At 42.2% G+C, this 63,880-nt stretch overlaps 1 protein-coding gene across 2 annotated transcripts; it reads left to right on the plus strand.

The window, feature by feature from the left end:
- Positions 1–9,339: 9,339 nt before the first annotated feature.
- Positions 9,340–43,740, plus strand: FDX1 (ferredoxin 1). Of its 2 annotated transcripts, none has more exons than XM_033947600.1 (4): positions 9,340–9,394; positions 24,656–24,780; positions 33,904–34,033; positions 43,174–43,740. In XM_033947600.1, the coding sequence occupies exons 1-4, from the start codon at positions 9,348–9,350 to the stop codon at positions 43,286–43,288; spliced, it is 417 nt and encodes a 138-aa protein (XP_033803491.1). In that variant the 5' UTR covers positions 9,340–9,347; the 3' UTR covers positions 43,289–43,740. The 2 variants fall into 2 exon arrangements, with proteins under 2 accessions (XP_033803491.1, XP_033803490.1); XM_033947599.1 differs by lacking the exon at positions 9,340–9,394 and adding an exon at positions 9,722–9,976.
- Positions 43,741–63,880: the final 20,140 nt, after the last annotated feature.

Genomic DNA, 63,880 nt, shown 5'->3' on the forward strand with positions numbered 1-63,880 from the left:
AAACTGTAGAAAATTTGCTACGAGACACTCATGTCTCAGTTTGGGAACTTTTCTTTGAGTATTCGCCCACTGCAAACCACGTATTTAATGTTTTAATTCACCCTATCATTATCTTAATTATTGTACAAATTTTGCTATGTATTATTATGATTTTCCTTTGCTGTACAGTGAAACACATGTACATTTCTTTACAACACATATCATACAAAGTTCCTTCTAGCTTTTAAGGCAGTTATATATGTATTTCCAGTATCTTCTCTGACACTTGCTAATTTGGCTAATTTAGTTCTAATTTGGTTTTAATTTGGCATGGCCTATATATTGCATTGCACCAGGGTCAGACATAATATTATCCCATACTTGCATACTCTCTCATGACATCTTGGTACCTTTATACCTGAACCTCCTGAAAAAGCTTCCTGCATCCCTTATGCACCGTTCATTCGCTCAACGACGGGTAAGATATAAGCATACTGGGGTCCCCGTCCAGATGACGGACTATACAACCTAAGACAGAGGTTTGAACTCATAATGGGAACTATTTATCTTCATAGCTTGGAGATTCTGCAGGACAGGGGACGTGCTGTTGGAGGTAAGCGAGGATACCACAAGCTTCCCTTCATTTCAAAGAATAAAAATAAAAATAAAAAAGTATGGGAGATGTCAGCATAGCTATTGCTGGCATTCAGCATTTTCAGTTGGCATAACTGATGTCAGCAAAGGCCTAAGGAAATTATATCAATCTGACTGGTATGTGAATGCAGATAGACCCTGAGTGAAGGCACACTGTTTCATATCGCCTGAAAAGATGGTTTTAAGTAGCCCTGATTAAATCATGATTAGCTAAAAGGTGTTAATGTGTTAATGTCTGATTAAGAGGGTGCTTAGGACAATGGGTCCAGGTGCACAGATAACTAAAGTTAATCAGAAACTATTGTCAGAGGCATACTGGAAATTACATTTGACCATAGCCTATTCTTCGGCTGTCTAGCACAAGTTTACTAAGGAGGGGGAGATTTAACTTCTATTGAAGCTCAATAGTTTTCGATATTCAGAATAAGATTCCAAGCTATAAAAGCCTCCTCTCTGCAACACACAAAAATCTATCTCTCTTCTCTTGGGTCTTAGCTCTCTTCTTTCTTTTTTTCTCTCTCTCTCTGGCCGATCTCTGGAACCCAAAACTTAGACTATCACCCCATCCCCCTTTCTCTCTCTCTCTTTTCCTCTGAACTCTGTAAGGCAGGGAAACTGCGTTGCTCTCTCATTAATTGTAATGCTTATAAATATTGCTTTTCTGTAAGCCTATTTCTATAATATATTCTTTATCCAATCACCTCTGGCTGTGCCTTTTTGATTCTACTTCCTGGTGAATGTTCAGTGAGGGAACTGAACCTGGGACCTAGCGTTTGTAAGGGCACCTCTCAGGTGACCCCACTAACAAACCTTACAGGCCCCTCCACAGGGCAAGCAAAGCCAGGAGGAGCCTGTTCATCACATGTCTCTGCCCGCTGGCCTCCGCCACCGCCGCTTTAGGAGAACCAGACAAGACCCAGATGTATCAGGAGACTGAAGGATTCACTAAATCAGCGAGACCAATTTTTTTTTAGGTGAATCGATTTGAATTGGGCAGCACTGATCATCCTGACGCAGTGAAGTTCCTGGACCAGGATGCCGATCCCGGGAGCACCCCCTTATGGTCTGCACCTGGAGTAGACTGCCCCCCCCCTCTGCCTACCCATCCACTCACCCCTTTGGTACACCACTACACACGGCTCTGGGATGTTACTGTATTTTTCGCTCCATAATACGCACCCTAGATTTAGAGGAGGAAAACAAGAAAAAAACCATTCTGAACCAAATTCCCCCTGCCAGGCTCTGCACCCAACCTCACACTCCTTGCCAGGCTCTGCACCCTGTCCCCTCCCTCCCTGCCAGGCTCTGTACCCTGTCTTCCCTCTTGTGGTCTAGTGGTAGGCTGGGACAGGGCAGGCAGGAAAGTCTTTCTGTTTCCTGCTCAGCTTTGGAAAATGCACATCTCTTATATCTTTACATTTTTATTTCCTGTCCAGCACAAGGCCTCTTGCCTCAGCTCTACATTTGTTGTACATTTACAACAAGTGATTAATTTACGGTAATTCCGGCAGGAGGGCCCCCTTCCCCGGTACCTTTCTGCAGGGCTGGGAAGCCTCCTGATTAATTTAATTTCGGCAGGAGGGCCCCCCTTCCCCGGTACCATTATGCAATCCTGGCAGTCTAGTGCTGCATCAGCAGGCTCCCCTGCTGGACGGCCGCCTGAGTCCCCATCTGCCGCAGCAGCATGAGGCAGGCGCAAGCTGCGAACGCGCCTGTCTGGTCCTGTGCTGCCGCCCAAATGGTGCCGCAGCTCAGTCCAGCGCTGCATTGGCAGGCTCCCCTGCTGGATGGTCGCCCGAGTACCCATCTGCCGTGGAAATGAAAGGCAGGCACAAGCTCTGAGCACACCTGCCTGGTCCCGCACCACCACTCGAATGGTGTCGTCAGCTCCCACGAGAACCGACGGCACCATTCGGGCGGCGGCACAGGACCAGGCAGGCGCTAACACTAGATCTCTTGTGAAACTTGATTATTGTAAAGCAGTAGTGTGATCACAATAAACAGTGCATACCTTTTGTGAAGAGGGTGATTCCTATGTTCAGGGCAGGATTAATTTGTCGAGGGCCCCTAGGCACACAAGTACACTGGGCCTCCCTGCCCCGCCCCACCCCACCCCACCATGTGTCCAGGCGGAAACAGGAAGCTGCGTCAGAGGGAAGCTTTGGGCAAGCAGCACTGCTTGCACAATTACAGTTCCCGTTGCCTTTCTTACCCGCGTTGCTTTCTTGTCTTACTTTCCATCGATTGGGGGAGGGCCGCGTTGCCGATCGGGGAGGCCCACGTTGCCAATCGATGCTGGAGGGGCCCATCGCCATTTGGAAAAAACAATGTTGATGCCTCCTTCATCGGGCCCCCCTGACCATTTTGGGCCCTAGGCACGTGCCTACTTGGCCTATTGGTTAATCCTGCCCTGCCTATGTTCAAGGTGCAGGAATTCATCAGAGAGCTGCTATTTCCTCTGATATCATGGCAACAGGGAGGCTGTATGCACTCTGTGTGGACTCCTCCTACTGCCTAGAGCAGAAAGCTACTATTGGCTGTTTTTGAAAGATTGAGGGGTTTTTTTTTTAGCCTGAGAACAGTAAAAAGGCAGAGAACAGTTGGTGTGAGAAGGGGAAGGGAGCAGTTAGGGTAGGGTTACCAGATTTGTTGAGGCAAAAAAGAGGATTTATAATAGTAATAATAATAACAGTTTATATACCGCAGGACAGTGAAGTTCTATGCGGTTTACAATGATTAGAAAGATGCTACAAATTAAATGGAACATTCATAGTTAGAGATTAGTGGCTAACAGTTTACGGGATCAGATTTAGGGGAGAGATTGTGATGGGAGCAATTGTACAGATTCGTTACCTAGGTAATTCAAGAACAGGTATGTTTTTAGGTGTTTCCTAAATTCGCCATAGTTATTTGCGTGTATAATTAGTTTTTCCAGGTCTTTGCCCCATAAGGCTGCTTGATACGATAGAAGTTGTTGATGGTGTCTCTTAAATTTACATCCTCTAGCTCAGTGATTCCCAACCCTGTCCTGGAGGAACACCAGGCCAATCGGGTTTTCAGGCTAGCCCTAATGAATATGCATGAGAGAGATTTGCATATGATGGAAGTGATAGGCATGCAAATTTGCTTCATGCATATTCATTAGGGCTAGCCTGAAAACCCAATTGGCCTGGTGTTCCTCCAGGACAGGGTTGGGAACCACTGCTCTAGCTGATGGGGAAATGAATTTCAGATGTGTACTTCTCTTATGTATGTTGGTTGAGAAGGAGAAGAGGTCAGTTATATATTTAGGGGCTAGACCGGATAGTACCTTGAAGCAGAAATATCCCAGCTTGTACTTCGCACGTGCCTCCATTGGCAGCCAGTGCAGGAGTTGGTAGGAAGGGGTTATGTGATCGGACTTCTTCAACCCAAAGATCAACCTGACTGCCGCATTTTGTACCAGTTGTAGTCTCTGCATGTTCTTCTGGGAGATTGCCAGATGGGCAATGTTACAATAATCGAGATGGCTTAGTATTAGGGATTGTACCAGTATTCTGAATGATGAAGCATTGAAGAATGCTTTAATGGACCTAAGTTTCCAGAGAGTAAAAAAACCCTTTCTGACTAGGGTCCACTTGGTCTTTCATGGTTAGGCCTTGGTCCAGTATTACCCCCAGAACCTTCATTGTAGGTTGAATAGGGTTGCTGAGATTGTTGATGCGCAGTGGTGTTGTAGTGACAGGTGGGTGAGGCGAGGCTATGAAGAATTTAGTTTTTTCTGAGTTAAGCTTCAGTCTGAATTCTGTGGTCCATTGTTCCATCAGGTTTAGTGCTTCTGTTGCCATGGGGGTGGTTTCAGAGGGAGAAGTAGTGAACGGGATAATGATTGTAAAGTCATCTGCGTAACTGAATAATTTTATACCCCGCTGGGCCAGCTGCACGCCTAATGATGACATGCAGACATTGAAGAGCAATGGGGATAATGGAGACCCCTGTGGAACGCCAGATGTGTTTCTCCAGGTTTTAGAGAGGTTGTAATTGAAACGTACTTGATAGGTGCGGGACGTAAGGAATCCTCGGAACCAGTCAAATACCTCTCCTCTGATGCTGATTGCGTCTAAGCATTGTAGCAATTTCTCATGATCCACCAAGTCAAAGGCCAAGCTCATGTCAAATTGCATGATTAGGGCGTTATGGCCCTTGCTGAATAAGGAGTGTAAGTAATCTAGGATCGCCGCAATCACTGTCTCGGTGCTAAACAGAGGTCTGAAGCCAGATTGGGTTTCATATAGTAGAGAGATTGGTCAAGGTAGTCCATCAACTGGGTAAGTACTAAACCTTCCATTATTTTTACGAAGAATGGAATAGATGCTACCGGTCTGTAGTTGGTTACTGATGTTAGGGATTGTTTACGATTTTTTGGAATTGGGGTGATTATAATGTGACCGTTATTAGTTAGGAATTTTCCATATTTGAAATTATTGGTCAGATAGCTCCACAGTGTTAGTTTAAAGTCTAATGGGGCTGCTTTCATAATGTCAGGGGGACAGGGATCTAGAATGCAGTGTGAAAGGAGTTCCAAATCATATCCACTGGTATTTCATTTCCGTGTATGTTGGCTATTTGATGTGCATGTATGTTGTTTGTCGAACAGTTGTTCCTTAGGTTTATAATTTTTGAGTCAAAATGCTGTGCTAGATCGTTTGCTGACGGTAGTTTCGTATCGTGCATGGATTGATTGTGGTGTGTGGTGTCAAATAAATTTGTAACCAAGTTGAACAGTTCTTTAGTGTTGATTCCTTTCGAACTCGTATTGGATGTATTAATTTTGGATGAGTAGAATGCTTTTCGTTTTTCTTTTATCAATTGTTTGTAGTTCTTTATGTTGGATTTCCAATTATTCCGGTCTGATATTTCTCCTGTTTTATTCCAGATCCTTTCTAGTTGTCTTACTAATTGTTTCATTTTTAATAGTTCAGAGTCGAACCATTTATTATATTTATTTGAGCAGTTTTTACTGTTTCGTTTAGGGGCAATTTTATCTAAAATGGATGTGCTTGTTTTCGTCCACTGTTCCCAGAAATCATCCCCTTCTTCTATTTCCTCACGTAATTCATAATGTGCCCAGTATTCCTCTGGATTGATATTGCCCATTGTGAGATGTTCTTTTTTATCTTTGGGTGAGTTTTTGCTTTTGGTTGATTCCAGATTAAGTTAAAGTAGTAGGTGAAATGGTCGGACCAGATATCGTGGCACCAGATACCATCGGATAAAGAAATAGAAGGATTTAGGATCCCCTTTGTGGACATAGCTACCAAATCTAACTGATGGCCTTTTTCATGTGTTTGTGTGGATAAAGGGAGATTGTAATTGAGTGAGGATAGGAAGTTTTTAAAATCTTTCGCGTCTGGATTGTCCTCATTCTCTAAATGTAGGTTTACGTCTCCTGCTATAATATTGTAAGACGGAGTAATTGAATTATGTAGAATGAATTTGTAGAAGTCCTCTATGGCTTTTGACCAGCTTTTTGGCAGGACATAAAATAGAATGCAGGAGAGGGATTCTTCTAGATCCTTGTTACTAATTTTGCAGGCTAGTATTTCTAACTGGTTGGTTATCTTGGAATCTACTGAGTCAAGTTCGAGTTCTTCCTTAAAGATGACTGCCAATCCTCCCCCTCTTCTGTCTTCGCGATTTAACGTGTGAATTTTATAGTTATTTGGTATAAGGTCATTTAATATTGGATCCTCTTCAGACAATAGCCCCACCCAACCCTCACCTGTTCTTCCCTGAGCTTGGGGCCACATCTAGAGGGCCTCCAAGCATGAGCGCTTGGAACGCAATGACGCCACATACATGCACGCATCCACACATGTTTGGAGGCCCTTCAGATGCAGCCCTGAGCTATTGTCAGAGCCTGGGCCTTCCAAAACCCGAACAAACTACCAGGTTTTAAAAATCTACCTGGACACCAGGACAGTCCTCTAAAAAGGGAACATATCTGGGTAAATTCAGACCAGTGGTGTAGTTAAGGGGGGTGGGGCACCTCTCTACCCCCCATGCCATGCTCTCCCTCCCCTCCCCCATACCTCTTCATATCTAGATTTTAGCATAACAAATTCTGGTCCACCATAAAAACAGTAGAATTCCTATTTGTCTTTTTACTCTCTTGCCACCTGATAGTGCTCTTCTGTTCTTCTTCCTGTGCATACAACCAGCCATAGGATACCATAGCAAAAAAATGGCTACAAACCCAATAGGGTAAGAAGTACTGTAAAGCCCAAAGAATAAGACGAAGGCAGCGCCAGAGAGCCAACTAAAGTAGAGAGTTGCGCGGGGACAGAAATCCCACCCGTCCCCACCCGTCCCCGCCAAAATCCCACCCATCCCCACCCGTCCCCGTGAGGAATCCCTCCGTCCCCACCCGTCCCCGTGAGGAATCCCTCCGTCCCCACCCGTCCCCGCGAGGAATCCCCTCCGTCCCCACCCGTCCCCGCGAGGAATCCCCTCCGTCCCCACCCGTCCCCGCGAGGAATCCCCTCCGTCACCATCCTTCCCTATAAACTTCAGAAATAGTTATTTTATTTAATTATGCTACTGAATTAAAGGCTCTGGTAGAGACCCATTTACAAATAAGCAAAGAGACTATTAATTTGGAAATATTAATTGGGAAGAATACATACTTTGTAAATGGGTTTCTACCAGAACCTCTAATGTAAATATAAAATATAAATACTCAGCTGATGAGAACCCACAAACTGTCAGCTGAGGACTTCCTTTGCAGTTGGCCTGGGGTCCCTTTTGCCAAGCTTGGCAGGCAGCAGTAGCGTCCCTGAGTCACAGATGCTGGCACCTCAGTGGCTCATGGATGCTGCCAGCGACTGCTGCGCTTGGTGGAGGGGAGTTCTGACCATCTCTAGAGGAGGTCCTCTGCTGGCGGTGCTTGGGGATCCCCACCAGTCACAGCAAGGGCCAACAAGTACTTCAACACTGTAGAAATAAAACCAGAAATGCATTTCCTTTTCTTTTGAACACAAAACAAAGATATCTGCCATATACATTTCCCAAGGCAGATGACTCTATGCAATGTCACCTCGGTAACAAAATACAAAAATAGACAAATACACCCCCTCCCTTTTTACTAAACCACAATAGTAGGTTTTAGCACAGGGAGTTACGCTGAATGCCTCGCGCTGCTCTCAATGCTCATAGGCTCCCTGCGCTAAAAAACAATATTGCGGTTTAGTAAAAGGGAGCCATAGTGCAAAATATAGATAGCAGATATAAATTCTCAAAACAGACACATTTTGATCACTAAATTGAAAATAAAATCATTTTTCCTACCTTTGCTGTTTGGTGATTTCATGAGTCTCTGGTTGCACTTTCTTCTTCTGACTGTGCATCCAATCTTTCTTCCTTTCTTTCAGCCTCCTGTATGTTTCCTCTCCTCCAGACCTCATTCTCTCCCCCAACTTTTTCTTTCTGTCTCCCTGTTCCCCCTTCTTTCTGTCTCTCTGTCTGCCCCCTTTCTTTCTTTCTCCGTGCCCTCCCCCAAGCCACTCGGTTTGCTGCCACCGCCATCGGGGAATAGTCCCCAAGCCACCGCTGTCCCAAGCTTTCCCTGCAGAAGCGTCGCGCTGACCAGCATTCCGCTCCCTGACGTCAATTCTGACGTAGGAGAGGAAGTTCCGGGCCAACAAGGCATTTCTCCTCATTCCATCCAGCCTGAGCCCCATCTCTCCTTGATCCAGCATTTCCCTTCTGTGTCTGTCAGAATTACCATTCCACCTATTTTCCAGCATCACCCTTCTTTGTGTCCATCTCACCTATATCCCTATCTCACCACTTTTTCAGAATCTTCATTTGTCTCTGTCCTTGTCTTTACCCCATATTCACCATTTGCCCTTTCAATGTCTTTATCTCCCCCCCCCCCCACACACACTTTTTCAGCATTACTTCTATGTCTCTATTTCACCTCCTCTTCATGTCCCCTCTGTATCTCTATCCTTATTCAGAAGGTCCTGCTTACCCTTTCTCTTCTTTGTGTCACTATCTCCATTTTCAGCTTTCCCCCTTTTTCCTTTGTTAATGCACCCTGTAGCCAGAATCTTTCCACCCTCTCTCCACTCCGGCCCAGCCCAGTATGAAATATTTCCTTTTGTTTCTCTCCCCTCTCTCTTCTCCTCCCTCACCCACGAGTCCTGCATCTGGCCCTCTCCCTTCTACCTGCACCTGGCAACACCCCCCTGCTCCGCGGCTCTCTTAAGCAACTCGTCAGCAGCGGTGATCAAGACAAGCTGCCGACATCGAGGCCTTCCCTCTACGAGTCCCACCTTTGTGGAAAAAGGAAGTTGAAACAAGCGGGACTCGCAGAGGGTAGGCCCCGACGCCAGAAGCTTGTGTCGATCGTTGCTGCTAAGTTGCCGAAGAGAGCCGCAGGTAGAAGGGAGAGGGAGATAGGAAGGCTGTAGAAGCTCCGGAGCATGACACCGAACCCGGCCAGGATGATTTCTTTTTCAGGCTGCTGCTGCCGCTACCATCCCCCACCCGAAATGACAAAAAACAGCCTAATGCCCGCGTCGGGAAATAGCCATGCTGAGCAGTGAGCTCAGCACGTACACAGATGGAAAGCCTTGCTTGCTGATTGGTCCGGCGGCACGGTGGGGCGGGGCCGCCGGACCAATCAGCAAGCAAGGCTTTCATCTGTGTACGTGCTGAGCTCACTGCTCAACATGGCTATTTCCCGACGCGACGCCAGACTTGCATCGCCAGAATTTAGGTAGGTTGTTTTCATCCCCGTGGGAGTCCCGTGGGCAAGGGGGCGTCCCCGTGGGAGTCCCGTGGGTCAGGGGGGCATCCCCGTGGGAGTCCCGTGGGCCAGGGGGCGTCCCCGTGGGAGTCCCGTGGGCCAGGGGGGGAACCCGCGGGATCCCCGCGGGACCCGCGGGATCCCCGCGATCCCCGTTCCCGTGCAGACCTCTAAACTAAAGACAAAGCCAGTTTTGCAACTTATCTCTTATATCGTTGCGTCAACTTTACGCCGTTTGCGGATCACTAGAGTCAGCCCAAAGGTTCTCAGTACGTGGTTTGCATAACTCTTGCGAAAAGAAACCGTCATTACGTAGCCTACGCTTATACAACCTCTTTACTGAGAAGGCGGAGCCTTACGGGAACTTTAACCAGGTGGAAATCTGGCTCGGCCACCTGCGATGGCTGCCGGCGCCGTGCGTCTTCTCTCCGCCTGCCGCACCTTAGCATCGGGCCTTAGCCTTCCGGCAGTTCCGAGACTGAGCCGCGGCGGGCAGGCGTGCCGGGCGCTGAGAGTAGGCCCTTCATTTCGTGCTCCCAGCCGGAGCGTCAGGTAAGAAAGCGTCGGGCCTTACGCCGTACGCGTGTGAGAGTTGCTCAGTAGTGTTATTTAAGGTCGCCGCTTCTGCGGTACCCAATAAGTGTTTGACGCCTCGTCTGTGTGTTTTTTTTCCAGCCAGAATACTCCCCGTGTCAGAGACTTATTGCGCAATGTTATTACCCGGAAAGCTAGTTCAGAACTGTCCATAATGCTTTGAGGAGCAGATGAATGGCGATGACTAGTTTCTAAAGCTCTCTAGGTTAAGTTGGTTCAAACTTTTGCCACAGTGCCTGCTGGGATATGTAGTTTTGATATTTTGCCCTTTGTGATCGGGCAGGTCTTATAGAGTTTCAGCGTGGGAGCCTTTATTCTACCAAAACTTTGATTATATACACGAACCTACATTCTAATTTAAAAATAGACGGTGAATCAGCAAAAAAAAAAATAAAAAATATATATATATATATATATAGGATTTGACTGCTATACCAATGCTGAACAGATTTTGCCCATCTGAAATGGAGACAAACTTTATTTCCAGCACAGTAGGGATGGTATGCTGAACCATAGGGTTATCCATCTGTGCTTGCAAGCATATTTCAGAAGATGCCAATTATTCTTTTCAACTCCTCTGCCACCTCCACCGTCTCTCTGATCTGCTCTGTTTATTTTTTTTATTGGGGGAGGGGGGTTTCAGCTTGTTTGCAAGGTTTTCATTACTGTGTCAGAGATCCTGATTTCAAGGAACTTCTCTGCCTGTTTGGAGAGGAGCAGACGTTTAAGTGTGCAGCTGGCAGGTATATCTTTCAGGAACCTGTACAGCCAGCCTGATGAAGATTTGTGGAGCTCAGTTTCCAGGCCATCAGCACTTGCTCACTTCCTTGATTTGGACAGGAGCTTGAGCACAGGCTGTTAAGCATCAATAGAGGACCTTAGGGGCACTAGGGATGCTGGCTGGAAATTCACTTCACCTCCACTTTTTTTCCTGCATCATGTGTTGCGGTATGGAGCATAGAAGATCAGTCCGTCTAATGTCCAACCAGTAGCTCGATCTTGGCCTGGCGGTTGACTGGCAGTTTGAGGCAGGCTGCTGCACCATTTCCCCCACACAGTCTGTGAGTACAGGCTGTGACAGCCTAGAGCACACATGTCAAACCAGCCCGCCTGACCATTTTATGTGGCCCATGGGGGTGACTGCACCGCATCCTCCTAGCTTTGTGCACTGCTCTTTGCCTCCACTGCCAGTGCCTGAGGCGCATCACGTGGTGCCATATTGGCCTGGTGGGGCTTGTAGTTTCACAAGTTTTGTTTGTGTAGGGAGGACTGACGTTCTGGGCCTGCAGAGACTACACTTCCCACGATCCCTGGCATTTTGTGGACGGATTGAATTATGGAAGAGGCATGGATTGGGCACCAGTTGAGGGGACGGGCTAGAGGTACGGGCAGTAGCCAATGGAGAGGTGCCATAAATGCATTCAGGTTTGAAAGGCTCCACAATGTATGCGGAAAGCAGCAGCCTCTTAGCCTCATTCTTCCAGTTCAGGCTCAGCATTTGAAACTGCAAACCCTTTAACTACAGATACAAGAGATCTTCTGCTTTTTAATGATTGAGGGATTGTAATAACAATACTGAGACCAGCAGAAGGGGTGGGAACCATTTTCTTTCTTAAGAATTCTACAGAGACGCTTTTAGCATATGTGGCCCTAAGGCGGAGCTACCCAAACTTTGGAATGGTTGTATAGATTAATAAGCAGTGCCCTAAGACAGTTTGGCTAAATGCCTAGGGTCTCTGTGTTTATTAGGGACCTCATGTTATCAAGTTCAAGTGCCTGACTGTGCAGCCCCCTGTTTTGCTCACAGTTTGTTTTCTGCTTGTAGTTATTTTCAGAACATGATTAATGCACGAAGATGGCGTGTGATATGGTGAGGAAGGATCTATACTTCTACTAAGACTAAGTATCTTAATAAAAAATTTCGGCCTGTGACTTAGCCTGTGTTTTAGATTTCGGCCCCTTATGTGATTGAGTTTGACACCCCTGGCCTAGAGCATGGGTCATCAACCTGCGGTTCAACAGCTGCATATGGCTGCAGGGAGAGAGGGGTTGACCAAATGAGAGGGAGAAAGCGTAAGATCTTTAGCATGGATAAGAGGTAGGGAGAAGTGAAGGGAAGTAAGGGCGTCGTAATATTGGACCACCAAGGCAGTACTGGGAGGGGGGCTATTCCAGGTAGGGGGGGTGGACTGGCTGGCTTCTTGGCTGCAGAGCCAGCAGACAGGACGCCAGGGAAGGGAGGAGGGGGTCGCATCTGCTCTGTACCGGTACTTGAATATAAACCACTTTATATTCAAGTCAACCTTTTTTCCTCCTTTTTGGGGGGAAAAAGGTTACCTCAGTTTATTTTTGGATCGGTTTATATTAGAGTTTATACTGCCATGAAATTTTTATTTTAAGTTTTTTATTTTTGTTTCAATCTTTGACTGTTTAAACTTTCCACCTCCTTTCTTTTTATTTCTAGTTCAATTGCAGTTTTTCAAGCAATGTTTACTTTTCTTCCTTTATTGTATAATGAAGATCAAAGTTTCCTTCTGTTGTGTTTTGACATTCATAGAAATGGAAAAGAGAAAACTTGAAGGGTAGTCACAATGCTTAGGAACCAGAGCAAAACCTTTTTTTGTTATTTAGCTTTCTTGCATTTTTATTTTTAATTCTTATCATGCTAGGCCATTCCAGACTTGACAGGTTCTCTGCCTCTAGCAGATGATCAGGCAGGGCCAGAGTTATGTATATTGTTGCCCCTAAGCTGTAACATTTTAGAGCTTCTCCCCCCCTCGATTTAGTTAGGAAGTAAATTTTGGGGTTAATAGATTTTTATGCTTTATGAAAGTATATACATAAAATACTACATTGCATACATAGCATTTTTATTTATTAATACAAAACATTATAATAATGAGGCCCTTTGTAATAGGACAAAAGCACCTGTTTAGGATCTATCTTATATGTAGGTCCAGCCCTTCAATTTGAACTGGTGCAGCAGGATATTTCTTCATAGTAGGCTTGTCTTCCCCATGGTGCAGTCTATAGCCTACAGCCCTTGTGTCACAATTGCCAAGGGTAGCCCATCCCAAAGAGAGATTTACAACTTCCGTAAATGTTTTTCTCAGTGCATTTAAGGTATAAATTTGCTGCTTGCTACTTTTATTGACAAGTAATACCTACATGCCACTTAAAAATGGATGTCTTTTTTTATTATGGGTGACTTAACTCATCTAAGATGGAACACAATCCCTCTACTGCAAATTCCCAGGACTGTGAAAAGGCAGCACTATAAATATTACACCAGACCCTAAAACACCAATACACCATCTAGTGAGAGAGCAGAACAAATGGGACTGCTTCAAGATCTATATCAAAATTTCTGCACACCATGGTCATACAAGCAAAACAGACTGTCCCTAAAGTATGAAACAAGGGTCCATAGATCAGTAATAGAAAGATGAACTGGAAACCTCGAGAAGTCAACTGAATACGAGAAAAATAGAAACTGAAAAGAAAGATATCTGAGATCAAAATAGCAGGGAATGGAGGGAAAATAATCCAAAACAAAATCAAGCACACTCCATAAATAATGTTAGTGCATCCAAGCAATTGTTTAACCAGCGAAAGAAAAAGCCTCGGAGCGTTGGAGGTACGAACCCACACTCACCCACCCTTACATCACAATGAATTTTGTCACCGTGTCATTCTCTATATCTGAACAAGGTAGCTGTAGCACTCGGAAGCAGCTAGATTTATATCTAGGGATTTTTCAGTGGCCCAGTATTTGGCTTAGTCAGTGTTCATGCTGTCTTTCTCAGCAGGCAACTCTTGAAGTCCCTTGGTTTTCAGACCCTAGTGAATAGCCTGAGACTTTTTTGTGTCCATTTCAAGGCATTCAGCCAGAACAAAAAGTGCCTTCAGCTGCAGGGAAGAATTGGGTTGGATGAAGGTGAAATCTATGTGTTCGTCCATGGCCCTTGATTGGACTGCTCCTCTGAAAGTAGCAAAATATCATTGAGATCCTGGTAGTGCTGGATTGGGCCTGCCAGCTATGGTATGTAGACCTGGTGTGATTTTTGTTGGCAGAATCCCTAGTTCTCCTTTTAAGAGGGCTTGGGTTCCTATGGCAAGGGGGCACTTATGAAAGATCTGATCCTTTTTCGCTTATGGTCTATCCCTTGAGAGGCAGAGGAGCTACCAGCTCTCTTGTCATGACTTTGCTGTGGAATCATTGGTCTTCGACATCTCTGTGAGTAGTGAAAAGCGATATGCTTGTCAAAATAAAGATAGTTTTTATTTTTTTTTAAACCTTTTGTCCAGACAAATTTTTTTTTTTTTTTTATATCTTTATTCATTTTAAAGCCAAAAATAAGTGCAACATATTATACAGACAATTTACACTTTAACAGCACTTAAATTCTATCAAATTATATTTTATGACAAATACATATATTATCCCACCCCCTTCTACATATCCAACAATTGCACTCAAATTTCCTCACCCCACCCCACCCTGGACGTGTATGATCAAAGGGCAAAATCAACAATCACTCCTTACAGAATACATCCATAAATTTCCTATAATGTCCCTGTTGTATGGCTATCATACGTTCCATTTTAAAAGTGTGGCATAGAGATTCCCACCAGACAAATTTAATGGGTAGATCATTGCATTATTACATAATATGTATTTCAATGTGATTATTTGAACCTCAATAGAAATTGTTTAACCTACTTCCCTTAGCCAAGTGTCATGGGAATAGTCAGGATTTCAGTAAATTGCATCTACTAGTTTCAATGATCAGCAGAGGTCAGCAGCAACACAGCTAAAATTTCTCCAAATTCTTCCAGCATTTATATGTGCTTAGTAAGTATGAAATCGGATCTCTTTCCATTTAAACTGCGATGCATATTATGGGCAGCACTCTTGATTTTCTCTGACAGATCAAGGGGTACATTTTATGATAAAAGGTTTGAAACTTTTGAGTTCTGTTTTGAATGTAGTTGTATTAACATTCCCCCCCCCCCCCTTGCGATAGCGGTTATTAGCGCAGGGAGCTGTGCTGAATGCTCCACGCTACTCCCGACGCTCATAGGAACTGTATGAGCATCGGGAGCAGCACGGAGCATTCAGCACTGTGTCTCCCTGCGCTAATAACCGCTATCATGGTTTAGTAAAAGGGGGAGGGGGAAATAGTATGCCCAAAATGTTACAGCATTGAAAAGTTTGTGTACCACCTAGGATTGTCTGTCTGTGGTTTGGCACAGTTTATACAGAAAACATGAGGAGATGCTAATCTAAACGCCGATAAGAGAAAAAATAAACCAGTTGAATAAATTAACTCAAGACAAAAGGTTTTATTTTTAATTATTAAACATTAGTTTGTAAAACAGGCCCTTAGTTTGTTGTGATATGCTTTCTGGTGTTTTCTTTGGGGTCCTTTTATCAAGTCGCGCTAGCGGGGTTAGCGCATCAGACATTTCATCACGCGCTAACCCCTGCGGCCAGCTAAAAAACTAATGTCTGCTCAATGTAGGCGTTAGCGGCTAGCGCGGCAGGCGGTTTAACGCGCGTTAAACCCCTACCGCAGCTTGATAAAAGGACCACTTTGACTTTATTTTACAGTTATGTTTTTGACTTATAATTTTTTAGTGCTGGTTCATTTTAATTTGTGTACTTTTTTTACTTGATTGTTTTATATTTACTATGTATTTTTTACTTTTTAATGAAAAATAAAATTTTATTGTGGCATTATGAATGGGTCAAAAATTCTAACATTCGCAAAATGAGAGGTCAGTTCTGGGTCAGTAATGATATTGATACTGATAATTACTGCTCAAACAAGATCCTCCCTTCCTATTGTACTTCTCTTAAATGTCTTACTGTTCTATAAATTTTATGGATTTCCCCCATATCCTTCTGTCTCCAATATGTCTGTAATGTCCTGTCTGTTTAGATTTATATTATTAGTTTGTAATTCTTTTTTGTTGTTTATTTTATATTCTGTACACCACTTAGAAGTATGATAAGTGGTATAACAAATTTTAAATAAACTATAGTTTTCCACTACCTGTCCAGGTAAGCAGTCTCTTTATCAACTCCCTGATAAGTCCTTCTTCCTTTCTCACTGACTTTGACTCCTGGCTTGCCTTCTTTCTTGATTCTCCATCTTCCTTCCTCATTTTTAGGGATTTTAACATTCATACTAATGACCCCTCTGATTCTTAGGCCTCTTAAGTTTCTCGCTTGACCATGTTCATTCAGTCTTCAACTCTGCTCCACCACCTGTACTCACCAGAATGGCCACAGCCTTGATCTTGTCCTCTTCTCCAACTGTTCATTCTCTAGTTTCTCCACTTCAGTTCTTCCCCTCTCTGACCACCATCTGATAATTTTCACACTTAATCACCACCTTTCCCTCTCCAATCTCATACGATATCCACCAATACATTTAGAAATATTCAGACTATTAACCCTTTTACTCTCTCTACCACTGTTTTGTTTCTTTTCTTATCCACTATGTTATCTGGCTGTCTCTTATAATGCTATTCTCTCCTTTGCTGTGGACACTCTCACTCCTCTGATTCCCTGTTCTGTAAGGTGTACCAACCCCCGGCCTTGGATGATCTCCAGAATCTGCCACCTATGTTTCTTTGCCTGATCTGCTGAACACCTTTGATTATAATCCTGTGCTGACTTCATACATTTTAAATTTTTGCTGACCTCTTTCCAGTCTGCCCTTTCATTTGCCAAACAAGATTATTGACCTGGAATGACCTACCAGAAGCCATCAGGAAAGAGACAAACTACATCACATTCAGAAAAAACCTGAAAACTCACCTCTTTGACAATTAACTGTCTTAATTTCTGTATAGCACCCCCCTACTTCTAGGTCCCTCCTCTTGCTTCTCCATGCCCCCTTCCCCTTCCTTTTTGATCTGTCGCCTTGAGCCTGTATAGGTATGTACGACTCACAAATGGAAGATTAGATTAGATTGAATCAATTTGACTAACTTTCTTGGCTCCAACCTTTACTGTCCTTTCTTTGGGGAAAGAGTTTAGTAGCGGTTAGAACTACAGCCTCAGCACCCTGAGGTTGTGGGTTCAAACCCCACGCTGCTGTTTGTGACCCTGGGCAAGTCACTTAATCCTCCACTTCTCCAGGTACATTAGATAGATTGTGAGCCCACTGGGACAGATAGGGAAAATGCTTGAAGTACCTGTATGTAAACCACTTTGAGTGTGGTTGTATAGCAGCAAAAAGGTGGTATATAAGTCCCAATCCCTTTCCCTTAGTATGCAAAGTGACTTCACCTCCCCCCACCCTTACTTTATCCCCATTATAACCAAGTACTTCCATCACAAAGCTCACAAAATTGAGTTCTCAACCATATCATCTTCCTCTGCTCCATTTTCTCCACCTTCCTTCAACCCTTGCCACCTTTTCTTCCTTTTCTAAAATCACTGAAGAAGAAACTGCACATCCTCTTTGCTCCTCCTTCCTCCAAACTTACTACCTGTTCCTCCGATGATCCCAATCAACCCATCTACTTAGAAGGGATGACATTATGAGAGCTAGTGCTATCTGTCATATCCTCAGTCTTTCACATTCCATTGCAACTCTTCTGATACCTTCAAATATGTTGTGATTACACCACTCCTCAAAAAAACCTTCATCTTACTATCATCCCATCTCCCTCCACCCTTTCTTATCCTAGCTACTTGAACGTTGTTCACCACCGTTGGCTTTCTTTCATTTCATGCTATTCTTGATCCACTACAATCTGGCTTTCACCCACTAGCAAAGGTTTCTGTTGAATGTAAAGACTCCATTGATCTGCTCCTGGCCAGATCGTGGGGCCTCACATAATAGATTACAGCAGATTAAGACCTGTATGGTCCATCCAGTCTGCCCAACAGGATAAACTCATAAGTGATACTACATATGTATACTTGATTTGTCCTTGCCATTTTCAGGTTACAGACTGTAGAAATCTACCCAGCACTGACTTTACTTCTCAATTAATTGTGTTGCCATCTAATTGCCGCTAAGCTTGTTTGGTTCTATGCCTTCCATTCAGGATTCCTTTGTTTATCCCATGTATTTTTGAATTCAGTTATCATTGTCATCTCTACCACCTCTCACAGGAATCTACCACCGTCCGTGAAAACGTACTTCCTGATGTTATTCCCGAGTCAGCCCCCCTGCAGTTTAAATTCATATCCTCTAGTTCTACCACCTTCCTTCCTCTGGCAAAGTTTGCTTATACAGTATTTTAATACCTCTCAAATATTTGAATATGTGTACTTTGTCATCCCTGTTTCTCCTTTGCTCTAGAGGGTATACATTTTCAGGTCATCAAATCTCTCCTTATAAGTCTTATGGTGCAAACCTCGCACCATTTTCATTGCTGATCTCTAAACCACTTCAAGCTTTTTAAATTTCTTAGCAAGATACAGCCTCCAAAACTGAACACAGTACTTCAAGAGAGGCCTCGCCAATGACTTATACAAGAGCAACAACACCTCCTTTCTTCTGTTATACCTGTTTTTATGCAGCCTAGTATCCTTCTGGCCATGTCACCGTCTTGTCGCATTGTTTTGTCATCTTGAGATCCTCAGATACCATCAAGAAACATGATGGCAAATAAAGGCCAAATAGCCCATCTAATCTGCCCATCCGCAGTAACCATTAACTCTTTCTCCCTCCGAGAGATCCCACGAACCTATCCCAGACCCTTTTGAATTCAGACAGGCTCTGTCTCCACCACCTCTTCTAAACTAAACAAAACTAAGCCTTAGGTTTATATTCCGCATCTTCTCCACTGAAGTGGAGCTCGACACGGTTTACAGAGTTTAAAAAATATGGGAAGAGAGAAGAGAAAAAGTTTACAAAGCATAAAAAGAGGGGATGTAATCAGGAGAAGAGATTATTATATGCTAGAGAAAAGCCAGGTTTTCAGTTGTTTTCAGAATAGTTGGAGGGAGTCCAGGTTCCGCAGCGGGACAGTGAGGTCGTTCTAGAGGCCGGTGATTTTGGAGAGGAGGGATCTACCCAGTTTACCTGCGTGGAGGATGCCGTGTAGAGAGGGGAAGGATAGTTTATGTCTGTGGGCAGATCTGGTGGTAGTTGGTGTCGGGGCGAGGAAGGATAGAGGGAGTAGGGGCGGAAGGATGCCGTGAATGATCTTGAAAGCCAGGCAGGAGCATTTGAAATTAATTCTGGAAAGTACTGGGAGCCAGTGAAGATTGGTAAGTAGAGGGGAGACGTGGTCATATTTGCATTTAGCAAAAATCAGCTTAGCCTCAGTGTTCTGGATGAGCTGGAGTCTGTGAAGACTTTTTTTCGTTAGGCCTAAGTAGATGGCGTTACAATAATCGAGTTTGGATAGGATGATGGATTGTACAAGGACGGTGAAATGCTTTTGGTGAAAATAGGATCTAACTTTCCTCAGCATGTGGAGGCTGAAAAAACAAGATTTTGCCAGGGAATTCAGGTGATCGTTGAGGGAAAGGGAGGAGTCGATAGTGATGCCAAGGACCTTGCTTGAGAACTCAAGGTGTAGAGCAGGGCCTGTGGGTAGGGTGAAGAGGGCGGGCAGGTGAGCTAATTTTGGGCCGAGCCAGAGTAATTTTGTTTTTGATTCATTTAATTTCATCTGTACTGAGAGGGACCAGGCATGAAGTCTCATTATGCATGATGTGATGTTCTCTTGGAGGTTTGTAAGGTTTGGATCTGTTTCGAGGAGGATGAGGATATCGTCTGCATATGTGTAAATTGTTTCAAGGGGGGATAGTTTAAGGAGCTTCAGGGAGGTCATATATATGTTGAAGAGAATAGGGGATAGGGGAGAGCCCTGTGGAACACCACAGGATGGTGTCCATGAAGCGGATTTGGAGCCGTTTGTGTTGACAATGTAGGAACGATCGCAAAGGAAGTTTGAGAACCACTTTAGGACAGAAGAGTCTATCCCAATCTCAGAAAGTTGGTAGATTAGTATGTCGTGATGCACGACGTCGAAAGCCGCGGAGAGATCAAACTGTAAGAGAACAGCAAATTTGTTTTGGGCGTGTAGTTGTTGCACCTTTGAGATTAGGGAAACTAGGAGGGACTCGGTGCTGAAATTGGGCCTAAATCCGTATTGGTAGTGTTGGAGAATGGAGAATCTCTCTAGGTAAGAGGAGAGCTGAGTGGCGACTATGGTCTCTAGAAGTTTTGTTAAAAGAGGGATGTTTGCTGGGAGACTGTTCTATGCATCTACCACCCTTTCTGTAAAAAAGGATTTCCTTAAATTACTCCGGAGCCTATCATCCCCAGGTCCCTCTCCTAAGCTATACTTGTGCATCTCCTTTGAATTTCTGCACCCCAAGTTCATCACTCTGTACTTCTCATTAAATTTTAACTGCCAGACCTGTGACCATTCTTCAGTTCTATCCTCATCCTTCTTGACCCATCTGCTGCTTTTGTCTTTCTTGATCACCACCTACTCCTTGATAGGCTGTTCTCACATGTGGGGAGTGTATGGTGCAGTGGTTAGAGCTACAGTCATCACCCTGAGGATGTGAGTTCAAATCCCACACAACTCCTTGTGACCTTGGGCAAGTCACTTAATCCCTCCATTGCCCCAGGTGCGTTAGAATGTGAGCCCACTGGGACAGATAGGGAAAAATGCTTAAGTAACTGAATGTAAACCACTTAGGTTATAAGTTGTATATAAGTACTTAAAAAAAATAATAATATGCTGTTCTCACTTGGATTTCAGGGCTCTATTCTGCCTTTGTTTTCTTCTTAACTCTCCCATAGCACATTTGGTGTATGCTGTAGTAGATCCTCCTCCACTGCTATCCCTTATCAGTCTGTGTTTTCCTTAGGGCTGTGTCTTGGGACCTCTTTTCCCTGTCTGTACTTTATTTTTGTGGTGCTCTGATCTCCTCCCATAGTTTTGAGTATCATCTTTATGCTGATGACTCCCAGATCTACCTGATCACACCAGAAATTTCAGCAGAAATCCAGGTACAAGTCTCAGTCTGTTTGTCTGACATTGGTACTTGGCTGTCTCGCTGCCATCTGAAACTGAATATATAAGGCCAAGACTGTGCTTCTTATCGTTCTCTCCTCTTTCTGTGGATAACTCTCTCATCCTCCCTAACTTGTCAACTTGTAACCTTTGGGGTCATCTTTGACTCTTCTCTTTCTCTGCACATATACAATAGACTGCTAAAACCTTTCTCTATATCGTAAAAATTCATCCCTTCCTTTCTGAACACCCTGCCAAAACCCTTATCCACACTCTTTATCACCTCACATTTAGATTACTGCAACTTGCTTCTCAAGGTCTCCCACTAAATCATCTCTTGCCCCTTCAATCTGTTCAGAATTCTGTTGCACAAGTTACATTCCGCCATTATAGTACAATCACATTAGCCCTCTCCTCAAGTCACATCATTGGCTTCTTGGTATCTTTCCACAGCCATGGGCAACACCTCTACCCCGCAGAGAGAACTCCACCCACCCCCCTTCCCTCCCTCCCCCACCAACAGAATGACTACAGTATATAGTGAATAATGAATATTGCTGTTATCCAGATAACAGTGGTAGTTGTCAGTATACAAGATATTTAGTGACAATATGCAGATTTATTATTTATTTCATTTTTACATTTTCTATACCGCTATAAATCAAAGCGGATAACAGTAAAACATACATATTCAAATAGGACAACTCGTATATTACAGGAAATATAAATACACAAATAGCACCTGAGAAACATACATACATACAGAAAGCAGCCAGCGCTGAATATTCAGCCCTTTTTCTGGAAACGTCATCGCTCCTCCTAAACTTACTTGCTCCACTTCATCACTGACGCTGAAACCGTGGATTGAAGACAAAGTTTTATTTTATTTTTCTTTCCAGCTTATGATTTATCTTTAATCTTATCTATTGTTTTGCATTTTGTCTTTGTTTTGTTCTATTTCTATCATTTAAATTTCTCCAGAATTCTACTGTTCAACATCTCCCCCTTCTGCTTCTATTCCTTTCTCTCCTCTCTTCTACCTCCCAAAGTATTTAGATCAATGCTGTCTTGTTAAAATGTTTATTTTATTTTATTTTATTTTTTTTTTTAGTTCAAATAGTTTTATTGATTTTATAAAAGAAGAAATACAAAGCCAACAATATGAGTGCTCCAACAAGGAACACAGTATAACAATATCATTTTTATTTTTCCTCTAACTCTACTTTTCACTTCTCTATTACCCTCCAGGTACTTTAGTTAGATTGTGAGCCTTCGGGACAGTAAGGGAATTTTTCAAGTACCTTTCCTATTTCTAATCTTAATGTATATTTTCTGTAAACCGCTTAGAACCTAACGGATGTAGCGGTATATAAGAAATAAATTACATTACATATAGACAGGGGTTAGATGTCAAACAGGTACACCAGAATACAATTGGAGTCTATTCAAGATACGGTTACGACTCGCAGGGGACAAAATGTTCAAATATGGAGAAGCATTGACAAAGGTTCTGCTCCAGCGACGAGAAGAACTGGCCAAACGTGCTTCCCAGCTCATAAGCTCATGTAGCCGATTCCTCCAAAGCCAAAAGGAGGGGGGTTCAGAAGAGAGCCAACAAAATAGGATACATTTCTTCCCCAAAATGAAACATTTACTAAGAAATAGTTTTTCCGAAGAAGTGTACATGGAGAGCAAGGAAAACTGAGCAAATAACATAGAAAGCACCGATAAAGGCACGGGAACCTGCAAATGGTCTTGTAAGAAGGAAGCCAGTGCCTTCCAAAAGGCCTGTATCCCCTCACAACTCCAGATTCCATGAAAATAAGAGTTAACCTCTACAGAACAACGCACACAGAGTTGAGTGCCAATACAGCCCATATAATAAGCCTGACTTTGGGAAACATAAGCCCGCAGGACTGTGCGATAGTGACATTCCTATAATTCAGCATTATAGACCAGGCCAGCTGTGGGTTTTAGTACCTTTAACAAAAAACTGCCCCCAAGTTCCCTGCCCAAGTCACGCTGCCAAAACCCTAGGTAGTCGAAGATCCATAATCTGACTATGAAAGTAAGACATCGAGACCTTAGTGTCCTGATCCGCTGCCAAGAAAGCACAGAAGCGGGTCCCAAAATCCCCCCCCCCCCAAGGAACTCCCCGGGAGAGAGCCCACATAATGCCTGAGTTGACAATAGGCAAAAGGAAGTGTTTATGGTTGGGAATTGAAGGTGGAGTTATGGGGGAGAGTTTGGGAATAATACCTGAAAAAAATTGTGAATTATAATGTTCAGTCAGAGTGTTAAAATATAATCTAGTGAACTGTTTGGTATCTATATGAAAAATTTAGTACTGTATGGTGTATAAGTGGTTTGAGCGATTTCGTAATGGTTGTGAATCATTTGACAATGAGGAGAGATCAGGATCAAAAACCCAAGAGAATGTTGAAAGAATAAGCAAAATGATTCGATCAAAAAGGCGATTGACTACACTTCTCCCTCCGTATTTGCAGTTTCAGCTTTTACGGTTTTGATTATTCACGGTTTTTAGCTTGCTGGCTCCTGCCCCCAAATTACATCAGCTTGCATAGAGAAATCACTGATTCCAAGCGTTTACAGAAAAAATCGCTGATTCCCAGCACTTTGTTCACCATGTTTTGCCTCTCCTTCAGGAACAGGCCAGGTCTCTCACCATGTTGTTCGCAGTTTCACCATATTCACAATGGTTTTTAATAGAAAACAGCAAATAACATATAAAAAAGTTATTTGCGGTTTTTCAGTATTTGCGGTTCTGTTAATCCCCTATCACAGCAAATACAGAGGGAGAAGTGTATTAGGGAAATTTTGAGGATCTGAACATCTCTTATGGTTCCACTCTAAACATTTTAACAACGGGCCTGAACATGTCGCACATTGCTTCTGGTATGGCAATTTTTGTCAAATAAAAGCATTACAGTGTGTCCTCATTCATCTTATTCACTAGATCTGACACCGTGAGACTTTTGGCTCTTCCCCAAAGTCAAAATGTCCACGAATGATAAAACATTTTGAATCAATTCAGGACATTGAGGCAGCCACGAAAGAGGACTTCTAGAACTGCTTCAGAAAGTGGCAAGAACGATGGGATAAATGTGTTCAAAGTGAGGAATAATTTGAGGGGGATTAATGGCAATGTGTCTCTTACTGTAATTTTTATTTATTTATTTAAACATTCACTGTATTTTTTTTTGATCACACCTTGTAATAGTGGATCTGCACAAAGAATGGAGTTCTCTTTGAGTTTATTGCAACTTATTATTTATAATCTATTCCATATACCACAGCAGACTTTAGGCAGAATGATACGTACCTGCATTGGAACATAGTTATCTGATTTAGTCATCTGATTTTCCAGACTTCCACCTTTTGACTAAGGCCCTCTTTTATCAAGCATGGTAGCGAGTTCTGCACGGCAAATATACCGAAGCTGGCCCACTCTGTTCAGCTTGATAAGAGACCCAAAGTGCTGTTAGATGTACATTTCTATTAATTGGTCATTTTTCAGTTTACTTTTATAAACTGGAGATTTTATTCTAATTTTGTTTCAAGTTTTGGTGGATGATACTGAAATTTTTCTTTTTTTTTTTTTTGATCCAGTTCAGATGATAAAGTAACTGTGCACTTTATAAATCGTGATGGGGATAGACTTACTGCTGAAGGAAAAGTTGGTGAGAGCCTGCTAGATGTGGTCATTAACAAAAATCTGGACATTGATGGATTTGGTAAGTGTATATAAAGCTTTATACTTCTTAAAGTGCAATATTTTCTTCAAATTCTCAATAAGGCCTATTATTTTGGAATTGCTACACTTAAAAACAAGGCTGTGGAGTCGAAGTCAGTAAAAATGTACCAACTCTGACTTCAAAATAAAAACTTACATTTAGGGCTCCTTTTACTAAGCTGCGATAGCGTTTTTAGCGCATGCAGAATTTTAGCGCATGCTAAACCCGCGCTATGTGGCTAGAACTAATGCCAGCTCAATGCTGGCGTTAGCGTCTAGCGCATGCGGCAATTTAGCGCGCGCTAAGCGTGCGTGAAAACCGCTAGCGCAACTTTGTAGAAGGAGCCCTTATAGTACGTATATAGAGAACTTATTTTATATTTAGATGTATGTATATTTTTTATCCTGTATCTAAAGTATTGGTAAATATAGATTTAGATCCAGTACAAAAATATATAATATATATTTACCAGTACTTCTTAGATTTCAGAAAAAAATGTAAATTCTAATATCAGTAGGAGAAGCAGAACACTGGATTTCAAAGGACAAAACAGAACATTGAGCTCCTTTTTACTAAGGCGTGCTACCCGATTTAGCATGCTAAGGCACTCATAGAATATAATGGGCGCCTTAGCATTTAGCACGTGCTAATCCTTAGCCCACGCTAAATTGGTTAGCGTGCCATAGTAAAAGGACCCCATTGTGTTTAAAATTTACCCACCCTTTTTTTTTTTTTTCGACAAAACCGTGCTAGCGTTTTTAGTGCTGGCTGCGGCAGTAACAACTCTGACACTCGTAGGAATTCTGTGAGCGTCGGAGCAGTTACCGCTACAACCAGCACTAAAAACGCTAGCACTGTTTTGTAAAAAGGGGGGGGGGGTTATTTTGAATACTGAGTTTTGTTTTTTTTAATATTCAGTAGCTTGCAGAGAAAACAGAACTGTTCATATGATCATGTCTCCCAGAATGGTATTACCGTATTTTTCGCTCCATAAGACATTCTTTTTCCCAACCTCCATCAAGGGGATGGAAATAAGGGTGCGTCTTATGGAGAGAATACCCAACCCCTCCCGTTACCTTTTTTAAATTCTGATGTCCTCCCTTGCTAGACGCGGCTGCCTCCCTGGTTCCCCAAGCACTGACAGCTGATGCGGCTGCTTCCGAGTCCTCTTCCCTTGCGGCTTGCGGCAGAGCGGCCACGGGAAGCGATGCGGGACCAGGCCGGCAGCCTTGTGCGCTGCTCTGCCACAAGGGAAGAGGACTTGGAAGCAGCCGCGTCAGTGGTCGGGGAACCAGGCAAGTAGCCGCGTCCAGCAAAGGAGGACATCAGAATTTTAAAAAGGTAACGGGAGGGGTTGGATATTCCCTCCATAAGACGCACCCTTATTTCCACCCGCTTTATGGAGGTGGAAAAAGTACGTCTTATGGAGTGAAAAATACGGTAACTCACATTTTTAAAACGGAACAGATTGAAAGGCATAGCAATGCAGTGTCTTACGTAATAAATTGTAACTCAAGTGACCATTTCCTTCTTTTGACTTGTTGACAAACATAACATAAATGAATTAGTGGTGTCCCAATTTTATCATGAGCGTAATAATTCATGGAAAAATATGAAAAGGTTAACATATGCTGACAACTTAAAACTTGAAGCTGAGGGGGAGAGAGGAGGTGACAAAAAAATTAACAGATAAGGGCATAGGCAAGAAGAGATGGGAACAATAATGGCAGATCAGGACCTGAGAGGGAGGAAGGGGGAGAGGCAGTGGCAGATTGAGAGCAGGGGAGGGGTTTTTTTTTTTTTTTTTGTTCATTGGTAAGACACAAATAATGAAAGAAAATGTGAAAAACATTTTCCTTTGACAAAATTACTAAAAAGAAATGTAGTATTATCAGGTCATTGGTGATTTAATAGCAATATTGCTCATCATTATATGAAGGGACTCCAATACAATTCCTAGCTCAGATCGTTCACTTTCCAGGTCATCTGTGATTGGGGTACAGTGGAGGCAGCACATCCCCTGTAACAGAGGAAGGAGCCGTAGTTATTGCACAATGGCACGTGTCACTGCAGTGACTGGACGAAAGTAAGCTGAGATTGGATTTAAAAACAAATTGAAGGGAAAAAAAATCATTGGATTGTTAAAGATGAGACTCATGGTGCCAGATTAAAGCCCTGGTTCTAATTGTATTGCATGCCCAAAAGGATCAGAGTCAAAATGAAATTGTCACAAAATTAAGGGGTCATTTTACTAAGGCACGCTAACCGATTTAGCACGCACTAAATTAGCGTGCCTTAGTAAAAGGACCCCTAAATGTTCTCTTATTTTAAAAAAATCTAAAACCTGCATTAAGTGCTAAACATAACTTTTAGAATCCTCGCATTTCACATATTTGATATCTATCAATTGTATGCTTGTTTGTAGAGTTTTGATGAAAGAATGTACCTTTTACTTCGTACAAGTTGGCGCATTAGAAATGGAGAATTAGGTGCATATACATATATAGCAAATTTTAGAAAATGAAATGAATAAGGGTAATGGGATATGATGTACCATCTTTCTGTGTACAATCAAAATGGTTTTGCATTTATTATATGCAGATTCTTCTCTGTCCTTAGTGGAATTCGGAAAGTAGTTTTGTACAAAAGGATCTCATCCTGGCGAGGTGGCGCTTCACACGCTTGACTGTAAGAGGGCGTTGGCTTTTTATCTCCAACGCACTAAGTCTCATCGGAAGGTTCCTCAATTGTTTTTGTCATTTGATCCAAATCGTTTGGGTCACCCTGTTTCCAAGCGCACCTTGTCCAACTGGTTGGCTGCTTGTATTTCTTTTTGCTACGCTCAGGCTGGTCTCCCGCTCTCGGGTCGAGTCACGGGACATAAGGTCCGGGCGATGGCGGCTTCGGTTGCTTTCCTCCGATCCACGCCTATGGAGGACATCTGTAAAGCTGCCACTTGGTCTTCGGTTCATACGTTCACCTCCCATTACTGTCTGGACACTCTGTCCAGAAGCGACGGCCGGTTTGGCCAGTCGGTGTTACGTAACCTGTTTTCATAATTCGCCATCCTCCCACCTGCCCTTTTTGGTTGGCTTGGAGGTCACCCATGTGTGAGAATATCATGCCTGCTTGTCCTGGGATAAAGCACAGTTACTTACCGTAACAGGTGTTATCCAGGGACAGCAGGCATATATTCTCACAACCCGCCCACCTCCCCGGGGATGGCTTCTTTGCTTGATATGGAACTGAGGACCACGAGGTGGGGATGCGCCCTCTAGTGGGAGAGAAGGCTAGCACATGCGTGGTGCAGTGTGCAAACTTGAAACTTCTAGCAAGTTTGCTTGAAAAGCTGTCCGCGCCGGGGCTCCGTAGATGACGTCACCCATGTGTGAGAATATATGCCTGCTGTCCCTGGATAACACCTGTTACGGTAAGTAACTGTGCTCTGTGTACAATCAAAATGGTTTTGCATTTATTATATGCAGATTCTTCTCTGTCCTTAGTGGGACCATATAGGGTTAAGTGACTTGCCTGGGCTCTCAAGGAGTTGCACTGGAAATCGAACTTGGTTCTCGGCCCACTGCCCTAACCACTAGGCAGCTACTCCATTCTAAATTTGTATTTTATGGTTAGCAATATTAAACTTCATTTGCTAGGCAGGATTTCAAAGCAAATTGAACAATTTGAAAAGGATGAGGTCTCGTAAAAGACCAGTTGAATGCTTTGGTGAAACAGTTTGAAAGAACATTTAAGACTGGTTATACTGCTGCATCTATTCTTGAATTCGGAAAGTAGTTTTGTACAAAAGGATCTGAAAGAAAAATCTAATCCTGTTCCCTATTTTTCATTTACTGTGACTTCTTCTGATAGCCATGTTCAGCATATAATCCACCTTACCTAACAAAATAAAGTGCTGTGAAATAATTTAGCATCACCTAAGTAAAACATCATGTTTATTTGTTTTGTTGGCTCAGTCAGTTGTCATGAAGACACGTGTGTAGCATGCATCATTTCATTTAGAAATGAATGTCACATTTTGTTTTGAATGGTTTTGTGAAATTTTATGGTACCTTAATGCATCTTAATGCCTAATGCCAGATGTATTGTACAGTTTATAGAATGCAAGGATTCTGTACCAAACTATGATTGAAATGGGCCAATCAAATAATAGGATTGTCTTTCAATAGAAATGCAGAAAGTTTAGCCAATTGCCCTGTAGTTAGGGCAGTGGTCTCAAACTCGCGGCCCGGGGGCCACATGCGGCCTGCCAGGTACTATTTTGAGGCCTTCGGTATGCTTATCATAATCACAAAAGTAAAATAAAACAGTGTCTTGATCATATGTCTCTTTAGCTATAAATTACAATTTTATTATTAAGACTTAGCTAAAAGGAAAGATTTATAAACTGTAAAGAGTTTTACCTCATGCAAAATTGTCATTTCTTTAATAAGACATTAACTATTTTTTTTCTGAGGCCCTCCAAATACCTACAAATCCAAAATGTGGCCTAGCAAAGGGTTTGAGTTTGATACCACTGAGCTAGGGGCACTACTTGGACAATGTGAAGTCTGGCTGGACTTGCAAAACATTTGGTGCTTTTTGGTCAGTCTGGAGTGATGGAAGTCTTGGGAAGCATTTGTCTTGGGAAGATCAGGTTTGTGTGGTGGTTTTTGCATGAGGAGGGCTATTCTAGGTGTGAGATTGCTGTAAGGATAGGATGTAGTCTGGGCATGGCCTTGAGAATCATGGAGGATATGTCAATATGGGTGACCTAAGAGGTCAACAAAAGGATTGATTGTGTGTTGCGCAACATATCTCTGAGTAACAGGAAGCTCACCTCTCCTTAGCTGCTCAGAGAATGGAAGGAGAGATACTCATTTGGTGTTTGCACTTCAGCTCTGGGGAGAGGATGCTTGGAGTTTGTACTGGGAGGTTGCGGAGCATGGACAAAGCCACTGCTGTCAGATGACAAAGAGGCATATGGCATGGGGAGGGGAGTGCTCCAGTTGGAGCAGGAGAGGTTATTTAGTGGTGATAGCACTTTTCTTCATTCTTGGGAATCATGTCAGAAGGTTCCTAGGAAAAGAATATAAACCAGCATGCTTGATTCTCTTGGTTAAGCATCCAATGCATGGCAACCAATGGAGTTGGCAGACTTCACATTGTTGATGTGATGCTTCTTGCATACAGATACATTGAAACCCTCACTGAGTACATGCTACTATTGGCTCAACTGTTGTTTCCCAGAGATTGCTTTTTGTATGATGGCAATGTTCCATGCCATGGTGCAAAAACAGTGGCAGACTGGAAGAATAAGAACCGGGAGAGGACAACTGAACAAACAGCACCATCTCCAGATCTAAATCCAATTGAGAATTTATGGCATAAGATGTCACTGGAAGTAGCTAAGAGACAACCAGTGAACAAAAAGAGAACATATGGAGTGTCATCACTTGGAAATAATTCCTGAAGCTGGTGCACTCCATGTTAAAGAGATGCCGACAAATAAAACCCTGGCCAGCCTTTGTTCCTCTCTTTTTTTTTTTTTTTAAAACCCCCTACATTTCTAGCGCCTATCTTTGATGAGAACTGTGTCTACAGAAGCACCTTTTAGACACACTTCTTTATTTCTGTGCCAAAGAAGTGATATGCCTCAGTATTTGGTTAATAAAGGTTTAATGTCACTTTATATCATTTGTCTTGACTGTGGTTTATGAAGGCATTGCTTTCACACTGTTCATGCACATTATCACATACTCTCTCTGTGAAAATATTTCCTGATGTTACTTCTAATTCCACCACCTTGCAAACTTAATTTATATCCTTTAGTTTTACCACTTGTGGCAACAAAATTTTATAAAAATGCTTTAAATAAAACCAGATTTTCTATATCGCAAGCCTAAATAAAATTATCTTTATTTTCAGAATCGCAATTGGCAGAATTGTTGAAACTGGATTAAATACTGCTTGAATTAAGAGCTTCATGTCGCATCATGTCTGGGTTGTAACCCTAGTTTAATGGTTCATCAAGAATTATTGTGTTTCATGAGCATTGGTTCTGTTAATGTGTAACTTCTACAATTCACAATGATATAATAACTACATAATGGTTTATTGAAGCAATTGCCCTCTCCCTTTTTAAAGGTAATACCTTTATTACTGGACTAACTAGAGCATGGTTAGATTAGCTTTAAAAGATACCGTATTTTTCGTTCTATAGGACGTATCCTTCCATAAGACGTACCCCCCCCCCTTCCCCCCCCGGTAGAGGAAGAAAAATCAAGGAAAAAAAAATTCTGGCCAAATTCTGGCCCTGTACCCTGTTTCATCTGGTTGGCTAATGGTAGATCGGGACAGGGTACAAGGCAGGTCTAGTGATAGGCGTTCCCCTTCCCCCCCCCCCCCCCCCCCGGGCAGGTCTAGTGGTAGGCAGCCCCCCCATACCAGGCATAGCAAGTCCATGGTCACCGCCTGGATATCTTTATATGCCTCTTCCTCAGGCACCCCCTGATCCTCAAATTGTACCTTCTGGAGTGATTCTCCAGGTCCTCAGTCTTATCCCACAGAGCTTTCTCACTCTGGTGTGTAGAGTCTAGTTGCTGTTGTACTGCAATCGCATCTTCCGCCACCTCATCTAGCCGTGTCTCTACTGTCTCATGTCTATTCTGCAAGACTGCTATTTAATATATGAGACTGCTTGCTTTAAGTCAGAGCACATCGAGTGCAACTCCTTTCATCTCTTGTATCAGCCCCAACAGAGCACTCACCATTTTTGATCTGCAGTGTTCTTCTATCAGCACCGCTTCTGCTACCACTCCGCATCTAGAGCTTCTCTTTTACCAAACCACGCTAGCAGTTTTTATCGCCAGGAGCCATGCTGAATGCTGCGCGCTGCTCCCAACATTCATAGAGTTCCTATGAGCATCGGGAGCTGCCGCTCAGCATTCAGTGTAGCTCTTGGTGATAAACACTAGTGCGGTTTAGTAAAGTTTTTTGCGCCACCATCTTGGATGTTTTCACAAGACTCGCCAGTGTGTCTCTATCAGCTTCAGCTACACCACTTGCGTAGTGGTAAGCCTCTAATTTTTGCTTCGTTGTCATCGATACTTTAGGGAGTAGGATAATGCTTATCTGAGCTTTTACGTTCGGGGGAGGAGGTCCGGTTTGCTAGGCCCCTACAGAGCTTCCCTCTTAGACGACCAGCTGCATTGGTGACAGCTGTCCAGCAAGGGAAGGGCAGGAGCGAGGAAAGCTCCTGCCAATACAGCGCTGGAGTAGTAAAAAAAATAAATAAATAAATATAAAGGTACCAGGAAGGGGGGTGGGGTGGGGGGTTTATGCTCCTTTAGAAGCACCCTTATTTCCACCCACTTTTTTGGGGGAAAAAAGTGTGTCTTATGGAGCGAAAAATACAGAGATAAGCAAATGAAGACAGCTATCGGTATATAAGAGTAAAACACATGACAGTCTTACGGGAGGGAGGGAGGGGACGATGAGAGACAGGGTGATATGAAGGTGTCGGGGCAGTAAAAATTATCATGGGAGAGAAAGTCAGTGTCTTAAGTCCTGTCTGTTGAGTTTCAAGGTCTTGTGTTCTTGGATTGTCTTTTAATATTCTCACCCTAAAATTATTGATGCAGTGTTCTGGTTATCTGAAATGTCGCATGGAGATGATATCCTTGTTGGCATTGCAATGTTTAATATGATGTCTGTGTAACTTATTCCTAGTCTTTAGCATCTGGCTTGTTTCTCCAATATAGCATCCTTCTCTACACCTTTTGATATACACTACTTTTGAAGATGAGCATGTGAAGGATCCCCTTATGTTGGGCCCTAAATTAAGTCTGCTATCTTTTAAAGGGGCAAGTGACAGAATGCATTAATCCAACTCCTTCCCTCCTCCCCCCAAACTCCCTGGCAAGCGTTTTGTTTTGTTTGTTTTAGTTAGTTAGTTAGTTACTTACTTAGTTTTCTATCCCGTTTTCCCTAAAGAGCTCAGAATAGGTTACAGGTTAAACATATGTGGCGAGGCATAATCGAAAGTGTGCCTAAGTCTGAAATTAGACATTTTGTGCAAGATGTCCAGAAACTGAGTAGGAAAAATGCCCATTTTCAAAGCTGCCAAACGTCTTATCTTTTTATTTTTAAAAATGAGCTAGGTATAACTTTTGGTCTTTAGGATGTCTACCTTATTTTTTTTGCCCACTTTCAGAAATAAAATGTCCACATGAAAAATGTACAAAAGCAAGTTTTGTACATATACCCATCAACTACCTTGACTGATCGCGGCAGAAGGAATCCCCATCAGCTGAGCCGACTTTGGGGATTCCCCCTACTAGGATCAGCTGAGCCGTAGAGCCCTACACCCCTCCCCCTGATATCCCAGACCTCTCCCCACATCCCTTGACATATCAGCCCCCCCCTGTACTTTTGGATGAGAAAACGGCAGGAGGGAAGTTCACTCCCTCCTGCCTACAGGGCTGCGTGCTGCAAATGATGGAGCTTCCCCCTCACAATGCATCTTGAGATGCAGTGGGAGGGGCCGAAGGCCATGATTGGCTCAAAATGGTGGTGGCATAATAAGGGCTTATGAACATTAGGGAAATTGATATTAAATTTATAAATCGATATGTATCTTAAAGTGAGAAGTTCTCATGACCCTTGCTTTATTATAATCCAATAAGACAGTGAACAATTACCAGGACTATAGAAGTTCTGACGGGTCTTTTCTTATTAATTGTGTGCTAAGGCAAACTTTCATTGTATCTTCTTGCATGTTGCTATTAATTTTCCTCACCTGTTTGGGGTTTATTCTGTATTTCTACTATCAATATATCTGAGTTATATAGCAATCAAACCATTGGTATATGTATATAAACTTGGGAATAAGCAACAAAGTGACATGGTTGACCTCTTCAAAGTCATTTCCATAATCTGTCAAAGCAGGATGAAGGATGATAATATATAAAGCCATGTGAATTCAAGCATTTCCTAAGGCATAGATTTATAGTCTATTTCTCGGTCAGTAATTCATGCTAATTTTCTTTTTAAAATGAGAAATAACATGGGTTGCTGTTTAACAATTTTAAGTATGATTTGATTCCTTGTCTTTTTACCCTGTAGGTGCCTGTGAAGGAACTTTGGCCTGTTCCACTTGTCATTTAATCTTTGAAGACCATGTGTTTGAGCAATTAGATCCAGCTACTGATGAGGAAATGGACATGCTAGATCTAGCCTATGGACTTACAGAAACGTAAGCCACTGTATCTACATTTATGGAAATGTAGAACTCAATCGCTCAGGTTTTTTTTTTTTGCTATAACCTGATGGGTTTATTGCAGCCTTTGTATATTTTCCCAGTTCTTACACAAGTTTTGCATCCAAAGTTCACAATTTGAATTGCAGAACATCTTGGATTTAAAATAAATTTTATTGCTTCTAATAAATTATTTTACAATTTGATTTCTGTTTCCATTGTGTGGGTGGTAGCCCCTGATTTTGTTCGTTTTACATGCGAATTGTCATGGCAGTGGCTGGCTTAAATGAATTGATATATAATGAATGAATTGTTCTCAAAGGACAGGTAAGACATTAGATCCTCATAATTCTTTGATGCCTTCCACATGGATAAGCCTCCTCTACTTAGAAAACTTCCTAAAAGCCTTGACTCCCCTCTGTGCATTGTTGTGCATGATGACACCCAGATCTTTTTCTTGAGCACTAACCCCCAAGGTGGACCCTAGCAGTGGCGTACCAAGGGGGGGGGGCGGTCTGCCCCGGGTGCACGCCCCAAGGGGAGGCACAGCTGGCCACCCTCCAGTGTTCTCCCTAGGCCGGCAAACTGCGGCTTGCGAGCCACTTGAATGCCACCACCGCCATAGGGAACAGACTGGCGCCGAGTTCTCCCTGCTCTTCCCTGTGGGGGCTGACCAACTCTCGCCACCCGACGTCAATTCTAACGTCGGACAGGACATTCTGGGCCAGCCAATCGCTGCCTGGCTGGCCCGGAACGTCCTCTCCGACATTAGAATTGATGTCGGGCGGCGAGAGTTGGTTGGCCCCGTGGGGAAGAGAAGCAGGGCGAACTCGGCGCTGGCCTATTCCCCAGCGGCAGTGGCAGCATTTTCCCAATGGCTGTGGCATGGGGGAGGGGAGGGCAGGGAGAAAGAAAGAAAAGGGGGGGACAGGGAGCCAGAAAGAAAGAAGGAGGGCAGGGTGAAACAAAGAAAAAGAAAAAAATGGGGCACAGAGAGAGAGAGAGAGAGAGAGAAAGACACACATAGAGAAAGAAAGGGGGCATGGAGAGAGAAAGAAAGAAGGGGCAGGGTGAAACAAAGAAAGAAATGGGGCCCAGAGAGAGAAAGACAGACATACAGAACGAAAGGGGGCATGGAGAGAGAAAGAAAGAAGGGGGCAGGGTGAAACAAAGAAAAAGTTGGGGGAGGAAATGAGGTCTGGAGGAGAGGAAGCATATAGGAGGCTGAAAGAAGGGAAGAAATATTAAATGCACAGTCAGAAGAATAAAGTGCAACCAGAGACTGATTAAATTACCAAACAAAGGTTGGAAAAAGGATTTTATTTTCAATTTAGTGATCAAAATGTGTCCGTTTTGAGAATTTATATATGCTGCTGTATTTTGCACTGTGGCCCCCTTTTACTAAACCGCAATAGCAGTTTTTAGTGCAGGGAGCCTATGAGCGTCGAGAGCAGCGTGGGGCATTCAGCGCAGTTCCCTGCGCTAAAAACCGCTATTTTTTGTCTTTTTGTATAGTTGTTACTGAGGTGACATTGCATAAAGTCATCTGCCTTGACCTCTTTGAAAACTCGCGGAATATAAATGATAATTAACATTTTCTCTGCGTACAGTGTGCTTTGTGTTTTTAAAATTGTATTGTTGGTATATCATTTTGACTTGGCCACGAAGGTAAGGGGGAGGGAGGGAGTGGAGCTGCTGAAAGACATCTAGTAATCCTTGCAGGCTTGACTGTGCAGGAAATTATTTTTGTAAAATCATGTTTTGTTATTTGACTGGCATTATTTAGTCTTTAATTTCTATGAATGAATAGAATGAAAATGATATAAAATTACTTGCTTGTTTTTATGTGCTTGCGCTGAAGGAAAGTGGAGAGAGAGTGGGCTGAGGACGCTGAAGGGAAATTGGGAAGAGATAGTTGGGGAGAAGACGCTGATTTATAAATTGACAATTGTACAGAATATTGTTTCTTTTTATACTTTAATATAATAAGTTCAATATAGAACAATTCAAGGCTTGTGTGGATGGAATCAGGTGGTTTGCGGGGATGGGGACCGAGCTGACTGGGAGGGGACGGAGCCTGCCATTCTCTAGAGAGATTCATCTGAGAATCTCGGAGAGAGCGAGACCAGAAGGCTTTGAGCATGCGCAAATGCTCAAAGCCCAGTCCAGCCCAGCACAAGGAAGAAGGAGGATCTCCCTCGCACCGCCCAGCCCAGCAACAACGAGGGAGGATCTTCGGGCACTGGCACGTCCTGTGCATTGGTGCCGGTGCCCAATCGGGTAAGAGATGTTTTGCGGTGCTGGGGGGGATGTAGGATCGCGGGGGAAGGGGGGTGACGTGAGCGGGGGGGAGGATGTCGGTTCGCAGGCCAGAAGAGTAAGCGGGAGTGGGAGGAGGTTATAGCAGCATGCGCGGTATACGCGTGTGCGTTCTATATAAAAAAATTTTTTACAGAAATGCTTTGGACCCGCGCGCTATATGCGTATGCGTGTTATACATGTATGCGCGTTATATGAGTGAAAATACGGTAGTCCGATAAAATGGTATTTTCTTATTTCTCATTATTTGTTTTATTTTTATTTGTTAATTTGTAAAGTGGTCAAATTTACATCTACTGTCTTTATATTTTGCACAGTATTAGAGGACATGTGTTACTGTTTTTGTGGTGTTGCATTGTATGCAGAGTCTAGTTTCTTGTCAGTTCAGTTTAACTTTTGTCTACATATTTTTATTTTTAGTTTGTGATTATTCCATATTGGGTGAGGGTGTATCTCTGTTCTGTGTGTATGAAAAGAACATAGTTTTCAGTTGCCATTGACTGCGGGTTCTGGCTTGTTTAGTTTTACAATGTATGTGTTGGTGTTCTAGTGCTCACTGCAGTGTTTAAGATGCTGCCTTTTCTTAGGTACACTCTTGTGCGACATGTGGATTGTTACTAAAAATCATATTTTTCATATAGATGGGGGTGTCAAAAAATGTTGGGCCCCGGGTGTCACATATGCTAGGTACGCCACTGGACCCTAGTGTCCGGTAACTATGATTTGGATTATTCTTCCCAATGTACATCATTTTGAATTTGTCCACATTAAATTTAATCTGCCATTTGGACATCCAGTCTTTCAGTTTCCTAAGATCTTCCTGCAGTTTTTCACAGTCTGCATGCATTTTGACAACTTTGAACAGTTTAGTGTAATCTGCAAATTTAATCACCTCACTCAACGTTCCAATTTCCAGATCATTTATAAATGTTAAAAAGCATCTGTTCCTAGTACAGATCCCTGCGGCACACCAATATTTACCCATTTTCTTTGAGAAAAATAGTCATTTAACCCTACCCTTTGTTTTCTGTCCAGTAACCAATTCTTAATCCACAACTGAACATTGCCTCCTATCCCATGACTCTTTAATTTTCTTAGGAGCCTCTCATGAAGAACTTTGTGAAAAGCTTTCTGGAAATCTACATCAGACAACTTGCCTTTACCCACATGTTTATTCACACCTTCAAGAAGTCAAGCAAATTTGTGAGGCAAGATCTCCCTTGGCTGAACCCATGCTGACTCTCTCATTAAATCATGTTTGTCTACTTGTTCTACAATTTTATTTTTTTATAATTGTTTCTACTATTTTGCCTGGAACTGAGGTCAAGCTTACCAGTCTGTAATTCCCCAGGTCTCCCCTGGGAAGCCTTTTAAAAAATTGGTGTAACATTGACCACCCTCCAATCTTCAGGTACTATAGACGATTTTAGTGACATCAGATCAGCAGTTTCATGTTTGAGTTCTTTCAGTACCCTGGAATGTACCAGGCGATTTATCACTCTTTAACTTTTCGATTTGGCTTAATACATCTTCCAGGTTCACCAACATTTCTTTCAATTCCTCTGCCTCATCACACTTGAAAACCATTTCTAGTTCAGGTAAATTTCTTACATCCTCTTCTGTAAAGACCAAAGCAAATAATTCATTCAGTCTCTCTGCTATGGCCTTATCCTCCCTGAGTTCACCTTTTACTCCTTGATCATCCAATAGTCCCATGGATTCCCTCACAGGTTTTCAGCTTTTGATATAACTAAAAAAATTTAGTACAAAATTTACGGAGTTTCTGCCTCTTTGGCAAGTTCTTCATATTCATGTTTAGCTTTATCATTGCTTTGCATCTAACTTGCCAGTGGTTCTTATTTTCTTCATTAGGATCCTTTTTCCATTCTTTAAAGGATGTTTTCTAGGTTGTAATAGCCTCTCATCTTCCTTCCACCTTTTTTAACACATGGAATACATCTGGTCTGGGCTTACACGATGGTATTTTTAAAACAACATCCACGCCTGGTTACACTTCTTTTTAACCATTTTCCTCATCTTGTCGTAGATGCCCTTGTGAAAATTAAATGCCGCTACAGTAGATTTCTTTAGCAACATCACTCCAGTTATCAGCTCAAATTTGATCATGTTATGTTCACTGTTTCCCAGCGGACCCAACACAGTAACCTCCTGTACTACTACTACTACTACTAATAATAATAACTTTATTTTATATACCGCAGTACCACAAACAGTTCAGAGCGGTTTACAGTGTAAGAGACTGTACATTTACAGCGAAGATACAATGAGGACTGTACATATTCAGTAATGGTGTTTATACAGCGAAGAACAATGTAGATTTACCATGCAGGAGACTGTACATATACAGCAGAGATATACTATGTCCTGCATTCCACTAAGGACCAAATCTAAAATAGCTCCCCCTCTGGTCGGTCATTTATGACGTCTAGGAATTTTACCTCCCTAGCACTCCCTGATGTAACATTTATCCAGTCAATGTTAGAGTAGTTGAAATCATAAAAATACTTCTCGAGGTAAGAGTAGGAAAATAATCAAAAACAGAAAATACAATACTCTCATCTGAAGGAGTGATAAGATTGCTAGGAGAGAAAAAAACACTTATAAAGTGGAGAAAAAAAAGACTTCAGTTGTTGGAAAAATAATGGAAGTGTTGCTGAAAGAAAGGATAGTGTACTTCCTTGAATCTAATGGGTTACAGGATCCGAGGCAACATGGCTTTACAAAAGGTAAATCGTGCCAAACGAACCTGATTGAATTTTTTGATTGGGTGACCAGAGAGCTGGATCGAGGACATATGCTAGATGTAATTTACTTGGATTTCAGCAAAGCCTTTGATACAGTTCCTCATAGGACCCAAAGTGGTGAACTGGGTCAGAAACTGGCTGTCGGATAGACGCCAGAGGGTGGTGGTTAATGGAAGTCGCTCGAAGGAAGGAAAGGTGACAGGGTTCGGTGCTGGGGCCAATCCTGTTCAATATGTATGTGAGTGACATTGCTGAAGGGTTAGAAGGAAAAGTGTGCCTTTTTGCAGATGATACCAAGATTTGTAACAGAGTAGACACCGTAGAGGGAGTGGAAAATATGAAAAAGGATCTGCAAAAGTTAGAGGAATGGTCTAATGCCTGGCAACTAAAATTCAATGCAAAGAAATGCAGAGTAATGCATTTGGGGATTAATAATAGGAAGGAACCGTATATGCTGGGAGGAGAGAAGCTGATATGCACGGACGGGGAGAGGGACCTTGGGGTGATAGTGTCCGAAGATCTAAAGGCAAAAAAACAGTGTGACAAGGCAGTGGCTGCTGCCAGAAGGATGCTGGGCTGTATGAGCTTATTTGTTTTGCTTGTTACTTACTATTGTTGTGCTCAATAAATATATTTGAATATATATAAAGAGAGGCGTAGTCAGTAGAAGGAAGAAGGTGTTGATGCCCCTGTACAGGTCATTGGTGAGGCCCCACTTGGAGTATTGTGTTCAGTTTTGGAGACCATATCTGGCGAAAGACGTAAGAAGACTTGAGGCGGTCCAGAGGAGGGCGACGAAAATGATAGGAGGCTTGCGCCAGAAGACGTATGAGGAGAGACTGGAAGTCCTGAATATGTATACCCTAGAGGAAAGGAGAGACGGGGGAGATATGATTCAGACGTTCAAATACTTGAAGGGTATTAACGTAGAACAAAATCTTTTCCAGAGAAAGGAAAATGGTAAAACAAGAGGACATAATTTGAGGTTGAGGGGTGGTAGATTCAGGGGCAATGTTAGGAAATTCTACTTTACGGAGAGGGTAGTGGATGCCTGGAATGCGCTCCCAAGAGAGGTGGTGGAGAGTAAAACTGTGACTGAGTTCAAAAAAGCGTGGGATGAACACAGAAGATTTAGAATCAGAAAATAATATTAAATATTGAACTAGGCCAGTTACTGGGCAGACTTGCACGGTCTGTGTCTGTGTATGGCCTTTTGGTGGAGGATGGGCAGGGAAGGACTTCAATGGCTGGGAGGGTGTAGATGGGCTGGAGTAAGTCTTAACAGAGATTTTGGCAGTTGGAACTCAAGCACAGTACCGGGTAAAGCTTTGGATTCTTGCCCAGAAATAGCTAAGAAGAAAAATTAAAAAAATAAGAATAAAAAAATTTAAATTGAATCAGGTTGGGCAGACTGGATGGACCATTTGGGTCTTTATCTGCCGTCATCTACTATGTTACTATGTTTTTCTGCACCCCGCTAATATAGCAAAGCTAAAAATAGCAAGTGTAGCTTAATCATCAGTCAAAAAAAACTCCACTATATACTCTAATGGCTTTCAAACTGTGTGCCAGGGCACTGTGGTGTGCTCCAAAGAGATTTCCAGGTGTGCCACCAGAAATTCCAGAATTTTACTTTATTTTTAAAAATTCCCTTCAAATGCAAGTCTGTCAATGTTATGAGTGTCTGTGTGCATATGGATACAACCAACCAGACAAGCATCATTCTTTGACGTGATTGGTCCTTGAAAACTAAAGGCAAGTCATTTTTATTTTTATTTTTTTTATGCAGTAGTTATCCCAACTTGAGCAACAAAGCAATCAAGAATTTGCAAACTTGGATTTTCAGCTGTCTGCTTATTCTGTCCTGGGGAACGGTAGCATAACCCTATCCATATATTCCTTCCCTTCGTACATGGAATTTTTATACATAAGGATTCTATAGTGCTATATGTTTTTTTATTTTGTTTGATTCAATTCCCTCTTTAATATATAGAGCAGCCCCCCCCCTCCAATTTGGTCCACTCTATCATTGCGATATAATTTGTACCCAGGTAACAGTGTCCCATTAAATGTCCTCCTTCCACGAGGTCTCTGAGATGCCTATTATATTTACCTCATTCAGTGCTATAGACACTTCAAATTGTGTGTTTTCCTTGTATCTACAGGTTGCTTAGAAGATGACAGGGATAACTTGATCTTTATTCTGCTTCTCTCTTAAGCACTCTTGGCTTTCTTTCACCATTATTGAAACCTCTCTATTGGAACTCCCTAAAAGTTCTGATTCAACAGTATCCTTCAAGGATACTCCACATTAAATCATCTGCTCCTGGGTGACTGTCAACTCTCCCTCCCCCCCCCCCATCTTAGTTTAAATGCAGCCTAGTTCCATCTCAGATAAGGTGGAGTCCATCCTTTCGGAATAGGCTCCCCCTTTCCCAGAAGGTAGCCCAGTTCATAACAAATCTAAATCCCTCAACTCTGCACCATCATCTCAACCACACATTGAGACTTCAGAGCTCTGTCTGCCTCTTGGATCCTGCAGGTGGAACAGGGAGCATTTCTGAAAATGCTACCCTGGACGATCTGGATTTCAGCTTTTTACCTAAGAGCCTAAATTTGGCTTCCAGAACCTCCCTCCCATATTTACCTACATGTATCAAGATAGCCAACTCCTCCCCAGCACTATCTAATACCTTATCTAAATGACATGTGAGGTCTGTCACCTTCGCTTCAGGCAGACAAGTGACCAGTCGATCCTCTCACCCACCAGCCATCTACATGCCTGATGACTAAATCTCCCACTACAATGCCATCCTAATCCTCCTTTCTGGGCAGAAGCCCCTGGAGATAGATCCTCTGTGCAAAAGGATATTGCATCTTCTAGTGGGCAGGTCCTGGCTACAGGGTATAACAAGGGTGATCTCTTTTTAGGAGACCTCCCTCCTCCATGGCAGCACAGGGGCTGCCAGACTGGAGGTGGGACTTCTCTACAATGCCCCTCTAGGTCTCCTCTATATAGTTCTCTGTATCCCTCAGCTCCTCCAAGTCTGTAACTCTAGCCTCAAAGGAATGGACGTGTTCTCTGAGAGCCAGGAGCTCTTTGCAGTGAGCGCACACATATAATTTCTTGCCAACTGGGAGATAATCGTACATGTGCCACTCGGTGCAAAAGACTTGATAGCTCCCCTCTTGCTGCTGGACTGCTGTATTTATCTTATTATTGAGCTGCTTAATTGAATCCTATTAAGGTACTGGGAATGTTAGATTGTTATAGAGAGCCTTAAGATCATTTGTATGCTTTATTTAGTATTTGAGTCTTAGCTAGTAATTAAATTTTAAAAAAATAGGATAATTGACTATTTAAGACTATAAGTAAAGGAAATGAGCTAGGGGTAGGTGGGTGTGGTGTGGGAGGGAGGGAATGCAGACTAAGCTAGACCTTGCTGCCAAGTTTAAAAATTATAGCAGGCTTTTACTCTATGGAAATTAGCTAAGTAAAGCTTGCTTTTTTAAGATCTAAAACTATCTTTATAAGGGAACCTACAATATAGCAAAGCTCTTTTTTCTCCATCTCCTCTTCTCTTTGAAAGATATATTTCTCTCTGAGAGGACATATCTTCTGCTTTCCTCTCCTCTCAGCCATAATTCATTAACTCTGTGAGTTCTTTTTTGTAGATGTGACCAGTTTTCTGCAAGTCTAATGGTGTTTTGGGTTTTTTTTCTTGATATTACAAATCTTGCTTTGACTTAGGTAATTTTAATTTCTTACCAGCATTTCTGGTAGATGATAGAAAGTATATTTCAGATTTTCTATAGCCATTTTCTGCTTTGTAAGAGTGAATTATCTTAATTTTCAAATTCTCAAGACAGCTGCTTAGAGGAGTTTGTGGTTATTGAAAGTAGACAGAAAAACCATCTCAAGCTGAGAGGTTAGAAGTGTCAGAGTTGTTTGTTCAACCATGGAATTGTCTTCATTGGATTACGGTAATGGAAGATCTAATGAATCACTAAACCTGTTAATGCTCTAAACAGAGTGTTTGTTTTTCTTTCCAGGTCCCGTTTGGGCTGTCAGATCTGCTTAACAAAGAAAATGTCAGATATGACTGTTCGAGTCCCTGAGGCTGTTGCTGATGCTAGAGAAGCCATTGATATGGGCAAAAAAGTCTAAATTAAAGAGAGATGGTTTCTTGATATGACTTCTTCATTTTTATATGGCTGTTAGGCCTATTTTTGTAATTTAAATGCAAAATCATACCTAATAGAATTATTTTTCTGTGTGATTGTAGAAATGTTGTTAAGTCCAATGTATGCTGCTTTAAATGTACTTAAACATATTTGATTTCCTGTGTAAAGTTTGTTGTCAGATTCAAAATATATCCAGAGCATAAAAATAACCATATAGTCTTCTGAATTCTGAAAAACATTTGCACACTAAATATTTTTCCTTCAACCATGCTTAACTGTTTTCAGATGATAACTAATTCCTTGGATCTCTTTTAAATGGGTAATATAGCTAATTTAACTGCAGAGAGCTTATTGCTCTCATTGGTTATTTTCACCCGACCCAGATTTAAGTATTCATACCGAATGTACATATTAAACTGTTCTTGGTTTTACTAACTGCTTTGCATTTACTTACTTTTCATGCATATATGTCCTCAACTGCTCTAATGTCCACTATTATGTTGTCTTTCTCACTTTGTTACATATATGTATATATTTTATTTTTAAATGCATACAACAACATAGGCTTGACAATAGATAAAGACTATAAAGCCTCTCTAGTCCAACTTTCCATATCAACTATTGAGCCCAGTCATCCCTATCCCTTCCCCTTTCTCAGTAATCCTCTGTTCCTGTCCTGTGCTTTTGTAAATTCAGATATCTTCTCTACAGCCTCTCCTAGGAGACAATTCCATGTATCAACTATTGTTTATGTAATTTCCTTAAATTAGTCCTGAGTGTACTCCTTTCGCTGTTCTAGAGCTTCATTTGCCTCTTCTGCATCTGTATTATGGAGATATTTAAACCATATCACTCCCTCCTACCTTTTCTTCCAAACTATACATTTTTAGATCTTTAAGTCCTCATGTGCTTTGATACCACTGCAATTTCAATAGATGCTCTCTAGATCAGTGGTCTCAAACTCGCGGCTCACCAAATACTATTTTGAGGCCCTCGGTATGTTTATCATAATCACAAAAGTAAAATAAAACAGTTTCTTGATCATATGTTTCTTTAGCTATAAATTACAATATTATTATTAAGATTTAGCCAAAAGGAAAGATTTATAAACTATAGAGTTTTACCTCGTGCAAAATTGTCATTTCTTTAATAAGACATTAACTATTTTTTCTGAAGCCCTCCAAGTACCTATACATCCAGAATGTGGCCCTGCAAAAGGTTTTGAGTTTGAGACCACTGCTCTTGATGAACTGTTTGTATCCATTTGAAGGTGGTGTCTCTAGAATTTTTAGTTTGTGAACTGCTTTGTTTTCTTTTTGAAAGAGACTAGCTACCAAATAAATGTGACAATTGTACACAGTACTCCAAATGAAGTCTGAGCAGACTTATACAGAAACACTATACCTCTTCTTTTTCTTGCTGTCATTCTTCTACCTATGTACCCAAGCATCCTTCTGGAATTTATTTATTTTTATTTTTAAAATGTATTATTTGTACAACCCTACACTTCTTAGTAGAGAATGCACACAGTACCTAAACTCAAAATAAAATAAAACATTTCGTACAAAAGATTAATTCAATCAAATCTTGAAAGACTTATAAAACAAAAAAGTTTTCAAGGTCGTCTTAAAAGTGTTCATGATCTTACGTTTACATAATTTAGAGGGCAAGCTATTCCACAATTTAGGGCCTGAAATGCAAATGAGTTCCTATACCTATCAAGCCTCGCATCTCAGGGGAAAAACTGAATATCTAAACCCTTCTATGCAGATTAATTTCCATAATAGCTGATGTGGAGGACCATTTTTGATATGATGTCCAAACCTGAATTTGGATGTTTTATCGAAGATATACAAAAATTTAGTACCAAACATGCCCATTTTCAAAACTGCAAAATATCTGTCTTGATTTTTGAAAATTGCCTTTTTTCAGATGTACATCTATCTTTTTGAACCATTTTTGAAAAATACACAAAACAAGCCATTGGGATGTATGTGTAGGAGGGGCCAGCATTTGTTGTAGATTGGCCACACAGACTTTCCAGCAGAGCAGTGGGACACTTCGGGGGCGGGGGGAGGGGCCTGCAGTGAACTTGACATAAAAAGTCCCAGCTACACATCTTACCATAAACCCCCCCGGGTGTTGAGCCCTCCAAAACCTACTGGATCCAACTGTACACCATAGCGATAGCCCTTATGCCTGCAGGTGGTACCTATATGATGGTCTGGTGAGTTTTGGTGGGTTCACATGCTCTGCCACAATAAGTGTAGTAGTCTGAGTGGGAGATTGCTTGGGTCTCCTTCGCTGCAGTCCACTGCATTGACCACCAGCCTACTCCAGAGCCCAGCTTGCTGCTCTTACTAGCTTCTACTAGGGAATGCTGAGGGTGGGGTCATGCCTTCATCCCTCTAGAGGTCACCTGGTCAGTTTGGGTACCTTTTTTGGCACTTTGTTGTTAAAAACAGGTTTAGCCCCAAATGTCAAAATTGTGCTCTGGATCTATTCTAAAATGTTTTATTATGGCAAAAAAAAAAAAAAAGTCCAGGTCCTAAACCCACCCTAGTCCTACCCATACCACGCCTCTAATGCATTCCCTTGAGATTTAGATGAACAGCATAGAAATCCATCTAGAAAATAGGTATCAAAAATTGCCAATTCGAAAGGTTTGGTGAGAAAAACATCTCATCTACCACTTGGGACGGTTTTTCTCTTTTGAAAATGAGTCCCAGTAGTCTCAAAGTAGGAGTTAATACTGGCAAAACCAATGGTTCTAAAATTACAGAAATGCCCTTACATAGGTTTTTCCCTGTCCACTACGGCCATAGCCATAAAAAATGATCTCTTTGTATTAATGGCTATGTGCTAATTTTACCATTAATATGTGAGCACTAATTTGTCATTGTCAAACTGGGTTAGACCAACCTTGCATCAAGTCCATTATCCTGTTTCCAAGTACCTGGCAAGATCCCAAAATAACCCCATAGATAATAAAGCAGGACTAACATTATTGTAAAACATCTCTTTCCATTAATCTCAGGAACATCAGTATCATTTTCCTTGAATGGCAGATACCATTGAGTTTGAAAAATTGGCAATACACAATTCTAGACATGCTTGAAAAGTTTCTAGTTCATTTTCTTGCTTGAAAAGAGAAAAACTACAGCCAGATTGAATTGTCAGAAATGGGCACTTTTTAATGCATACTCGTAAGAAATCAATCATCTGGGAAAGTTCTGTTCAGTAACATATTCCTCACTCTGAGAGACATGGTATGACTGTACTGGATTAAGATTGACATAGCCAAAGATAGATCTGAGCTACACAGTTTGCTAAGAACAGATAGGTCTCGCTTTCAAAACAAATTTTTATACAATTTCAAACAAATAGAAAATCAGGGAACTTCCTGTTTGAGTAATGTGATGCACATATTATATATTACATTACATTGATGCCTTCTATCCCGCCAATACCTTTCAGTTCTAGGCGGTTTACAACAAGAAATTTGTATGGGCATTCCCAGGGAGATTACAAGGTTTAGCATGGCAGAAAAATCACATTTTATTTATCGGTTTACTATACTACCTTTAGCATCGGTGTACAACAAAGTGGTTTACAGTAAAATTGGAGCAGAGAGCACAATAAGCAGGACAAGGGACCATGGCCTCTGAAGGTAACAAAGAGGCAAGGGAGCAATTGTGTAGTAGCAGCACTGGCAATGTCTAACGTGGCAGATGCAGTGCAGTGAACAGGCTTTTCCTGGTCTGCTCTGCTGGGGCCTTCCCTCTGCCGCGACAGAGCCATGGTGAGCTGGCCACAAGAAGCCTGTTCACCTGCCGTGCTGTCTCTGCCAAGCCGGTCACCACCACTGCTGCTACTTTAGGCTGCCCGAAGGGGGGTGGGGGTCAGGCAGGAGGTGCTGCATCAGGGAATAGAAGGGATAGAAAGTTGCTGCATAGGGGGGATGGTAGGGAGGGATGAAAAGCTGCTGCACATGGGGGGAGAGAGAAATAATTGGTGAAGATGGGATGGAAGAGAGGCAGGTAGAGAAGCAACAGAGGTAGAAAGGGGTGAGAGGAAGATATCCTGCATATGATGGAGGGGAGGGAGACATTACATGGAGAAGAGAGAGGGAGAAATGCTGGGACATAGGGTAGAGGGCAGGGAGAGATGGTACATAGTGAGAAAGGAATGATGCACATGATAATGGAGGGGAGGAAGGGAGAGATGCTGCATGGAGAGGTTTGACCCAGGGCACAAGGCAGAGAAAGAGAGAGATGGTAGACAGTGGGAAAGAAACAGAAATGTTGGATATGGCAGCGGAAGTGAAGGTACAGAGATGGAAGATTGATGGCGAGCACGGAGAAATAAGAAAATGTTAAATGGGCAGGAGCCCCTGGCAAGGGAGTTAACAGAAGACAAACAGATACCAGAGCCTGGAACCAACATGATTTGAATAATGTCAGATTTGAAATGTGTATCCTGCCAGAGCTGGTGTTAATGAGTGTAAGCTTAGAGAATGACAAGGGGAAAAAATCTGTCCCCGTCACCGGCCCACCATCCTCTGCACCGCCCCGTCACCGCCGTTTCCTTCACCGCCCCGTCACCGTCACCGCCATCCCTTTCACCGCCCCGTCACCGCCACTGCCATCCCATTCACCGCCCCGTCACCGTCTCCGCTGCATCCATATAAGCCTTAGTACTGTAATATTTAGCTTATTCTTTTCTTATAAATCAAAGTTCCTGCTGCTGAACTAGAGAAAGAGATGTTCAGCTGGCAGGGCTTTGTTTATAAATTTTTATCAACACAACTAATATACTATTTTATCCTAAAGCAAAAAATAAATAAATAAATATAATTTTTTTTTCTACCTTTGTTGTCTGGTTTCTGCTTTCCACATCTTCTCATTGAATTCCTTCCATCCACTGTGTGTCTTCTCTCTGCGTCTTCCATTTGCTGTTACTGTGCCTCTCCCTTCCCCCCCCCCCCCCCAAATTGGTCTAGCACCCATCTTCTTCCCTCCGCTCCCTCATAGTCTGGCATCTGTCTTCTTCCCATTCTGTCTTCCACATTTCCCTTCAGGGTCTGTTCCTCTCCACTCTCCTTCAATGTCTGTCCTATTCCTTTCCACCACCACCCTTCCCTCCCTCCTTTACCATCTGTTCCTTTCTACTACCCTTCAGCTCCTCTCGCGTGGCCTATCTATCTACCTTCCTCCCTCTTATTTTCATGGCACGTTACAATGTAATTTGTGCAAGCCACTGGAGCCTGCGAGCTCGATCCCTGTCCCATCCCCACAAACCATCTCGCTTCTGTGCTCCTATTTTCCCCATTTCTAATATCTCCCCTATGTATCTGCCATTGCCCCCCCTGTGTCCATATACCATCCCCATGGCATGTCCCCTTTATGTCTCTGTCCCTATGCCCCATGCACATAATTTTCCCTCTTTCTGTTACCTTCCTGTGTCCAGATTTCCCCTATCTTCCTCTTCCATACCAGTGTGTCTCTTCTTTTCAACCCCATCTAGCTTTTTTCCCTCTTTCTTCCCCCCCCCCTGCTTCTAGCATCTGGCTCACCTGCCTGTCCTTCCCTTTCTTTCCTGCTGTGGGTTTTTCTTTCCGTTTTCATCCCCTTGGCCCAGAATCCTTTTCCCTTTCACTCCCTCCTTACAGTTTGAGCCGGGAACACGGGTGATCGCACGGTCCTCGCAGCCCCCACCCGCCTGCCCAATCGATTCTAGTGTTTAGCCAGCTCTCTCCCTTCTCCTCAGCTTAGTTTGCAGGCTTTCTTTTTCAGCGACCTGCACGCTTTCCCAAAGAGCCGCACACGCGCGGCTGCTCAGTGTTCAATCTTCTGCTCTGCTGCAACTTCCTGTTTCCGGTTGCGTCAGAGCAGAAGATCGAAACTGAGCAGCAGCGGGTGCGCGGCTCTCTGATAGCGTGCGGGTCGCCGAAAAAGAAAATCTACAAACTAAGGTGAGGAGAAGGGAGAGAGCTGGCTAAACACTAGAATCGATTGGGCAGGCGGGTGTGAGCTGCGGGGACCGCGCGATCCTTCATGCCTCACTGCGGGGACAAGACCCATTCACCGCCCCGCAGGCGGTGAATGGCCTTGTCCCCGTCGCCGCAGCGACTGCTAGTTTTCTTCCCCGTTTTCGGCGGGTGACCCGCGGCCTAAATGCGGTGGCCGCGGGTAAACCGCCACCGTGTCATTCTCTATGTAAGCTAGGACCTAACAGAGGCCCAGATTCTCAAAACTTTAATGCCGTTGCTAAACTGTTTTCTTATGGTTTAGCCAGCATGCATTTTAGTGGCAAATTATCAAAACGGATTATCTCTGTCTTTAGCAAGGTTTATAGCAGTCGCAGATAATGACATGCAAATGGCCTCTTCAACCTCATTCTATAGAGTTTCATACACAGTTTGGATAAAGGTCTACACATTGTATATTGAAGTGTATCAGGTTGTATGACAGGTAGCACAATGGGCCAATGATTAACTTGCCAGCCTTTGGATTCAAAAACAGCTATGGAGGTCTGTAACCTAGCAAAACAACATTCACCTAATCCTGGCCTCCAGGTTCCCAATTGAGATGAGAGTACATTCCAGGAATGACAATGATGCCTCCAGAAACAAAGTATACATAGTGACTCAATCTTGCTGTGCTTTGTAATAGAGAATGACACGGGGACAAATTTTTCCCCATCCCTGCGGGAACTCATTTTCCCATCCCGAATTCTTTTCCTGTGCCTACCCCATTCCTGCAAGCTCTACCCTCATCTGCACAAGCCTCAAACCCTTTAAAATCATAACTGTTCGAGGCTTGTGCAGTTAAGGTTACTGCGGATGGGCAGACTAGATGGGCCATTTGGCCTTTATCTGCCATCTATTCTTCATGTTTCTCTTGACTTGTCCGCTGCCTTCGACACTATTGATCACTATCTTCTTATTGATCGCCTTAGGATCACAGGTTCAGCTCTCTTATGGTTTATCTCTTATTTTAATGAGCGAAACTTTAAAGTCCACTCAAAAGAGAAAACCTCACCCCCTATTTTTCAAACTTACGGCGTCCCCCCCAAGGTTCCATTCTCTCTTCACTACTATTTAATATCTTTATTTCTCCTCTTCTCACCCTAGCTCAATCCATCGGTTTTACAATTTTTGCATACGCAGATGACATTCAACTACTCCACCCTATTGATTCTACAAAAACAAACTAAATACAAGAAATTAATAATAAACTTGATAAAATCAGTGATTGGCTCCAAACAAACTTTCCCTTAACATCAATAAATCCTGTGGTATACTCTTCCCAATCAGGAACAACGAAACAATAACCGGAAAAATCTTCATTAAATCCTGCTCAGTAAAAATTGAACAAAAAATAAAACTTCTCAGAGTAACTATAGACAAAGATCTAACTTTCCCCGACCTGATAAGCTCCATAGTAAAAACCTGTTTTTACAAACTTAGGCTCATCCATTCTCTTAACTACAATCCTTGAAACTAATGCAATCATAATTCTCGTCCACTCACTGGTTATCTCCCATCTAGACTACTGTAACTCTCTATCTAATGGACTCCCACAAAAAGAACTACGTCGTTTGCAGCTCATACGAAATACAGCAATCAAACTTATACATAAAGTAGGGAAATATGATCATGTCACTCCTCTCTTGAAAGAAGCCCATTGGTTACCTATCATGCACCGTATCACTTAATGCTGGTTTTCAAAATTAAACTCACGTCTTCCATCTTTTTTCGACAAACATATCATCCCTCTCTGTTCTTCTCGGACCCTAAGATCAGCAGATCAAAACTTAATGGCTGTTCCTTCCATCATAGAATTCTACTACACTAGGAAAACTAACTTCTCCCACTTCTCTGTAGTTGTTCCAATCTTATGGAGCGCTGTGTCACCTCAACTCTGTCATGAAAATCTTCTCGTTAAATTCAAGACCAAACTAAAAACATTCTTATTTCAAGATGCATATCTTAACATCTAAATACCTCCTTTCCCAAAGCCAGTAAAATCTTCTCAACCGCTTTTACGAAGCGACCCTATCTCTGATGTCATTTCCCCCTCTTCCCTGTCTTTTAAATTTTGTTTTTAACAATGTACTTATCGACCTTTCCTTTATTATCCTCAAATTCATGTAAGTTCTTGTTTATCGTCTTTTTAATGTTCACTCCTCCCCCATATATATACAATTACTATTTTATTTTTTATTTTATTTCTTTTTAGCTTTGTAAACTGGCCAGATGGTCGGTATATTAAAAAATAATAAAACTTGAAACTAGAGCTTACAGGAATGGGACAGGGACAGCGACAAAACTCACAGGGACGGGATGGGGAAATTGAATTCCTGAGGGGACAGGGAAAAAATTGTCCTTGTGTCATTCTCTACTTTGTAACTTCCCATCCTGATATCAGTCTCAAGTGTTCTATCTTGACAATCAAGTTCACACACCTATGCACCTGATAAGTAGATGTCATCCAAGGTGTCAAGATGTGTAGTCTTCAAATGTAGGCAGCCACACTATGCACACGTTAGCAGGTGTAGGTGCCTAACCACAGATGCATTCATCGGTGTGGCCATGTTTGGATTCAGGGGAAGGGCTTTTTGGAAACCTCAGATCCAGGGGTTTAGGGGCTTGGATCAGGGATGGAAATTGGAGGGATCCCAGGACCTGCAATACTGGGGGTGTGGTCACACTACCAGGACTTATTGCCTTGTTTTGAGAGATACTGACTCGTGCATAAGCTGTCACAGCCAACCACTTCTCTGATCAGCCCATGTCATGTCCAGCTCCTGCTTCTAGGCCTGTTGAGCAGGTAAACAAGTTTTTTTGTACTAGTTGGTTTTCAAAACACATTAGGACAGGTTCATGCTAATGCCTACTGAATAGTAAAATCCATGCTAGTTACTTAACAAAACTTAGGAAAAGACCCCCTTGGTTTAATTTATCTTAAATTTGACTCAGACTCTTCCAATGATGTCTTCACTTTCAGGGTGTATCATTAACTGATATTTTTGACTCAAACTTGTCGGAATGGAAGAAACTGATAGAATAGCTTGCCAATTTTGTATATGTTATATTTATATCATTTCATGTTACAATATACAGGAATAACTCTTGCTAACTCAAGTAAAATTTTAGAAACAAATTAAATTGATTAAGTTGAGACAAGATGAAATGTATGATGGCAAGGGGCTCAATTTCCTGAGATTACATTTCTTATTTCTCCATTATAATTAATTGGTCAATTTATTATTCAGATTTGTTTTGCATTTGGCACAGTAGCATGTGGCAGCTCTATGTGCCTTCTTTATTAGTTGCAAGCAAAGTAAATCATGCAAAATTCACTCATCTCTCTAAATGGTTGATGGATGGACAATTCGTCATCAACTTTTACAGTTGGCCAAAGCAGAGATCAACAGCAGTTGCTCTTGTTGTAAATGGAACAAACTTAGCATGAAGGTAAAAAAAAAAGACATACAAGAAATATTAATATTTTAATTAGTATCAATGAAACATGACAGGATTACATTAATTATTCTAGACTCCTGTTATCCATCTGTTTTTGCCTTCTGAATAGAAAGGATTCTGTCATCCTTCTCAGTTTTTGCTAACATCCTCAGACTTGCTCCCCTATTCAGGCTTATACTTTCTAATACCTCTATATCAGTGGTTCTCAACCTGGTCCTCAGAACACACCAGGCCAGTCAGGTTTTCAAGATATCCAGAAAGAAATATGGATGAGATATAGTTGAATACAATGGAGATAATGCAGTGTCTCTCAAACTGTGTGCCACAAAATATTCCAGAATTTTACTTTATTTTTTAAAATTCCCTTCATAAGTATACACTAGAATAGAAGACATTCGTAGGCAACAATGTTATGTGCATCTGTGTGCAGAAGGATACAACTGCCCAGACAAACATCATTCTTTGATGTGATTGGTCCTTGAAAACTAATGGCAAGTAATTTTTAGTTATTTTTTTATGCAGTAGTTCTGACAGAAATTAAATATTAAAAAAAAGAACAACTGCAGATGGTGGATGATGAAATGCGTGTTTGCTTGTCGACTATCAAGACACATTTTGAGTTAATTTGCACTCAAAAACAAGCACATCCATCACATTAATTAGCAATTCTATTCTATCTAGTGTCACTATTGTTACAATTACCCAAAGAACTTTAAATAGATAACTCAAATTTATTTTTTGTTGGTTTTGCACTTTTATAATTGCAAAAAACATTGGCTTCATTTAATGCACTGCGAAAAACATTTGCTCTGTTTACTGTGCTGGAGCTAAAAAGGTTTGAGAAACACTGAGATAATGCATGAAAATGTATTCATGTATATTTATTGTGGACATCCTGAAAACCTGGCTGGCCTGGTGTGTTCCAAGGACTGCAGGACTGGGTTGAGAATTCCTGTCCTATATGAATGCCAGCTCAACCTTGCAATTTTAACAAACTTTGTTGTTGTTTTTTTTTAAGTGATCCAATTAGAAACACAGCAACCCAGCCTTTTTGCTGTTCTAAATTTATCCAGGCGCTTACCCAATTAATGGTCTGAAAATTGCTGCTAACCTGGCAAAGAGAAGATCAAGGTGAAAGATTTCACCAAGACATAAAAACAATGGAAGCCAGATACCAAGGAAGATGGGATGCACACATGATGGCAGACTATTGGAATCTTATACGGGATTGTCCTGGCAGATCCTACTCTCGGAAGTCTTACAAACTTTCCAGTCATTTGACACACAAGAAGCTCCTTTTGTATCATAAACAAATAAGTAGATTTTCATGTTGCACACTTTTCCTTTAATTTTTAATGTTTCCTTCATGCTTAAAAGATATTCATTTAATTTATGGAGCATCGTCATTTACTATGTTACATTCTTCTAGCTTCGCTAGGTCTTTCTTCATGTTATTCACGCCACCCAGGGGGTCAGCTCCATTGCAGATGTTCTATTAGTCAACAATATAATTTCCTAGAGGTTTGACCTACATAACACAGCCCACAGGGACAAATCAATACATAAATGACACTTTGAGACTGACATGAAGTATTCATTCTTAAATCATATCTTTTTTGGGGGTGGTGAGAAACAGTGGTATCCATAATTTTATACATAGAACAGTGTCCACAGAAAGAAAAGAAATAAAAAGAAAATAAGTATTTATATGCCATTTATTGCCTAAGTTTTATTTATCATGGCAACATTGCTACCACGGCTTTGTAAAAGGGGCCCTGGATGAGGAATTGCTAAGTAACAGAATAGAGTAGTAAGTAGTGAAGTCCATTCTGATGCTATTAGCTTTTACTTTTGTATTGACCTTTTGCAACAATATAGTTAATATACAGTAATCAACTCTCTTCTTTCCACCACTCCCACTCCCTCACCTAGGTTCCCTCTAAGCAGAGTTCGTGAGCAACTGCTCATATATTCTAGGAGTGTCACAGATTACAAGGTTGCTCACAAAAATACTTGTAAATCTGTTTTTTAGAACTTGTTGCTCACACAAAATTTGTTTTAGGACTTGTTGCTCACACAAAAAAGAATTTTCACTCATCTGGCCAATCCTTGGAGATAGCATTGCCCCCACCCTAAATTCCTTCCCCTGGAGGGTACCTATAAGGTTGAACTAACTTCACTGTTGATACATCTGCCATCTAAATTCATAGTGCAGTGTTTTTGGTGCACAAGAGTGTCTAGATCCAGCATTAATGATCTGAAACTCTTAACACCCTGCCCCTAGCAGCCCTCTTTTGTTCCCTGACCAGCCAATTTAATCTATGGGAAGTTGCCATTTTCTGACATAGTGACTGAATCCGAAGCCGGGGGGTGCTCCCTGGAGGGCGACCTCGGTCTCGAGTATTCCCTCGGGGCACTAGGTTTGGCTGCCTTAGCCTGGGCCGAGGACGACCCACCCGCTGTCGAGGAGCCCGAGGATGGCTTCTTCATTGATCCGGGGGCTGAGGACGGAAGCGGAGACTTACCCGAAGCAGGCTTGATCGGAGCAGCAGGCTTCGATGACGTCGAGGGACGCGGCCGGGGCCGAAGCCGAGGCCGAGATCGAGGCCTTCCCCGCCGCGGAGTCGACCGAGAAAAGCTCCGCCATCCTGGCACGGCGTCAGCGGAGCGCTCTGGCCTGGAAAGTCGAGCACCTATCACAAGAGTCTGTCGGATGCTCGGGCCCTAAGCAGAGCAAGCACCACTGGTGAGGATCGGTAATAGAGAGCAACCGATCACACCGGGTGCACTTCTTAAAACCCGTCAAGGGACGGGACATGAAAAATGGAAAGGCCGGAACCAAAATGGCCCGCGGCCGCGGCTCACGGGAGCCCCCAGAGCCGAAGAATCGTTCGAAAAAGTACTTTTTTTTTTTTTTTACGAACTGAAAGAAAAAGAATGAAAAACAAAAAACCAAACCACAGCGACCGAGTAAAATACCCAGACGCGGTGACAGAAGGCAAAGCTACACGAGCTCAAATTCCACAGGGCTTCTGGCTCCGCGGAAAAAACTGAACTGAGGACCACGAGGTGGGGATGCGCCCTCTAGTGGGCTAGAAGGCATGCACATGCGTGGTGCAGTGTAGCAAACTTGAAACTTCAATCAAGTTTGCTTGAAAAGCTGTCCGCGCTAGGGCTCCGTAGATGACGTCACCCACATGTGAGAATATCATGCCTGCTTGTCCTGGGATAAACTTCTAATCCTGGGTGATAGTTATAATCCTCATTAAAAAAAAAATTTAAACCCTCTCTTTCTACTTTGATGGCTTCCATTGCCTTTCCTATGCACATTCGTCCATTCTGATAATAGTTAATTGACCTGTGGCGGAACCTTAGAGCTTGGTGCTAGGCCACCTAGGTTATTGAATTGCTCTTCACATATTCATATTGAAGCTTAATGAAGCTACTAAGTATTAAATTTAGGACAAATTGGAGACAATATTTCTTCATTCAATGTGTAATAAAACTCTGGAATTTGTTGCCAGAGAATGTGGTAAAAGCAGTTAGCATAGCAGGATTTTTAAAAGGTTTTGGATAAATCCCTACAAAAAAGTCCATAAGCCATTAATAAGGTGGACTTTGGAAAAGCAGTAAAAAAATCTGTTTTTATTCTTTTGGGATCTTGCCAGTTTCTTATGACCTGAATTGGCCACTGTTGGAAACAAGATACTGGGCTTGATGGACCGTTGTTCTGACCCAGTGTGGCAATGCTTATGTTCTTATGTTATGCTATGAAGATTTTTCTTAGGAAGACTAACCACTGAGGAAACAATGTTCTGAGACCATGTGCTCACCTAGAGAGCTTGGACCTGAGTCATTTTAAAGTCGGAGACATCGAGAAATACTCTTTTACGGTTAAGATCTTTGAGGCCTTTCTACATCTCCAGATGTTTTGGGGTTTTTTAAAGGAATGGTGGGTTTAAAAAATTTCTTCAACTCCTTTTCTGTATGATTCTTTGATTGGGCCACTGGAGGACAGAGCTGACACAGTTTGACTTATCTTATATTGATATATACTTGTTAAAAAACGACTCAGACGCGGTGTGAGAAGGCAAAAAAGAGAGCTCAATTTCCACAGGGCTTCTGGCTCCGCGGAAAAAACTGAACTGAGGACCACGAGGTGGGGATGCGCCCTCTAGTGGGCAAGATGAATCATGCGTGGTGCAGCGTAGCAAACTTGAAACTTCAATCAAGTTTGCTTGAAAAGCTGTCCGCGCTGGGGCTCCGTAGATGACATCACCCACATGTGAGAATATCATGCCTGCTTGTCCTGGGATAAATATATATATATATATATATATATATATATATATACATACACACACACACTCCCCCCCCCCTTTTACAAAAATGTAGCATGGCTTTTAGCGCAGGCCATAGCGGTAACAGCGCTCAGATGCTCATAGGAATTCTATGAGCGTCAGAGCTGTTACCACTGCCGTTGGTGCTAAAACCACGCTACGCTTTTGTAAAAGGGTGGGGGGGGTTATTTTTTGTGACTTATTTCAATCTGATCTTATAATTACCACTACTTTGATATCTTGGCTTTATTGAACAGACTTTAAATAATGGACATATTAGGATGTATTTATATTATGTTAATATATTTTAATACACATCATAAAATACAAACACAGCATTACCAGTGCCTTAACAAAAACAAATAAAACAGAACTTATAAAGTTAGCAGCAATTTCTGCAAGTACAAAAATACACATTTATTTAATAGCATATATATAATACCAAAATTTATCACAATATTATCCAAACACATAAAGCATTTCTGTAAATAAAGAACATATTTTTAAAAATATATTAAATGATTAAACTGGATTATAATAAAATAACGTTTCACTTACCATAATACATAATGCAATTTATAGCAACGTATAAATATTTATAAACTATTCACAGACTGAACATTAGCAAAACACTGAAACAACACATAAGGGAGAAAATACACCTTCAGAAATGCAGTTGAAAGTCTCAGCACCTTCATATACTTTATCACAAATGGCTACAATATGGGGATGACACTGAATTCTAACACAATGGAAACAAGTCCACTTAATCACTAGATTAACAAAACAAGAAGACTTGCATATTTGATTATCTACAATCTTGGATACTGTGCTCTCAGATGCCTGCGCTGTTGAATCATAAACGATTTCTTGTCAGCTTATGCAGGAGAGCTTCTGCAGTAGAGAATGGCACGGTGACAAAATTCATCACCGTTCCCGTCCCCGCGGATAACCGCGGGAAATCATCTTCATGTCATTCTTTAAGGAGAGAGGGAAGAATCAGAGTATGAATGGCCACAACCACTGACCCGCAAGCTTTGCTTTGAAGAATGCTGGTGTAGAAGGACTGAGGTTGAGATAGACACTACAGTCTCTGGTATCCAGAGCAGATATTGTGATGTCATAATGCCTCATTCCACCAGTGCCTAAGAACAAATCACATCAGTGATGTCACAATGGCTTCATTATCCTTGGCTCACATAAGAATCAGAGTATGAATGGCCATAACCACTGACCCGCAAGCTTCGCTTTGAAGAATGCTGGTGTAAAAGGACTGAGGTTGAAATAGACACTAGAAAATGACATGGGATTATTTCCTGCGGTTATCTGCGGGGACAGGAACGGTGATGAATTTTGTCACCATGTCATTCTCTATTCTGCAGTGATACTGAGCTCGATGAAAGATACCCCTCTCCTGCATAAGCTGACAAGAAATCATTTATGATTCAACAGCCCAGGCATCTGAGAGCACAGTATCCAAGATTGTAGATAATCAAATATACAAGTCTTGTTGTTTTGTTAACCTACAATATGGGGATGGCAAGAATTAACTGAGCTGTTTTTCTTGACAACAAGATTTGTGCAAAACTTATTTGGAAGCCAACAATTATAGATATGATTGTGCATTCCAACTTTGAAAGACAGAGCAGTAACATAATTTGTGTCCTTCAATGCCACAGACACACAAAGGTCACCTGCTATATCATTTAGTGTGAGTGATTACTACTGCTGTACAGATTTTCACTCAACCCTATAGAAAACTAATGGTGCTTTATTTTTTGCTCACCCGTCCTGACAACTTGTTTACACAGGGCTTCATTCTGCCATATGTCAGTAAGGTAGTGTATGATAAAAAAGTTATGCACATAGATAGTCAGGATGGCCCATGAATATTTTGCACTGAGACTTCAACAATAGCATCGGAGGGGTATTTGGCATTTCAATAGAAGTCTTTAACTGGGCTTGAAAGTCCTCCTTTCATTTGCCAAATATATTAGCAACACTCTCCTCACATCAATATCCTTTATTTATGTTCCTACAATCATACATATCTTAAACAGGGTAAGGGTGAGGGGAGAGTTCAGAGAAGTATCTACTCACCGTGCATCAACTGCTAATGTCACTGTAGAGAAAGGACAGAAAGCCAAAAGTGGAACAGAAAACAAAAATGAGATCATCCAGAGGTCTCTATATAGAACTGTGACATAACCACATGTGTGCAGTTCTCACCACCCCATTTAAAAAATGTCTAATAAAGTAGGACAGATACCAAGAAAGACAGCAAAAAATGATATAAAGGATGAAATGGCTGCTGGAAGTCTTTTACCATGGAGAAAGAATGGGCAGGCGTGAATGGCCCAATATACCACTAGATCCCGGTAGGCTGAAGGGGGGACTCATTACTTGTTCAGGAGGCAGTGAATGATAGCTGCCGATTCGGTGGAGGTAAGGGTGCAGGCACGCATTGACCACAGCAGTAGAAGTCTGCCAGTTTGGGGGGCTGGTTGCAAGAGGGAGAAGACTTGAATATAAACTGAGACCCCCTTTTTTGGACCAGATTTTGGTCCCAAAATTTCCATTTATATTTGAGTACATATGGTAAGTTAAATGGAATTGTTGAAATCAAACCAAGAGCTAGAAGAAGATGTACACAGCATACCAGAACCCATCAGGCTATATGCTGGAAACGAAGAAGGAAAGCTGACAGGACTGACGGTCAGTCTAGAGGAGGTGTGTAGGTAGACTGATAGGCTTAAGAGCGATAAATCCCCGGGACCGGATAGCATCCATCCGAGAGTCATCAAGGAACTGAAAGGGACCATAGCTGAACTGCTTCAATTAATAGCCAATCTGTCGATCAAATCAGGAAAGATTCCGAAAGACTGGAAGGTGACGAATGTTATGCCGATCTTCAAGAAAGGTTCGAGGGAAGATCCTGGAAACTACAGACTTGTGAGTCTGACCTCGGTACCGGGAAAGATGGTAGAGTCACTGATAAAGGACAGCATCATTGATCACTTTGACGGACACGGGCTGATGAGGACCAGTCAACACGGTTTTAGCAAAGGCAGATCGAATTTGACGAACTTGCTGCACTTCTTTGAGGGAGTAAACAGACAGATAGACAAAGGCGATCCGGTCGACATTGTATATCTGGATTTTCGGAAGGCTTTTGACAAGGTTCCGCATGAACGACTACTTCAGAAAATTGCGAGCCATGGAATCAAGGGTGAAATACTCACGTGGATTAAAAACTGGCTGGAGCATAGGAAACAGAGAGTGGGGGTAAATGGACAATACTCGGACTGGAAGAGCATCACCAGTTGGGTGCCGCAGAGCTCGGTGCTTGGACCCGTGCTCTTCAACTTCTTTATAAACGATCTGGACATTGGTACGACGAGTGGGGTGATTAAATTTGTGGATGAAACGAAGTTATTCAGAGTAGTGAAGACACAGGGGGATTGCAAAGATCTGCAACGTGACATAATCAGGTTCGAGGAATGGGCATCAACATGGCAGATGAGGTTCAACGTGGATAAGTGTAAAGTGATGCATGTAGGTAACAAATCTCATGCATGAATACAGGATGTCCGGGGCAGTACTTGGAGAGACCTCCCAGGAAAGAGACTTGGGAGTTCTGATCGACAAGTCGATGAAGCCGTCTACGCAATGTGCGGCGGCAGCAAAAAGGGCATAAAGAATGCTAGGAATGATAAAGAAGGGGATCACGAACAGATCAGAGAAGGTTATCATGCCGCTGTACCGGGCCATGGTGCGCCCTCACCTGGAGTACTGCATCCAGCACTGGTCGCCGTACATGAAGAAGGACATGGTACTACTCGAAAAGGTCCAGAGAAGAGCGACTAAGATGGTTATGGGTTGGAGGAGCTGCCGTACAGCGAAAGATTAGAGAAACTGGGCCTCTTCTCCCTCGAACAGAGGAGATTGAGAGGGAACATGATCTAAACATTCAAGGTACTGAAGGGGATAGACTTAGTAGATAAGGACAGGTTGTTCACCCTCTCCAAGGTAGGGAGAACGAGAGGGCACTCTCTAAAGTTGAAAGGGGATAGATTCCATACAAACGTAAGGAAATTCTTCTTCACCCAGAAAGTGGTAAAAAGCTGGAATGCTCTTCCGGAGGCTGTTATAGGGGAAAACACCCTCCAGGGATTCAAGACAAAGTTAGACAAGTTCCTGCTGAACAAGGACATGCGCTGTTAGGACTAGTCTCGGTTAGGGTGCTGGCCTTTGATCAGAGGGCCGCCGCGTGAGCAGATTGCTGGGCACGATGGACCACGGGTCTGACCCAGCAGCGGCAATTCTTATGTTCTTAATCTCTCATAGAACTGCCTTTAAACTGGTCAGATTTGTAAAACAGAATCCACAGAGCACTGAAATGTTTAGCTGACACTGAAATACTTCTTCCATAGGTCCATAGTACAACGTCAGTTACATAACAATGATCTACATGGATCATCCTAGAAGTCATTGTTAAAAGAATACAAAAGAAAAACCTTGATTGTCGGTAATCTGAAATTTTTTTGGAATAAAGTGCTTTGGATTGATGAAAAGCAATCAAACAGCTGTCACTACCATGCAAGCCAAATTGGGGTTGGGGGGGGGAGAAGAAGAAGCATTTATAGAAAACACCACCTTCTCAGTTGCTAAGGATGGTGGTGATCAATTATGCTTTGGGGGTTGTCTGGCAACCAGTGGTACAGGAAACTTCAGCATGACAATTTGAAACATATCATAAAATCAACCATGAAGTACTTGTAGGAAGAAAAATTATATTTTGGAAAGGCCTTCTTAGTCTCCAGACTTCAATAGTATATGCAAAGAGACTTAAGAATACTTCTGATCGAGTTCTGCAAGCAAGAAGCAAAAGAAGAAAGACATAAACCCCATTTACTAAAGTGCAGTGAGATTTTGAAATTCTGTGTTAATTGTAATTAATGCAGAGAAACAATTCTCAATGTGTAATGCAAAAAATATGATGCAGTATCTATTCAGTTACCATACTATCCGCCTCATTAAGATGCAGTAACAAACTCAACATTAACTGCTCATGCTCTACTCCAGTTGCTAACTCAACATATAACTGCTAAATAGCTATATTAACTGTTAGTGCATATTAACCCCCTTTTACTAAGTTGCAATAGAGGTTTTTACCATGGCCCGGAACGCTAAATACTCCAACGTTCATAGAATTCCTATGAGTGTCAATGCATTTAGGGCGCTGGACTGTGGTAGAATCCTCTATTGCGGCTTAGTAAAAGAGGGCCTAAATTCTGGTATGACAGCTGGTGCAGTTTACCCCCTCTTCTACAAAACCGTGCTAGCGGTTTCTAGCATGGAAAGCCGCGCTGAATGGCCCGCACTGCTCTCGAGCGTCAGGAGCAGTGCGGGCTATTCAGCGCGGCTCTCTGCGCTAAAAACCGCTAGCGCGGTTTCGTAGAAGAGGGGGTTAGTAAATAGTCCCCTTAGCTGGGCTAGAGGAAATGTTTGGAAGCTTTTGTACCTGCTGCGTTCACTTAAAAAAAACTTGAAACTATAAGAAATGGCAAATGAATAGTAATTATGCATTAAAATTTGCAGAAAGATGTTGGGCAACATTGTACCATGTAGAAGTCATGTCAGTTTTTATTTACGGAGCTACAGAATTTAGAATTTGATCAAACCTTTGTACATGGTACACAGATACTACACAGGAATTTTACTGAATCATTCAGAAATGGCAGAATTATGGACATGGAGTGTTGTTCCACTCGGTTGCCATTATTTTTGTACCTTCGCCAAATATCGGGGAAATGTTGAAATATCACCAAATATACCCCCCTCCCTTTTACAAAACCTGGTTTTTAGCGCCAGCCGCAGCTGGAACAGCTCCAACGCTCATAGAATTCCTATGAGCATCAGAGCTCTTACCACCGTGGCTGATGCTAAAAACCACGCTATGGTTTTGTATAGGGGGGGGGGGGGGATATTTTTTCTGAGCTGAGAATAAAATCAAGACCGAGACAATTTGATCAGGGATAGCAGCAGATGTAGTGTACATGGATTTCAGCAAGACCTTTGATGCGATTTTGCACAGTTGGCTTAAAAATAAACTTAGCACTCGTGGTATGTGTTCTCAAGTGGTTAACTGGGTTAGAAACTGGTTGATCAGGAAGTGACAAACATAGTGCTAAACAAGTGTTTACCTCAAGGAAAGGGACATTACCAGGATTAGTACTTAATCTGGTTCTTTTCAACATTTTTGTAAGTGATACTGCACAAAATTTATCAGGAAAGATTTGCCCTAGCAGAAGGGATCTAGCAAAGAGTTTGGCAGCTAAGATTAAAATTCAGAAAAACTGCAGGATCATGCATTTGGGTTGGAAAAACCCAAGGGAGTGGTACTGCATGAGAGGAAAAGTTATGCTGTGCACTAAAAAGGAACAGGAGCTGGAAGTCATTATATATGAGCATCTTAAGGTGGCCAAACAGCTAGATCAGGTGACAGCAAAAGCCATAACAATGGTTCGATGTGCATAAGAAGAGGGAACTGCAGAGAAAAGAAGGAGATAATGCCTCTGGTGAGACTTTTGGAGTACAGTGTGCAATTCTGAAGACAGCACCTTCAAAAGGATATAAACAGGATAATGTCAGTTTAGAAGATGGCTACTAAAATGGTCAGTAGTTTTTATCACAAAGCACATGATGAAAAAGAAAGAAAAGGGAGATATGATAGAAACATTTA

Source organism: Geotrypetes seraphini, chromosome 6 (assembly GCF_902459505.1).
Source record: "Geotrypetes seraphini chromosome 6, aGeoSer1.1, whole genome shotgun sequence".
In the NCBI taxonomy this organism is placed as follows: Eukaryota; Metazoa; Chordata; class Amphibia; order Gymnophiona; family Dermophiidae; genus Geotrypetes; species Geotrypetes seraphini.

Coding starts and splice junctions, on each gene's coding strand:
- FDX1 (XM_033947599.1), top strand. CDS start 9,825: ATGGCTGCCGGCGCCGTGCGTCTTCTCTCCGCCTGCCGCACCTTAGCA. Junction 9,977..24,655: donor GCTCCCAGCCGGAGCGTCAG/GTAAGAAAGCGT, acceptor TTTTTGATCCAG/TTCAGATGATAAAGTAACTG. Junction 34,034..43,173: donor GCCTATGGACTTACAGAAAC/GTAAGCCACTGT, acceptor TTTTCTTTCCAG/GTCCCGTTTGGGCTGTCAGA.